The 72,089-nt window shown below is 38.9% G+C and overlaps 3 protein-coding genes and 1 long non-coding RNA gene across 4 annotated transcripts; 3 read left to right on the forward strand and 1 right to left on the reverse strand.

Annotated features, from left to right (window-relative positions):
• LOC109829012 (proline-rich receptor-like protein kinase PERK9) lies at positions 10,154-24,393 on the reverse strand. The gene is given in 10 exon segments (XM_020396052.1): positions 10,154-10,481; positions 10,558-10,719; positions 21,472-21,619; positions 21,754-21,830; positions 21,917-21,987; positions 22,087-22,173; positions 22,258-22,668; positions 22,742-23,405; positions 23,408-24,107; positions 24,213-24,393. Coding segments are annotated over 9 exon segments (2,271 nt in total). The 5' UTR covers positions 23,861-24,107; positions 24,213-24,393; the 3' UTR covers positions 10,154-10,283.
• Positions 26,963-30,818, forward strand: LOC109829013 (deSI-like protein At4g17486; the record flags this gene model as incomplete). Its single annotated transcript, XM_020396053.1, has 4 exons — positions 26,963-27,073; positions 27,174-27,216; positions 28,070-28,206; positions 29,984-30,818. Coding segments are annotated over 4 exons (516 nt in total), but the record flags the coding sequence as incomplete, so codon positions are not given.
• On the forward strand, positions 41,333-54,711 carry LOC109829014. The gene is made up of 2 exons (XR_002243922.1): positions 41,333-54,098; positions 54,248-54,711. It is a non-coding gene; the product is annotated as an uncharacterized LOC109829014 (long non-coding RNA).
• On the forward strand, positions 56,478-57,806 carry LOC109839485 (anthocyanidin 3-O-glucosyltransferase-like). The gene has a single exon (XM_020407929.1). The coding sequence runs from the start codon at positions 56,478-56,480 to the stop codon at positions 57,612-57,614; it is 1,137 nt and encodes a 378-aa protein (XP_020263518.1). The 3' UTR covers positions 57,615-57,806.

The raw sequence follows: 72,089 nt of genomic DNA on the forward strand, positions 1-72,089 counted from the left end.
AAGAATTGTAATTCTATGTGAGGATATTAGCTAGTTTTTCTTTTTCTCTCTAGTGCTAGAATATAGGCAAGTAGCTTAGATTTTATTTGAAGCTATTGGGATATCACACACACGCTTTCATACTTAGATTTTTAAACGTTTTGACAAAATATCATTTTTCACAAGTATGAGGACCTTTTCGTAAAATTCTTTTTCCAAACAATTTGTTTTTAATGTTAAAAACATTTTTACAAAGTTTCACAATTTTTGGAAGCCATTCAAATATTTTACAGATTTTTTATAGAGTCAAAAACAGGTTTCATAACTGGTGTCAGTTTGCGGTCGACCGCGCCTGTGTCTTTTCCTGAGTGGGCAGCAGAAACTTTCACAGTCGACCGCCACGATCGACCGCAGAAGTCTCTGGAAATTTTTCAAGTTTCAAAGCTAGCTCGCGGTCGACCGCGAGATTTGTACGGTCGATCGCCGCTTACTCAAACGGTCTTTTTTGGTACAGATTTTAGCGCCGATTTTTTCTAGGTTTTGAGGGATTTGGGTATGGTTTAAACTGATCTGTTTTCTCCTATTTAAACTCTCATACCCCTCTTCTCTCATGTGTTCTTGTCCATTTTGAAATATCCTGCAAACCTATTTATTGTTTTCAAAAGAGCCCCAAACTTTCAAACATGTTCTCTGTTTTTCAAGTTCACATCCCAGCTTTAGTGTAATCTTTCTCCTTGCTATAGGAACATTGTAAAGAGAGAGTTTTTACACCATTACTACTGTTGTGAGCTTGACCTTGTGGAGATCAACTGTGTGGGAGTTAGATCTTATGGTGATCAACTGTGTAGTTATGAGATCTTGTGGAGATCGTTGTGTAGAAGAAGTTCCGGCTTCCAAACCGGGTTGTGTAGTGGATTCTCCTCGAGATTGGAGAGCGGGGACGTAGGTCAGCGGACCGAACCTCGTTAACACATCGCGCGTCACTTGGATAACGATTTCTAACTCTATCTCATTTGCTATTAATTGTTTATTTTGTGGTTTGTTGCTTGTCTTATTTTTTTATTACACTATTATAGGCTTAAGACCCTAATCATCACCCCCTCTCTAGGGTCCAATAATTTGTATCAGAGCTTGGTATCTATATTAGTTTTTGGTCTAACCACCTTAGAGAAAAGAGCTTATGAAGGCTTCAATGAATGTGCATATGTTAGAGGGACAATCCACCACTAGACCACCCCTTTTCACCGGTAGTAATTTTGCTTATTGGAAGGCTAGGATGAGGATTTACCTTCGTTGTATTAATCTTGACATTCTAGAACTCATAGAGAAGAAATATGTAGAAAAGCCTAAAGTCGGGAATATGACCGATGGAGAAAGGCACCAAGCCAATCTCAATGCAAAGGCCATGAACGCCTTAATTTGCGGTCTTTCCCCCTAATGGATATAATAGGGTTTCTACGTGTGCAACCGCATACGAAATATGGGTGAAATTGTGTATTACACATGAAGGAACCCCCCAAGTTAAGGAATCCAAGATTAGTGGGCTTATGCATGAATATGAGTTATTTAAGATGCTTCCTAATGAATCCATTGATGCTATGTTTTCTCGCTTTACTAACATAATCAATGAATTGCATGGTCTTGACAAGAATTGACTCCGATATGGGAACCCAAAGCTACGGCCATAGAGGAAGCTCATGACCTTACCACTCTAGCTCTCAATGGCCTCATCGGCAAGCTTAAGGTTCATGAGAAGACGCTCAAGGGAAAGGATAAGGAGGAAGTGTCCCCACGGGAAGTTGATGAGCCATCACCAAAAATGAAGACCATAGCTCTCAAATGAGCTAGTGATAACTCCTCATCATCGTCGGAGAGTGAAGTTGGTTTTTCTAGAGAAGTGGCTCACCTCTCTAGAAGAATTTCTAGACTCATTAAAATGAACAAGAAATTTAATCCCCGGTCTAACAACAAATTTTCTTCACGTGTAGGGAAGTGCTTTGAATGCAGGAGAAATACTTGAAGTATAAGAAGAAGAACGCCATGTATGCCAGATGGGAGGAATCCGAACCAAGTGATTCGGATAGCAATGAAGAAGGAGCTAAACTTGCTCTTCATGATCCCAACATTTGCTTCATGGCCTATGAAAAGGAGGTAGTTTCCGACACCGAAAGTGAATCCTTTTATATGCAATGTGATCTAGCTACGGCATTAGAAGAATTAAACGTTGAGTTTAAAAAGATGTCAAAAGAATTTTCTTCCTTTAAAAAGTTGCATGCTTCTTGTGATGCCAAATTAGAACAACTACAAGCCTCTCTTGCTTTAAAAGATGAATTGCTAGGGGATCTTGATTTTGAAAACAAACAATTAAGATCCAAGATTGAAAGACTTGAAATCGATAGTGGTAGGATTAGACCCACTCATGCTTATGCTAATTATCATCACCATGGTAGAAATAGATTTCATAGATCTCATGCCTCTACAAACAAGAGAAATTTTGTGTGTACATATTGCATAAAACATGGTCATATTTCTACTCATTGTAGGATCAAATATAATCATGATTTTTATAACATGACATGGGTACCCAAAGGTACCAAGATTACTAACCACCAAGGACCCAAATAATCTTCTTAGTATTAGCCAATTGAGTGATAAAGGTTTTGATATTTCTTTTAAATCGGACAAATGCATTGTTAGCTCAAATGGAAAAACTATTTTTGTTGCAAATAGAAAATCTAATGTATACATTTTTGAGATGAATGAGCTATTAGATCAAGATGTCAAGTGTCTTGCGGCGGTTGATGAAAACCCTTGGATTTGGTATAAGAGGCTTGGACATGCAAACATAGAATTGATATCCAAATTGTCCAAGAGGAATCTTGTTAAAGGGTTACCAAACTTGCATTTCATCAAAGATACCATATGCAAAGATTATGCTAAAGGTAAACAAACTAAGTCTACCTTCAAATCCATCAATGAGGTGTCAACTTCTAAACCCTTGTAATTACTTCATCTTGATTTATTTTGTCCTATGCGTGTTACCTCTCTTGGAGGCAAACACTATGTTTTTGTTATCATTGATGATTTTTCTCGTTTTACATGGACAATCTTTCTTGCAAGTAAAAATGAATGTTTTGATGAATTTTTGAATCATGTTAAAAGAATTAAAAATGAAAAAAATTTGAAAGTTGTTAAAATAAGAAGTGATCATGGTGGTGAATTTTAAAATATCTCTTTCTATGATTTTTGTGTGCATCGTGGTATAACTCATGTGTTTTCCGCTCCAAGAACACCATAACAAAATGGTGTTGTTGAACGGAAAAATCGAACCATACAAGAAATGGCACGAATTATGTTAAACTCTTTTGATTTGCCTAAATATTTTTGGGCGGAAGCCGTCAATACGGCTTGCCATATTTTAAATCGTGTATTGATTAGACCAAATCTTAAGAAAACTCCTTATGAACTATTTTATGGCAAAACTCCTTTTATTGGATATTTTCGTATCTTTGGTTGTAAATGTTTTATTTTAAATACAAAATATCACCATGATAAATTTAATTCTAAAATTGATGTTGGCATTTTCCTAGGATATGCACCTCAAAGTAAGGCTTATAGAGTCTTCAACAAACGAATTCTTGTTGTTGAAGAATCTATAAACGTTACTTTTGATGAGACTAATATTGGTTTACAAGTTGGTTTGCCTAGGAAAGATAATGATGATGTTAAGGGAGGATTGGAATTTTTGCAAATAAATGAAACACCCTCAATAGATGTTCAAAAGGATGGGGAAAGCACAAACAACATTCAAGAGCAAGAACAAGAAGAACTCCCCATAGCATGGAAATTTGCACCAAATCATCCAAAGGAGCAAATCATTGAAAATCCATCATAAGGGGTTCTAACTCGCTCAAAGGCGTTGAGTGAGTGTGGTAATGTTGCCTTTCTATCTCAATTAGAACCTAAGAAGATTAATGATGCTTTAAATGATGAATTTTGGGTTTTAGCTATGCATGATGAACTAAACAATTTTTAAAGAAATAATGTTTGGAAACTAGTTCCTAGACCTAACAATGCTAGTGTAATTGGAACAAAATGGGTTTTTAGAAACAAACTTGATGAACATGGCATTGTTACTAGAAATAAAGCTCGTTTGGTTGTCCAAGGATATAATCAAGAGGTGGGCATAGACTATGATGAAACCTTTGCACCGGTTGCAAGGTTAGAATCAATTAGGATGTTTTTGGCATTTGCAAGCTTTAAAGATTTTAAATTATTTCAAATGGGTGTCAAAAGTGTATTTTTAAATGGTTTTATAGAAGAGGAAGTATATGTTGAGCAACCCCCCGGTTTTATGGATCATGTTTTTCCTAATCATGTTTACCGGGTTCAAAAAGCTTTATATGGGTTGAAACAAGCTCCAAGAGCTTGGTATGCTCACCTCTCTAGTTTTCTTCTTGAAAATGGTTTTTCTAAAGGAAAAATTGACAATACTCTTTTTGTGAGAAAAAAAAATAATTTCATTTTAGTTCAAATATATGTTGATGATATCATTTTCGGTGCTACTAATGAATCTCTATGCAAGGATTTTTCTAAAGTTATGCAAGATTATTTTGAGATGGGCATGATGGGAGAGCTCACATTCTTTCTCGGGCTCCAAGTCAAGCAAATTATATGGTTTTTGTGATGCACCTCCTTTGATTTATATGGTTTATTTTATCCAAAGAGCACCTCCTTTGATTTATATGGTTTTTGTGATGCCGACTTTACCGGATGTAAGGTAGACCGCAAGAGTACGAGTGGTACATGTCAATTCTTGTGTAACTCTCTTGTCTCTTGGGCTTCCAAGAAACAAAATTGTGTTGCCTTGTCCACTACGGAAGCGGAATACATTGCCGCCAGCTTATGTTGTGTCCAAGTTTTATGGATGAAACAAAGCTTAGTTGACTATGATTTGAATTTTCAAAATATAAAAATCTTTTGTGATAACACTAGTGCTATTAATATTTTAAAAAATTCGGTTTTGCATTCTAGAACCAAGCATATTGATGTGCGCCATCATTTCTTACGCGATCATGTAGAGAGGCAAGATGTATCCCTTGTGTTTGTTGACACAAAATCTCAAGATCATGTAGAGAGGCAAGATGTATCCCTTGTGTTTGTTGACACAAAATCTCAATTAGCGGATATCTTTATCAAGCCTCTTAGTGAAGATGATTTTTGTCGCATAAGAAATGGTTTGGGCTTATACACTATGTGAAAGTTCTACTTGCTTGCTTGATTAGTTGCATTTCACATGCATTATTTTGTTTATTTTTTTTACCCCATTTTGATGGTGACAAAGGGGAAGAGAAATCTCCTCATTTGTGCACATAGTAAGGAGAAGCTCATAGATAGGGAGAGCTACTATCTATAAGCTATATTTATTTTGCTCCTATATAATGGTTGGTTATCATCATCAAAAAGGGGGAGATTGTTAGCCCTTATGTTTTGATGATATTTTACAACCACCATTATCGGTACTAATTGCTTGTTGAGTGATATTGTAGTTAATATATATATCAAGCTTGTTAGTACCATGCATGGAGGATTGGATGGAATATGAGCTACAACGATGATATCCAAATGAGGAGGAGGCATGGTGATGAAGCAATGTTAATTCAAGAACAACAAATGCAATGAGAAGCTTCATCAACTCAAGCTATATCAAGACTCAATGAATTATAATTCTATGTGAGGATATTAGCTAGTTTTTTTTTTCTCTCTAGTGCTAGAATGTAGGCAAGTAGCTTAGATTTTATTTGAAGCTATTGGGATATCACACACACGCTTTCATACTTAGATTTTTGAACGTTTTGACAAAATATCATTTTTCATAAGTATGAGGCCCTTTTCGTAAAATTCCTTTTCCAAACAATTTGTTTTTAATGTTAAAAACAAATTTGTTTTTAATGTTAAAAACATTTTTACAAAGTTTCATAATTTTTGGAAGTCATTCAAATATTTTACAGATTTTTTATAGAGTCAAAAACAGAAGTTTCATAATTTTTGGAAGTCATTCAAATATTTTACAGATTTTTTATAGAGTCAAAAACAGGTTTCATAACTGGTGTCAGTTTGCGGTCGACCGTCACAGTCGACCGCGCCTGTGTCTTTTCCTAAGTGGACAGCAGAAACTTTCACGGTCGACCGCCACAGTCGACCGTCAGCTCGCCAGAGGCACAGTGAGGCCCCGTGCACGACTTCGGTCGACCGCCAAAGACGCGAGATTTGTATGGTCGACCGCCGCTTACTCAAACGGTCTTTTTGGTACAGATTTCAGCGCCGATTTTTTCTAGGTTTTAGGGGATTTGGGTATGGGTTTAAACTGATCTGTTTTCTCCTATTTAAACTCTCATACCCCTCCTCTTATGTGCTCTTGTCCATTTTGAAATATCCTGCAAACCTATTTACTGTTTTCAAAAGAGCCCCAAACTTTCAAAACTGTTCTCTGTTTTTCAAGTTCACATCCCAGCTTTAGTGTAATCTTTCTCCTTGTGATAGGAACATTATAAAGTGAGAGTTTTTACACCATTACTACTGTTGTGAGCTTGATTTTTTGGAGATCAACTGTGTGGGAGTTAAATCTTGTGGTGATCAACTGTGTAGTTGTGAGATCTTGTGGAGATCGTTGTGTAGAAGAAGTTCCGGCTTCCAAACCGGGTTTTGTAGTGGATTCTCCTCGAGAGTAGGGAGCGGGGACGTAGGTCAGCGGGCCGAACCTCGTTAACACATCGCGCGTCACTTGGATAACGATTTCTAACTCTATCTCATTTGCTATAATTGTTTATTTTATGGTTTGTTGCTTGTCTTATTTTTTATTGCACTATTATAGCATCCCCCCCCCCCCCCCTCTAGGGTCCAACAATGGGGTCGCCAGAGGATCTTTTTCCTAGATATGTTATTTCTTCTTCTTCTTTCTTCTTTTTTTTACTTATTCTTGTGTATTCCTTGGTATACATCCGAATAACCTAAATTACCAAATTGATATATTTTGTTGATATTTAGTACCAACTTGGTGTATTTTTTTTAGTCCGGTGATAATAAGATATATAAAGCGGGACACTGTGACGATAAGACCTATTTTCTAACCAAAGCAAAATTTTTGGTGAGATCACCTCACGTGACTCATCACATGCATTTTACGTGGCCTAATTGGGCTTATGTAGCAAAGTTTAAGTGGGATTTTTAACTAGCGCTATGAAAAAATTCCCCAAAATTTTCCACCTTCTCTCTTTTCTTTCTATTCTATGTTTATGTGAGGAAGAGAACGATTCTTCCCATAATTGCAGAGATTCCCTTACCCAATTCACTTGCCCTAGTCCAATTTTAACCTCAGGAGGAAGAACACCAAATTTGATCCCGCTCCTTTTGAGCCCTTATTTGAAAAGGAAAAAAAACTCCCCTTTTTAGCTCAAATAAATGAGACCATTCCCAACTACCTGACACATAAGAGGTCACATCAACATCATGTGACGAGCCACATGACGTTTAGTCGCAAAAAAAAATTACTCTGACTAGAAAATAACTCTTGTTGTCACAGTATCCTACTTTATATATCTTATCGTCACCAGAGTAAAAAAAATATACTGAATTGATACTTAAGGTCAACAAAATATATCAATTTAGTAATTTAACTCATGTGAATATTCTAAGAAATATGAGCTTTTATGACAACTTCAGGTGAAGTAAACAGTTAGCTTTTTCATCCTTCTCAAGGCAATGACTTAGGGTCAGTTTGGTATTGTTGGAGATTATAATAAATAAGCAGCTTATAGAAACAACTTATATAAGCTTCTATAAATAGGTGTTTGGTAATTAAATATCAAAAATTACTTAAAAAGCAGCTACAATGCTTTGTAGAACTGTGCTTAATGATTATTGATAAAAGATAAAAGATATGTATGTTATATAACTAAAAAAATCAGAAGCTACCTTTAAAAATATCCTCAATTTGCTTCTAAAATCATCCCTTAAAAGAAGGAGTTTCATAAGCATGCCAAAAAAGTTTTCACCAAATATCATTATTGGTTGCTTCTTGAAAAAATAAACAAAAACACCCTAAAAAAAGAAATACCAAACTGGCCCTTACACTGTCAAACGATGGATACGAAAAGATCAATTACATTTTCTGCAAATATATATATATATATATATATATATATATATATATAGTGCCTTTCTCCTACGGATCAGTTCGCACGGATTGAGGGGAAATGAGTGGTTTTTGGGTTTTTTCGCAAAATGCTTCCGCTACTCTCTCTCTCATAATAACTCCGCTACTTGATCTGTCAATTAAATGCTCTCTCTCTCTCTCAAAGGAAAGCTACATCCCCTAAAAGTCAAAATCCCCAATTCCACACCGTTGCTTCTCCCCCAAAATCACCCGACGACGAAGCCCTAATCTCCCTCCTAACGTCGAAGAAAGGCGTCGGACCCCCAAGTCGGACCCCCAAAATCCTTCTCGAGCTCGACGTCGGACCCCCAAATCGGACCAACACCGCCTCGCCTCCCTCCCAACGTCGGACCACCAACGTCGGACCCCCAAATCAGAGCTCGATCTCGACCTCCCCCAACTCAGGTAACCACGACGCCCCCAACTTATTAATTGTACTTCAGAAGTCATCTTTTTCTAGTTTTATCAATTAATATTATCTGTTCTGTTCGTGATTACTGAAACGTTTTGCAGTGTATATAACCACATATGCCTTTGGTTTTTTTATATGAACAGTTAGTTCTATAGCTGTTTAGTTAAAGACTTTGTTGCAGCTGAAACGTTACGATGGGACCTCAAAAGATGAACCTTTGATGGTGTTGATAGCGGGTGACTGTGCTCCTCATTAAAAACAGTAACAATGTATTAATTGATAATATTAAAAAAAACCAAAGGCATATGTGGTTATATACACTGCAAAACGTTTCAGTAATCACGAACAGAACAGATAATATTAATTGATAAAACTAGAAAAAGATGACTTCTGAAGTACAATTAATAAGTTGGGGGCGTCGTGGTTACCTGAGTTGGGGGAGGTCGAGATCGAGCTCTGATTTGGGGGTCCGACGTTGGTGGTCCGACGTTGGGAGGGAGGCGAGGCGGTGTTGGTCCGATTTGGGGGTCCGACGTCGAGCTCGAGAAGGATTTTGGGGGTCCGACTTGGGGGTCCGACGCCTTTCTCCGACGTTGGAAGGGAGATTAGGGCTTCGTCGTCGGGTGATTTTGGGGGAGAAGCAACGGTGTGGAATTGGGGATTTTGACTTTTAGGGGATGTAGCTTTCCTTTGAGAGAGAGAGAGAGCATTTAATTGACAGATCAAGTAGCGGAGTTATTATGAGAGAGAGAGTAGCGGAAGCATTTTGCGAAAAAACCCAAAAACACATGATATTGATAAAAACCAACGAAAGAAGTACTCATTCCTCTTACATATCTTGAATGTCAATTTTCTATGGCAAATCCAATAAAAAGAATCATACAGATTCGAACTGGTCATGTAAAAAAAGAGAGATAACTATCCATACCTCATTCCATCAAGAAATCCAAAGATCCCATCTTCCCCAGAATGAATGCTGCACATCATTTGGAAACTTGCTGTAAAAAAGTTGAGGCAAAATTCCGTGCGTTGGTGATCCGACGTTGGGAGGGAGACGAGGCGGTGTTGGTCCGATTTGGGGGTCCGACGTCGAGCTCGAGAAGGATTTTGGGGGTCCGACTTGGGGGTCCGACGCCTTTCTCCGACGTTGGAAGGGAGATTAGGGCTTCGTCGTCGGGTGATTTTGGGGGAGAAGCAACGGTGTGGAATTGGGGATTTTGACTTTTAGGGGATGTAGCTTTCCTTTGAGAGAGAGAGAGAGCATTTAATTGACAGATCAAGTAGCGGAGTGAACTGATCCGTAGGAGAAAGGCACTGTATATATATATATATATATATATATATATATATATATATTTGCAGAAAATGTAATTGATCTTTTCGTATCCATCGTTTGACAGTGTAAGGGCCAGTTTGGTATTTCTTTTTTTAGGGTGTTTTTGTTTATTTTTTCAAGAAGCAACCAATAATGATATTTGGTGAAAACTTTTTTGGCATGCTTATGAAACTCCTTCTTTTAAGGGATGATTTTAGAAGCAAATTGAGGATATTTTTAAAGGTAGCTTCTGATTTTTTTAGTTATATAACATACATATCTTTTATCTTTTATCAATAATCATTAAGCACAGTTCTACAAAGCATTGTCGTCGGGTGATTTTGGGGGAGAAGCAAAAGTGATCAGGAATCTCTCTGGGTCTGCCGACTTGTTCTGCTAAAGTTACTGAAATTGCTGAAATCACTACTATAATCTTGGCTTCCAAAAGCCATTCTCTGAAATAATCTAATTTCTGCAGATTGCGCAGAAAAAAGCTCACTTTGGCCAGGTCTCATGCCGTTGCTAAGGTCAATATCAGCTAAATCTAGAGCCCTCACCACCTAAATGAAAACAAAGAATGTAGATTAAAATCCCGTAAAAAAAAATGGAGGATTGAGGTGAAAAATGAAAAATTACCAGCCCCATTCGAGGCCTCATTGATGCTGAATGTCGAACACATGCAGCTGCTGTTTCAATCATTCGAAACATTTCTCTCTCATTGTAGTTATTTTCAAGCCTTGGATCGGGTAGCTCGTTGAAATCTCCAGTTTCAAGTGCATGACTCAGTAGTGGTCGAGCCTGAAGAATTAATTAGCAGTTAGCAAATTATTTTAAAAAAATGTAAGACTGTAAGTTATAGCAAGTAAATGAACACTGAAATTTTTTAGAACTTGAGGCACTTCTGCTTTGGGTCAGGAGAGACCCATCTCAAAACTCAGTTAGCAATAAACAAGGTATATACACATAAAATACACCCAAAAAAAGTTGGTTATTGATACTTCGTCTCTTTATACACACATCCTGATACATGAATATGTACAGAAACACACACATGAGCGTGCATGCATGGAAGCACACAAGTATGCACAGATATACTAAAATCAAAATTCTATCTTAACAGAAATTTCAGACTTCAATACCCTTGAAACCCTTTTTTCTTTGGGCTTAAACATTTCGCTCAAAGATATACACAATTAGCTGGTTTTTGGCCATCACTTCTATGCCTGCTTGATGCATGTGGGGAAAAAATTTAAGGTCATCTCATTTTTGGTTTTACGCACTAAACATAATTAAATGGAGTGGATTTTTAATTAAAATGACCTATAATTGTGTCTAGATGGAAGGAATTGCTTTCAAATCCTTCAAGAATAAGGCAAGCCTCCCTCTGAGCACGTGAGTGCTTGAATATTGATGTTTTATTCTGTGCTCTCTGAGATAATCCAAACAAAGAATACAAGTTTGTCTTTCTTTGATTCAAATCTTTTCTATGACTACCTACACTTGATGTGGACTGCTGGAAGTCGAACACCTTTATTGAAAAAGGATCCATTTTTATGGGGAAAAAACATAGCAGACTCCCGGACATATAAGGTCAAAAGTCAAATATGAAGTAATGATGAATATTATGGAATCATAGCATCTAGATTGGAGCAAGTTACATGACTCAATATCATCTTAGCTTTTATCCCCATTGCAGACCAACCAAACCTTGGTTAGATATCTCATCAGCCTTACCCAGTATAAAATGGTTTAATTTGGGTCTGGTCAGGCCAATTGAACTATAAATTCTAAAAAAAAGGTAAAAGATAAAAGCTAATAAAAGATAAAAGCTACACGTAACGTGTATCATACCAAGTCAATGTTATAGGCGTAAACCAGTTCAAAATTAAATGAAACCAAAAGAACCTGTGATATCATTAAGATGTGAGTGTAAACTAGAAAAGATTGAGTATATTGTGTGGAACCCTAAACGAAATCGGTCAAGGTTCAGTTGTGTTGGCTCATTTAGCTTCATGCAATTTACATATAAAATATTACATATTGACAGAAATAACTGTGATACATATACTTAAGTCGGCTTAGGTTCAGGGTGTGTGTTGGCTGGCTTTACTTTGATTGACAGCCTACTCTAACAAAACCCCTTCGACCGCATTGGATTTACCAAATCAAGATGAAAGCATGGAAGGTCAGAAGCCAACCAGGAAAGCTAGTGGAGTTCGTTTCATAGGATGGACTATCCTACTCATATCAATGTTATATTAATACTTCTAACTACGTGTAAGGTCTAACAAGTTTTTTACACTGATATAGGATTTTAAGAATACATCATTACAAACTATATATTGCTGTACAGGTCACCATGTTTGAACTTAGCGTGATTAAATCATAGAGCTTAAACATTAAGAGCGGAAGCTTATACCTGAATCCATGGATTGGACTTGAGTTGGGTTTTGGATCTTCTAATCTTAGGGTTTCTCTCCTTAAGATCTATTTAGATGGGGATAAAAGAATGAGTGGCTAACCCTAGAGTAGGGACCATAACCCCATATATATAGGTATTGTACATTTGTAATTTAGCCCCTCATCAAATTACAATTACAACCTGGTATCTGCACATATAACCGCATGATTTATTTAAATACCAATTAACCCAAATTAATTGATCACTTTAGTGGGTTATCCTGAAGAATAGCAATACACACAGATTAATCATAATTGATCACTTTAGTGGGTTATCCTGAAGAATAGCAATACACACAGATTAATCATATGTGCCCACAAATAGATTTAATTAGATTTAAATCCAACAATCTCCCACTTTGGCACCATATAATTCCTTAAATTGTGTATAACCTTATGAGCTCAAAATTGCTATCACTGAAAATGTATTTCTGAACAATCTCGTCCATTGACTATATCAATATAGGATTAAAGCGGTCTTCGTCACATTTATCGTGACTCAACCCATCAATGGTCACATATACCAATACAATCAAACGACATAGATCAATCATGGATGTGCAGCATGAAAATTACATGCAATGTGATCATTACATGTCTATTTTCAACTGGTCCTACTTTAGTGAGGTCAAAACCAAACATAATATAACAGAGTGTCTTAACTGAATACTTTATTCTGATCAGACAATACAACCAAACACAAAGCATCAAAAATTACAAACTCCAACTAAATCATGATATCCTCTAATATCACCACACCCATATGTGTGGTGTGTTCATGAAAGACCTTGGGTGGCAATCCCTTAGTAAGAGAATCTGCTATCATGGAGTTTGTCCCAATGTGCTCTATGGATATCTGTCCACTCTGTACCATTTCTTTCACAACCAGGAACTTAATGTCAATATGTTTTGACTTAGTTGAGCTCCTGTTATTGAAATACATTACTACAGATTTATTGTCATAATATAACCTTAGTGGCCTTTTCATATTTTCCAAAATACGCAGTCCAGTGATAAACTTTCGCAGCCATATTCCCTGATTTGATGCCTCATATCAAGCTACAAACTCTGCTGCCATCAATGTTGTAAAAAGCGGTGGATAGCGGCGCTACAGCGCCGCTAACATTGTTGTAAAAAGCGGTGGATAGCGGCGTTATAGCGCCGCCATTAGCGGTCGCGGGCCTTTGCCGCCCTGCTTAAGGGGTTTGCGGGTGGGTTAGGCGGAGAAAAACCGCTATTTGCTCGAATCGCGGCTAATTGCGCGCTGTAGCGCTGAAAAGCGGGGAAAAAGCGGTAAATTCCGCTACGGGTTTTAATAAACGTCTCCTCAAACCCGACCCGAACCCAACCCGCATCCATTACAATAAAACCCTCTCACCTTTGCCCTAGCCGCCTCTCTGGTCTCTCCCGACTCCCGACAGCTCTGCCTCTCTCGACGATTTCCAGCGCCGTCAACATCGCCGCCGGCGATGACTTCCAGCGCCGATTCCGCACCAACAACGACGACTCACTTTTCTCTCTCTCACTTCCTCCGGTCAAGTCATCTCTCGTTCACTGTCTCTCCAGTCTCCGGTCAAGCCAACAGCAGCATCGCCGCCGGATGACTTCCAGCGCCGATCCCGCACCAACAACGACGACTCACCTTTCTCTCTCTCACTTCCTCCGGTCAAGTCATCTCTCGTTCACTGTCTCTCCAGTCTCCGGTCAAGCCAACAGCAGCTTCGTCGGCATCGTCTCTGTTGGGAAGCGGAAAAAAATAAATGACTGAGTTTGGGTAGGACGAACATTTCTGAAAGGAGGAACCGGGGCTGAATTTTGGGAAAATGGCAGCGGTGAGGAAGCACTGAGATTATTGTTGAAATATTAACCGTCGGATATACCCATGGATAGAATGGACGATGATGATTGAGCCTGTGTGAAAAGTTTTATGGGGAGATGGGAATGGGGGACGTACATGGAGAGATTGTACTGGACTAGATAATATCTTGTGATGATTAAAATTTAGCAGGAGCAGGACGGGTCTTCTTTTCTGTTTAATTTTTTTCTTTTTAACTTTTTTATTTTCAAAATTTTTGCTGGAGTGAGATGTGCCTAGTTTAAAAAGGAAAATGTGTTTTACCCTTCTGTGAAATCTAAATTCTGTATAAGGTTATGATGAAGATAAACATTCACAATAACTTGAGTATTTTTAGTGGGATGAGCTGATTGTTGCGTTGAGCAATCACGCATAATAAAAACAAATTAGGTTGGGTTGAGTTATTTTCAAAATTCAAACATATAATTGAGTTATTATATATCATATGATATTATCTTGCTTTGCTCATTTAGTCATTTATTTATACTTGGATATTTTACTTTTTAGGTCAAATTTCTAGTAGTTAATAAAATGATGATGTTACTAATCAATGTTTTTTTATTGTTGAGCACTTTTATATTAGAGACTTGAAAGTTGAAAAAATGGAACAAAAAACGGTTTTTTTGATAAACAAGTACGTTTTTTCATTCTTTAATCTTTATAATTATAGTACTTTGTTAATGTTATGTAATTATTACACATCTATTTCATGTTTAGGCATCAAGTATGCATTTGTAGATTTTTTATATGATTTTTCTTATTATTTAGAATATTTAAATATATTTATATTTGACCGCTATTTGACTGTGCGCTATTTGCCGCTATTTCGCCGCAATAGCGCGCAATAGCCTTAGCGGTACCTCGCCGCGACGCGCCGCGATCCGGTACTCAGCAAGCCTTGGCTGCCGCCTGCCATAGTAGAGGAAACTAATGAGTGTCTGTTTAACACTTTTCCATGATATAGCTCCTCCTGCTAACATATAAATATAGCCTGATGTAGACTTCCTGTTATCTTGGCATCTAGCAAAATCAGAATCAGAGTACCCAATGACCTCCAGCTGTTCTGGTTTTCTGTATATGAGCATATAATCTTTTGTTTTCTGAAGATACTAACCCTTTTGACTGCTATCCAATGATCAATACCAGGGTTGCTTAAGTATCTGCCTAACATCCTAATAATGTACGTAATATCCGGACGAATACATACCTGAGCATACATTAGACTTCATACAGCCGAAGCATAAGAAATCTTCTGTATTTCCTGAATTTTAAGGTTGCCTTTAGGGCACTGATTGAGACTAAACTTGTCTCCTTTAGCCACATGAGTGTCTCCTGATCTGCAATCTTGCATGCCAAACCTTTTAACTACTTTATCGATATAGCTCTTTTGTGATAATCTAAGTATACCTCGAGAGCGATCTCGATGTATCTGGATTTCTAATATAAAAGAGGCGTCCCCAAGATCTTTCATCTTAAAATTCTTTGATAGAAATCTCTTGGTTTCGTGCAACATGCCTATATCATTAGTGGCAAGCAATATATCATTGACATACAGAATCAGAAAAATATACTTACTCCCACTGAACTTGTAATATATACACAGTCATCAACAATGTTCATCTCAAAACCGAACGAGATAATTATTTGATAAAACTTGTAATACCATTGACGAGGAGCTTGCTTGAGTCCATAGATGGATTTCATTAATTTGCAAACCATATTCTTTGGGTCTCCCGACACAAAGTTTTCTGATTGTACCATATAAATCATCTCATCAATATCGCCATTGAGAAATACGGTCTTAACATCCATCTGATGTAACTCAAGATCATAATGAGCAACAAGTGTCATGATTGTTCTGAAAGAGTTTTTCGATGAAACCGGAGAGAAAGTCTCTGTATAATCAATGTCTTCCTTTTGAGTAAATCCTTTAGCTACAAGACGTGCCTTATATCTCTTCACATTACCATTTGCATCCCGCTTGGTTTTAAAAATCCATTTACAACCAATTGGTTTTGCACCTTCTGGCAATGGGACAAGTTTTACAACCAATTGGTTTTGCACCTTCTGGCAATGGGACAAGTTCCCAAACCTTATTGTCTTGCATAGACTTGTACTCTTCATTCATGGCATCAATCCACTGTTGAGAGTTAGAACTTTTCATGGCCTGAGAGAAGTTGATTGGATCATCTTCCAACATTCCATTACTTTCCTCATGTTTTTGGAGAAATATAATATAATCATCCGAAATAGCATTTCTCCATTCTCTCGTGGATCTCCTCAATGGCACTGGTTCTTAAGGTTGTTGAGTTTGATCTTCTGAAACAAGAAGTTGTTCTACATTGTCATCTTGATGTTCCGGATTTACTTCTTGAGCAACAACAGCAGGTATATGAACCTGAATATTGTCAAGAGTAACTGTATGAATTGGATCTGAAGCCAATTCCTCCTCAAAAACAATGTCTCTAACCTTATTTCTCCCTCCAAACTCAACATCCTCAAAGAATATTACTGTTCTCGTCTCAAAAATATTCCTGAGTGTGAGATCATAAAACTTATAGCCCCTAGAGCGTTCAGAATACCCAATAAAGTAGCTGCTAACTGTTTTGGAGTCCAATTTATTTTCATTTGGCCTATAAGACCTTACCTCAGCTGGACATCCCCAAATATGTAAGTGCTTTAAACTGAGCTTTCGACCAGTCCAAAGCTCATAAGGTGTTTTAGCGACTACTTTACTTTGTACTCTATTCAGAATGTAAGCTGTTGTCTTTAGTGCTTCTCCTCAGAGTGACTCTGATAAAGAAGAATGAGCAATCATACTTCTTACCATATCATTAAGAGTCATGTTTCGTCTTTCAGCTACACCATTCATGCTAGGTGAACCCGACATGGTGTGCTGTGGGACGATACCGCATTCCTCTAGTTATCTAGGAAATGGTCCTAAACGTTGTTCACCTGAACCATCATATTTGCCGTAGTACTCACCACCACAATCAGATCTAACGGTTTTAATTATTCTTTTGAGTTGATTCTCAACTTCAGCTTTATAGGCTTTGAACATGTCTAGAGATTCAGATTTTTCATGAATAAGATATAGGTACCTATAACGTGAGTAATCCTCTATGAATGATATAAAATACTGTTGACCATTCCAGGATGTCGTAGGGAATGACCCATAAATATCCGTATGTATCAATTCTAAGACATCCGAAGATCTGTTGGCACCTAATCTCTTAACTTTGGTCAGTTTTCCCTTGATACGTTCAACACATACGTCGAAGTCCGAAAAATCAAGGGAATCAAAAATACCATCAGACACAAGACGCTCAACTCTACCTTTTAAGATATGACCCAAGCGCTTATGTCATAATGTTGCTGAATTTTCCTTATTTAATTTACGCTTAGTACCACGCGATTCCGCATGCAAAGTTTCATTATAAGAAGTAATTATATCAAATAAATATAGGTTGTCATAAGTACTCAAGTAATCAGTTCCCATAACATTTGAATTAGAAGATAAACTGAATTGATTGTTTTCAAATGAACAAGAATAACCTGATTTGTCCAATACAGAAACTGAAATCAAATTCCGTCCAAAAGACGGTACTATAAAAGTATCTTTCAAATCCAAATAAGAACCAGTTCCTAATAGCAACCTAAAGTGCCCAATTGCTTCCACATCTACCGATTGTTCGTCGCCCACAAAGATGTGTCTTTTAACATCACTTGGCTTTCGGTAGCTCAAGTAACCCTACATAGAAACACTTATGTGAGTAGTAGCACCAGAGTCTAAGCACCAAGTGTTTCTAGGTACTGAAGCTAAATTAACCTCAGAACATACCAAAGTAAGGAACGTACCCTTATTAGCAAGCCAGGCGTGATATTTGGTACAATCCTTCTTTACGTGTCCAGGCTTGTTACAGAAGAAACAACTCTGATTATCCTTATATTGTTTCTTCTGAACTGGACCCTTAGCAGCTTCATTATCATTCTTTTTTTTCTTGCTCTTATCCTTAGAGGCATAAGCCAAATGAATATTTTATGTCTTATCTTGCTTCAACCTGTCTTCTTCTTGCACACAGTATGAAATGAGCTCATTTAGAGTCCATTTCTCTTTTTGGTAATTATAACTGACCTTGAACTGACTGAACTGTACAGGAAGAGACAATAAAACCAGATGCACCAATAACTCATCACAAAGATCGAGTTTAAGTGCCTTAAGTTTTGAAGCAATATGAGACATTTTCATAATGTACTCCCTGATATTTCTTTTGCCCTTATACTTCATTGAAATCAAGCGAGCTAAAAGCATGCTTGTTTCTACCTTATCGTTTTTCGCAAAACGTTTCTCAATTTTGATAATGAAATCTTTAGCCTTAGCAATCCCTTCGGATTCTATGCCCCTGAAGGCTTTCGGAACGTCGCGCTTAATGATCATAAGACTCATGCGATTTGAACGCTCACACTTCTTATACTCCTTCTTTGCATCAGGAGTGCTATCCGCATTGAGAGGTTGAGGTTGTTCAGTTCTTAATGCAATGTCTAGATCCATGCAGCCAAGAACAATTAATATGTTCTCTTTTCAAACCTTGAAATTTGTCCCATTTAGCATAGAAATTGAGTTGATGTTAGCAAAAATTATTACAGCAGATGCATTAGCTGAAAAACAAAAAATACTCACATTAATAACCATAATTAGTAATCAATAAAATTTAAATAATGATAAATCTCATCCAAGATATCCGGTACAAAATTAATATCAAGTCTTTGGACAGTAATATTAATTACAAGTGATATCTTGTTGCAACAATCAAACACTAATAATAACACATGTCAAATAATAAAACTATCTTTGGATCGATTCACTATTCACATGTAAACCTTATAATTGTCACATGTTTATCATCACAGATGTGTATGTAGTCTAAATAAATATTAACATTCCTTTGGGGCGATTAAATATTTACACAAAAATATACAAACAAACATCTGGCATCCCTCATGAACAATCTACACAAGAGAGGTTACTTTGGCAACATCTTGTTTCAATTAGTCATTTGGAATGGAGACAACTTAATATCTTAGCGTCATATTATTTGAATAATTGATTAACTACTAAAATTAATTCAAATTAAACAACTTAATTTGAATTAGAAGAATTTTCCATAGCTTAATTAGGACCCATAAAAAATTAATTCAAATTAAACAACTTAATTTGAATTAGAAGAATTTTCCATAGCTTAATTAGGACCCATAACTTAATTGAATAAATTAAGTATAAATTTGAATTAGAAGAATTTTCCATAGCTTAATTAGGACCCATAACTTAATTGAATAAATTAAGTATACTAAAGTGGACTCATAATTTAATATGAAAAAGCCGAGGCTTAACCATAGTGAACACGAAGTTCTCTTGACTTCGAACGCGATGTTCGTTTGTATTGAGTACAAGACTCGCCTAAGAAAGAACGCGAGGTTCGTTTGAAAAAATGAACGTGATGTTCAACTTGAGAACGAATGCAAGATTCGTTTTGAAACTGAACGCGAAGTTCGACCTGAGAATGAACACGATGTTCAACTTGAGAACGAACGCGAGGTTCGACCTGAGAACGAACGCGAGGTTCGACCTGAGAATGAACGCGATGTTCAACTTGAGAACGAACGCGAGGTTCGTTTGGATTGAGCACAGGGCTCGCCTGATGATGAACGCGGAGTTCGACTTGAGGATGAACGTGAGGTTCGACTTGAATTGAGAGCGAGGCTCAACTGAGAACGTACGCGAGGTTCGTTTGAATTGAGCGCGAGGCTCACCTTAGAACGAATGTGAAGTTCGTTTGAATTGAGCGTGAGGCTCACCTTAGAACGAACGCGAAGTTCGTTTGAATTGAGCGCGAGGCCCACCTTAGAATGAACGCGAAGTTCGTTTGAAGCTTTCAAGCCTTGCCAAAAATTGAGGTAACCACCTCCTTAATTCCCGCACGTTTTCACGCACGAACCCTTAGGGTTTCATTCTGAAACCGCCGCCGTCATTGCTCCTGCACCCAAGATCGAACCCCTAGGGTTTCCTGACGTCGCCGTAGCCGTCGGAGTTGAAAGCGAGACCGCCAGCGATACTTCACCGGCGAGGAGCACGGGACCGACGACCAAACAAAATAGATCCAAAACTTTCTCGGTTTTATTTCAAAACCAGATTCAGAATCGAAAGATAACTTCTTGATCCAGATCCCAAAAAAAAATCGAAGGGAAAACCAACAAAAATTAAAAAACTTTACTGTTCACAGAAATTTACTGTTCACAGATGAACAGCTCTGAGACAATTCAGAGATTTTTTTAAGATAAAAAAACCCATTTTTAAGAACTTAAACCCCTAAGAATTAATCACGGGTGGCTCTGATACCACTTGTTTGAACTTAGCGTGATTAAATCATAGAGATTAAACATTAAGAACAGAAGCTTATACCTGAACCATGGACTGGACTTGAGTTGGATTTTGGATCTTCTAATCTTAGGGTTTCTCTCCTTAAGATCTCTTTAGATGGGGATAAGTGAATGAGAGTGGCTAACCTTAGATTCGGGACCATAACCCCATATATATAGGTGTTGTACATTTGTAATTTGGCCCCTCATCAAATTATAATTACAACCTGGTATATACACATATAACCCCATGATTTATTTAAATGCCCATTAACCCAAATTAATTGATCACTTTAGTGGGTTATCCTGAAGAATAGCAATACACACAGATTAATAATTGATCACTTTAGTGGGTTATCCTGAAGAATAGCAATACACACAGATTAATCATATGTGCCCACAAATAGATTTAATTAAAGAATAGCAATACACACAGATTAATCATATGTGCCCACAAATAGATTTAATTAGATTTAAATCCAACACACCACGCATTACCATTTGCAGATTCACATGAAGATCTCAAGTAATTGCACTGAGAGCACAGCATGACCCAATAATCTTCTATGCTACAAACTATAGCATGTTTGTTTAAACAATTCCCAGTATGCATGCCACCAACCAGTCATGATCCAGCAATGCTTTATTTATTTCAGTTAGTGTGTACAATAAGTAACAAGTTACTATTCAATCCGGTGATCTATATCATTTTCCTAATCCTAGAGTAGGTTTTTATGTTTATCTTTTTAAGAGCGGCCTACCCTGACAGGCAGTGAACTTTAGCTTGCATAGGTATGAACAGAAGAAAACCAGCTTACCCACTCAACAAGGCTCTCATCTCCCACAGGTTGAGTTGTATCAACAGGCTTTCTCCCAGTTATAAGCTCCAAAAGTACAACACCAAAAGAATAAACATCAGACCTCTCGGTCAACTTGCCACTTGATGCATACTCTGGAGCCAAATATCTGTGTATAACTATTGTCAGCTGTTCGAATTCAGAATTTAAAAAAAAACATGCAGATAAAACAAAACCACCCAGCATCTCAATGAAGTATCCATCAAATATTAGGAAATTTCTAATGTTCCCTTGTTCACATACCCAAAAGTCCCCATTACTCGTGTTGTGACATGTGTTGCAGCGTCCATAGCTAACCGTGCAAGCCCAAAATCAGCTACCTGGCCCATAGATATTAGTTTCAAGGTTACAAGGAAGACATAAGTAAAGAATCAACAACATTTTCAGTTAGTATATCATAAATAACCTGTGCTTCAAAGTTGCTATCCAGTAAGATGTTTGATGACTTTATATCTCTATGAATGATCCTTGGGTGACCTGATAACAAATAAAAAGAGAGACGCAAACTACAAACTTAATCACAATTTCATTAAGCAAAAAAGATGAGTAGTTGAAAGAAAGGTCATAAGTCATTACAATCCTCATGCAAGTAGGCAAGTCCTCGAGCTGCGCCTGCAGCAACCTTGACTCTGGTTGTCCAATCCAAAACTGGTATTCCTTTTGCTGAAAATGAAGTTGAAGCTTTATAGATTACCGATAGACATGTTAAAGATGAAAACTAGAACAAATTAAATGATCCCATCTTACCGTGGAGATGATAATCAACTGTATTATTAGGAACATAATCATAGACAAGCATCCTTTGGCTGTCTGCTATACAATAACCAACAAGGGAGACTAAATGACGATGGTGTACACGACCAATGATCTCAACTTCTGCTCTAAATTCCCTCTCCCCTTGCGAACCGCCAACTTTGAGTTGCTTGACAGCGACCTCCCTCCCATCCGAAAGGCATCCTTTATACACACAACCAAATCCACCCTCGCCTAAAAGATTCTCATCCGAGAACCCATTTGTGATCTTGTATAATTCCTTATAGCTAAACCATTGCTTTGAATTCCCCAGTGCAGGGTCAGGTGAGTTCAGAAATCCATGGTTCCCAGTCCCAGAGCTATTGTACACGAGAGGCGCTGTTGGAGTGTGTGTATAGGATGATTCTGATGAGTTAAACCAAATATAGTCAACTTAATGATTGACGAGAAATTTAAAAACCAATTCTAATGGCATTACCTGACATTTGCGAAGATGAAAATGGTGACGGCATGACAAAACCAGCTGCATATCCTCCTGATCTCCTTTTCTTCTTCCTGAAATACCACACAGCTAATCCTACTAAACCAAGCACCAAGAGACTAGTCACCACAACAACTGGCACTACAACACCAGTCTTTGCTCCACCACCACCACTATTACTCCCATCTCCTGATCTGGCAGTAACATTAGGACCGAAGGAAGATGATCCATCGCCACTCGGACTAATTGGAGGTGTGAGACCACCCGATGGAGTGTTGGGAGACGGTAAAGGAGGTGAAGGTAGAGATGGGTCAACAGGGGGTGCGTTACTAGAGGAATTATTGGGAGGGGAAGGGGGAGAGGGAATGGATGGTGGTTGTTCCTTTGGAGGAGGGGTTGAAGGATTCGAAGGTGGAGGTCGAGATTTTGAAGGAGGAGGGGACTCTGAAATTGGCGACGGAGGGGAAGGGACGGGAGGGTTAGCCGATGGAGGTGGTGGTGGTGGAGGGGTAATTATTATAGGAGGAGAGCTGGTGGGCGGTGGAGATGAAGTAGGAGGAGTTGGAGGAGGCAATGTAGGTGTTGAAGGGGGATCAGCTTGTGGTGGTGATGGTGGTGGTGGAGTTAATGTAGGAGTCGGGGGAGGGGCTGAAGAAGGTGGGATTTTGAAGGAGGAGGGGACTCTGAAATTGGCGACGGAGGGGAAGGGACGGGAGGGTTAGCCGATGGAGGTGGTGGTGGTGGAGGGGTAATTATTATAGGAGGAGAGCTGGTGGGCGGTGGAGATGAAGTAGGAGGAGTTGGAGGAGGCAATGTAGGTGTTGAAGGGGGATCAGCTTGTGGTGGTGATGGTGGTGGTGGAGTTAATGTAGGAGTCGGGGGAGGGGCTGAAGAAGGTGGTGTTGGAGTTAATGTAGGAGTCGGGGGAGGGGCTGAAGAAGGTGGAGGAGAGGTTGATGGAGGGGGTGAATTTGGAATTAAGGGCGGAGGAGGAACGGCCGAAGGGGGAGGGGAAGTGGAAGGCAAAGGAGGAGGAAGAGTGTTCGAAGAGGCCGGAGGATCAGATGTGGCATTGGGAGGTGGAGGAGACAATGAAGATGAAGGAGAAGAAGCCATGTTTTCTTCAATACTAATCCCAACTCAAATTAGTCCATGAAAACTTGTGAAATGCACCAACCAACATGACCCAGATCAAATTCTACCTCTTAGGATATCTTTATGAAACCCACTATCAAATTTTGCCCAAGATCATAGAGTCAAATCTACAAACATCTTATGAGCAAAACTCCATTTTTCTAAATTTTGTTGAACCAACTCCGTCAGTATCCAATCTTTTGCAAATATTCCTCACCAAAACATCAGACTAAACAAGAACGGCATAAAAATAAAAATAAAAGCTAATTTATCAAATTGAAAAATGCAGCGAAGTGTTGCAAGTATAAACTTCGAGAACAAAATAAAAGGTCACCTTTGGCTTGTTCTCGTCTTCAACTCTTTCGTGACGACGACTCAGAGATACCCTATTTTTTTACAGAGAGAAAGAGAGTGGGATTATAGTTTTTTTTTTTTATATAAGAAAGAAATTAGAATGCAAAGATCTGAGCATTTTCAATGGGAAAGCTTATCGATCTAGTCACCGTCCGCCGTTACTTTACCCCTTTTTAAAAGAGGCGGTAATATGTCTTGGGCTCGAAAAATTACGGCGGAAAATAACGACTGTAATAAAATAATGATCCCGAGTTATGCGGGTCGGATCCTGTGACTGGATCCGATAAGAGACTGTCACATTCCGACTTTCTCTTTCCTGTCAAAAAAGGGTCCCTAATTCTGATAAATTAGTTCGAATTTAGCCACTTGAGTCATTGAAATTTTTCATTAGGTTCCCCAGTTTTTAGAAATTGTTTCAATTAATCCTCAAATCAAGAGTAGCAATAGCAATGTACAAGAAGTGGGGGACCCAGTAGCAATTTAAATGATGCAATGGACTAATAACTAATTTCAAAACATTCTAAGATTTAAGGGACTGATATTGGGGGGAAAACCGGGATGAAAGAAAAACACCCAATTAATTCGGAATTATACATATGACGTAACCACAACTTATACGTTGCTTAACTCCACAGGCTGTCAAATATTTTAGGTGGCTAACATATATTTATTTGTTTGAAAAGTAAATATTATGCAAATTAGAATAAGAAATCCACCTTAAACCTTCCACTAGGTTAAGTTTTCCAGAAATACTACATCAAATATGAGCTGTACCTTATTAAATTTTATTGTTTTCTTGCGCAACTATAGTCTACTTTTAGTGGTCATCCTCCTTCATCAGCCTGCTCTTTCATTTAATCCCACCTTCAATATCAATTCGAAAATAGAAAATTCAGTTAGTCCAAAAGCTAGATATAAATTGGAATTGGAAATAACAATTAAGTTATTTTAAAAAATTAGATATAATCCCAAATAGTTTTTATGAATAGTATTTATATCTTAAAAGCTTGATTCTTTTCTAATCAAACGTCTCTTAAATGACCCAACTCTATGGGCGCAAAGCTAGACTCATGCAGCAATGTCAATTTCTTTTTAGAAAATCCGTTTTAATTCATGGTTTTGAGATTTGAACCTGGTTTACTTTGATATCTTCTTAAAGCCCTCAATCGTCACAACAAAATTTTAAACTTTTGATGAGAGTTGAGGTCCGGGTTATAATTTTATATTCTAACAATGTCGCATCCTAGAAGTTATAAAGGATATTATAAATTTGCAGATATATTATTGTGGAGAAATTATGTTGTATGGGTTATTTGCATGTGTGTGTGCACACACCCCTTAAATCATGTGTATTTGAAAAACTAGTCATTAAATCATCAATTTTGGAGGAAAATCAACCGATCATCATCTTTTATAGGCTAATTTGTAATTGCAATGTACAATACACAGACAAACTAGTAAATTTTTTACTCACCTAGTAATCGCAACAGCATGGGTTTTTTCCCAAACTTGATGAATTGGGGTGTAATTTTGTAAATAGTGAGATATGGAGGATAGGTTTGCAAGTACCCATGATTTAAGGGGTACATATGCAAATAACCCATCCTTTTGAGAAAGATGTGTGTTATTTTCATATAACAATCTTGGAATAGGACATTATTTCTGCTAATACTTCACTAATTATGGAAAATGTACTATTCTTCATCTACTAGAAATTGACAATTTATCAGAAATTCTCAAAAGTAAAAGTTAAGTCCAATCTTTATAGCTGAACTCGACATCTTTCCGAAATTGCATACAATACTAATAAAAGGCAATTCTAAATACATTCTACTAGTAAGGCAAGCCAACTATTAAAATGTCGATCAACATGTCTCTTCTTGCCGCAAAATAGCAAGGAACAACGTAAAAGTGAAGTTCCGACAGAACATGCAAACCTAGATCCAATCAGTTTACTGGGTTTGCGTCCAGATGTATCCTAACTATATCAAGCGCTATTCTTTTTATTTTCTTTTATTTTATTTTCCCAACCGTTGTGAAAGGAGAATATATTCTAATGTGATGAGTTCGTAAATTCTTACTAGTTATTTGAGTTTGCGGTGCGAAAATTTTAAACTTTGAGCAGTTTTGTGAGACATTCTAAAGTTCAGAAAATTGTGCGAGATAAACAAATGTCAATTAGATTATTTGAAAAACCCTCAAAATTCAAAAAAAAAAAAAATTTCTTTGATATCTACTTTCCTTTATAACTAAAGGAAAATCTTAAGATGAACAGTAAATTTTAACATTATCCACGTATTTCATCTTAATTCTTTCAAATTCACCACGTTACACTCAAATAGGCCACGTTTATCAGTTTCCCCTGCAGTTGCTCTGCTTCCACTCTTCTTTCCTCTTCCACAAACGTTTCTCAAATTGGCCACGTTGCTCTGCTTCCAGTGCTTCCCCACAAGCGTTTGCAGTTTCTCAAGTTCCCCACAAGAGAAATCACAGAGATCAGTAATGGCGGCTTCAATGGAAAGATCAGGCCTCCGATTCCTTCGTCAGGGATCAAACACCGGCTCAAACTCCGTCCTTTCCAACAAAAAGAAGAGGAACTGCTTCTTCTCCACTCAATTTTCTTCCCCCTTTCGTTTGTATCTTCCAATTTTAGAAATGAGGGCTAGGATTAGGGTTTCTTTTTCTCTGATTCAGATCTTCTATTGACTATTTTTGTTTTGCGTCATTTGATTAGATGAGATTGCGAAATGGGAGAAGATAACGTATGCTGGAATCGTGACTTGCACGATCCTTTCGATCTATAATCTTTCCAAGGGTCACCCTCCCCATGAAGATCCTCCGGTAATTTTTTCTCTGCAAGTGCAATTTTAAAAACAAAATTTTTTGTTTGTGATGCTGATTTTGATAAAAAAAAAACTAATCTTTCCTCACCTTTTGGCAGGCTTACCCGTATTTGCACATTCGTAACAAGGAATTCTCATGGGGTAAGTGTTCTTATTATCCTTTCCCTTCTCTACTTAGGTTTTTCGTGTTGTCTTGAAGAATTATTATTTTTCTGATAATAGCTAGGGAATAGAAGGGATAAAAAATGATCTCTGATGACTAGAATCCATCTTGATTATTATGGTTAACATGTTGTATTGTTGTTTCACTTGAGGTTGTCTAAATTTGGTATTTGTTTTATTTATCGAAGGTAAAATGGAACATGTCTGGTTGAATGGAACATAAGGTTCCCTTGATCTTGAAAGAAAGGACTTTTATGTCTACCATCAAAGTATTTGAGAGTCAAGACCAAAAGCTAATTGTCAGATGATTCAAATTTCAAACGAAAGAAAAGATAACAAGCTGAGTTAAATTCTGTACACTATAAACGAAAACAAATATTTTATTTTCATAGTAGGTTAGGTTCCTTAATTTGCTGACAGTTACATTTTAGATATGCTTTATTTTGTATAAGATTGATTGATTCGCTAAGAGAGATTGGTCAGTCCCATTGCAACAAAAGCATTGATAAGGACATGTAGAAGACAAAGACAATATAAGGTTTACTTATGGTGAAAAATAATAACTTCATTCTTTCTCCCACCAAACAATTAGATGGTTTATACATAATTGTCAACATGACTAAGCATCTATCAAAGAATAATTCTCTACATGATGTAGAATCCCACATAAAGTAAAATTCAAGACTAATCTAAATATTGATCCTTGCTTAGTCTAGAAAAATAAGACTTAGTAATAGTATGATATAGGATAATTAACACACTGGTAATTGTGTTGTAGAACTCTTTGTTTACTTTTTTGCAGCATTTTAATGTTTGATGTATGTGCTCACAGTTCATGGTGTGGAGCATGCATTTGGGGCACATGAGTCACATGACTATCCGACAAGTGGGGTGTTTGAGGTGGAGCCTCGACAATGTCCAGGTTTCAGGTTTAGGAAATCAATATACATGGGCACAACATGCTTAGATCCTATTGTTCGCTGGAAAATTCGTTGCTTTCTTTGTTATTGATTCCATTGTCATCTTGAGTTACAACTTTTTGAGTTACAAAAGATCCGGTCTTTTTATAAGATCCGGTTACAACGAAAATCAAATAAAAATAAACAAAGATTACAACTTTTTCCTTTTGTGTCGAACGAATCGCGAGCTCCTGTTTTGCGGTCGCTCGCTTGGTGGGTTCTTTGCCTGCGCCGGGGTTATTTGCCGTGGACCACCGCGAGATCTAGATCCGGTCGGATCTACGCAGTACGACGGGTATTATTTCACCAGGAAATAATAGCCGGGAGGCATTGCTTCACCAAGGAAACAATCGTCCAAAGTCCTCGGGATCTAAGACCAGCTTAGATCGCGGAGTATACTGCGTAGATCTGAGGATCTGATCTCTCGAAACACAACTGCCTATTTGACGTTGATGATGCCGGAGCACTCAGATCTGAAGCGAGTAGTCCCCCGAAGTCCCAAAGTTTCAAATCTTTTTTAAAGTCCGAGTCTGCCAATCTCCGCAGGCTTCGCTCCTCTATCAAAATTTCCAACCACTAAAAAATGAGGCCAATGCGCCCCTCTATTTATATGGCATTAAAAGGGCGGATCTGGGAGCCCAGATCTGGGCCCTAGATCCGAGCTTGGCTCGCCAGGTGGCTCGGCCAGGCCGAGACACTTGTGAGTGTCTCGGGTATTTTGATCATAACTTTCTCATATGATCTCCAAATGACCAGATCCAAGATGCATTGGAAAGCTGACAAAGAGATCTACAACTTTCATGTTTTGAGTTTCTTCAGATTCAAATTGCATCATAACTGAAATATCAGTTCTTTGTGCGAGCCACCAAATGGTGGCTCGGCACTGTGCGAGCCAGTTCGTACGTCCTCGGGTATTTTGGCTCTAACTCTCTCGTCCGATCTCGGAATGAGATGATTAAAGATGCGTTAGAAAGCTGACCACTCATGGTGTGAGCTTACAATGGCTGAACCACTCATTGTGTGGGCGAGACACAAGTCCTGGCTGAGTTGTTTTTCCTTCGTACGTCCTCGGGTATTTTGGCTCTAACTCTCTCGTCCGATCTCGGAATGAGATGATTCAAGATGCGTTAGAAAGCTGACGAAGATACCTACAACTTCCAATGGCCGAGCCACTCATGGTGTGGGCTTACAATGGCCGAGCCACTCATTGTATGGGCGAGACACAACTCCTGGCTGAGTCGTTTTGCCGTCGTACGTCCTCGGGTATTTTGGCTCTAACTCTCTCGTCCGATCTCGGAATGAGATGATTCAAGATGCGTTAGAAAGCTGACGAAGAAACCTACAACTTCCAATAGCCGAGCCACTAATGGTGTGGGCTTACAATGGCCGAGCCACTCATTGTATGGGCGAGACACAACTCCTGGCTGAGTCGTTTTGCCGTCGTACGTCCTCGGGTATTTTGGCTCTAACTCTCTCGTCCGATCTCGGAATGAGATGATTCAAGATGCGTTAGAAAGCTGACGAAGAGACCTACAACTTCCAATGACCGAGCCACTCATGGTGTGGGCTTACAATGGCCGAGCCACTCATTGTATGGGCGAGACACAACTCCTGGCTGAGTCGTTTTGCCGTCGTACGTCCTCGTTAACCCACTTCGTCGCGTATCATCTGGCTTCGGTGTTGTGGACTGACGGTCGTGCTTGGATACGTAGCCCGATGGTTGATTTTGTCGAATTGGCGTCGTCGAGTTGTGTTAAGGGACCTATAGGCAGTTTTATACGCCTACACCTATGCAGGTTAGAGACTTTATGGAGCTTAACTCTGTCAACTACAATGGTGATACCTACCATTTGATTGGAAAGAACTGCAATCACTCCTGCAAGGATATACGTTTTAAATTGACTGGCAACTTAATTCCAAAATGGGTGAATCGACTTGCAATAATAGGTGCATTTGTTTTCATTTGCATCATATGTTGCTTCTTCGTATTGATAATCGTAGATCTTTTCTGATAGATAGCATATACTTCTATTATTTTCCATTCCTGATTCACTAGATTTGACACATGCTCCTGCTAGCATGTCAGATATCACCCAAAGACCAACCAATCTCACATTTAAAAGAATTTACTATTTGACATCAGTCTACAGAAAAACTAAGTCAGAGATTAATGTTTTCTGACCATTTTGTAGAAACTGCTCGGAAATACTTTTGCTGGGCAATTTTATTTCATCCTCAGCATGCCAATCTTCTTATGCCATCTCTACCAAGGATGCTTTGTGTTATAGCCTCAAACAGGAAAAATATGCATTTCATTTTCATAACATGCTCTTTTCCAGCTTCAAACAGTTCTCTGTTTTTGACATTCATAAGTCACTCAACATTTTGAAGCTCAATCAAAATTAAATTTGTTTTAAAACAAACCTCTGGAAGAAAGTAAGGAGTTGTACTTAAGAATATAATTTTCACTTTGATATACTTACTCTTCATGCAATTTGAAAGGTTGGTATCTTTATGTATTGATCTAAGAAGTTGTGATGCAGGGTGAAGGTTTTAGTTTCCATTCTGAGACATTTCAGCAAGCATGTTTCTGGCATTTTTCCCCATGTAAATCTAACAGGTTTGACATTATTTATGTGAAATCAGAGAGTTTTAAGGATGTGTGGAGAAAACAGCAACCCAACAGCAAATTAAGAAGGCATATTACAAGTTGGCCTTGCTGCTTCATCCAGATAAGAATCCTGGTGATATTGTGCTTACTGATTTATTTTGTATTAGTCATTTCTTATGCTATAAGCGACCTAGCCATATGGACTGTTCTTTTAACTTCATTTGTTTCTTTATATGCCAAGAAGCTAAGTAGAAATTTCAGCTGCTACAGAAGGTGATTTAAATTCTTGGAGATGAGGAGAAAATGGCAATTTATGATCAGACTGGTCGTGTTGATGATGAGGTGGATTTAAATTCTTGGAGATGAGGAGAAAATGGCAATTTATGATCAGACTGGTCGTGTTGATGATGAGGTGAATATGAGAAAGATTCGGTACCAACCAGTGTACTTTTTATATTCTAGGAAAATTTTAACAAATCTATCCAACACATCAAACTTGATCATAGAAATTATCTATTAAAATAGTTTAATAGTATGTTCAATTACAGCTGAAACAACATGAAACAAATGAAATTTGTCCATAAATTTTGATTTGGAATCTTTGTGGTTGTTATTTGTTTAATTCAAATATATTTGTTTAATTCATAAATTTTGATTATGACTCTTAGTTGTCAATAGATGGGAATAAGAATTTACCAACAATATCATGTAATTGATTAAATCGTTTGGGCAGAGTTTAGTCCAAACGTTTATAACCGTTTGGACAAACTTTGTCCAAACGGTTATTTAGTCATCATTCCATGCCACCCGATCATAGTTTATTCGAACTTGACATAGCATATGGATGTATTCTGTCTTCATTTCATTCTTAACATAATGTAATATTTGAATGTTCAAAACTTTAACAACAAAGGACTGACTATATTTGCATCAAATATGTAATTATATCAAAACAAATATCTTAGCAATGCACAATTTATCTCTTAAGACATACATTTACTTCAATTCTTATATACAATACAATTGTCTCTTATTTTGCAATTGGACAGACGGATGAGGTTAGGTGTAAAAACCTTCTTCTGTCCCACATCTCATGGCCCTTAGCTTGAGATCACTGCTAATGTATCCTTCTCTCATGGTAGCCAGTTCCTTATAGTCAAGCCCTTCGTCTACCTTTTCTTTTGACAGCAATGTCTTCAAAATCAGTTCTCTGTTCTCTGTCGACGGCAGACCAACTATTATTCTGCTCAAATAAAGACATGTTTGAGATATAAAAAGAATATATATAAACTTTTATCCTAAAATGACCAAAAAAAAATTCAGACTGATGAAAATACCAGCAATCAAATTATTGTTTCATACAGCAATCTCTCATTCATCCAGTCCTTAGAATCTGACAATTTTGTAAGTCAATAATTGATAAAAAATTAAATATACCAATCTATTTAATCTAAGAATCAAATATATCTTTATATTATAAATGGTTTAAACTTATATTGGAAATAAGAGTTACAATACAAAAATACAACTGACAAATTTCAATCAATCAAACAATCAATATTTCTGCAATTTTCAAATGTACTTTAAAGGAAATGGAATAATCTCAGTATCTATAAACTAATTGACTTACTATGTATCTATTCGGCAGTGCAACATCGTGTTTTCAAAGTACTTTTCAAAGTACTGATCAAGATCTCAGAGTCCGAGAGGATGTCATCAATGTAAGTCTATTAGCAAATTAATATTCTCTAAAACCTATCATGTTAAATTAATCCAGTATTTTTGTGAGTCAATATGATATCTCTTTATCAGAGCCCAATTATTTATCACTCTTTTTCATTTGTCCATCTGAGTTAAGCTGAAGTAGGTTGTTATAATGTTCACAAATACCTATCTATGTTAAGTAAGTTGTTATAATATTCATAAGTATGTTTAAGATAAATTTATTTCATAAGTATGTTTAAGATAAATTTATCGTGCAAAAATAAATAAAATGAGATGAGAAAAAGTTGCACACAAAAATAAGGTTCAAAGATGCCGTGCTTAGCACGGGTTGAATACTAGTTAACCATAAAGCCGACATCCATTTCCGCTCGTTGACCATTTGCACGTCAACTATCTTCTTTGTGGGTATATCCGTATATGGGTGATTTTGAACTTGCATAGAGAAAACCATTTGTTCGGATGCCAAAAATGAACCAATTATTCTCCTTGAGACCTAAGCATACTGATTTTTAATATTGAAAGGTAATGCTAACTGCTAAGGTAGTCTCTTCGAGCCAAAGCTACCAATCCATTTATTAGCATACCAAAAATGAACCAATTATTCTCCTTGAGACCTACGCAACCATAGTAGATAACGTGTAACACGTGCCTCTCTTTCTTTTTTGGTAAAGAAAATTAGTTGCTAACACTTTTTTTTTAATAAATATTAATTGTTTGGTACATTGATATGTTATTCATATTTGATATTCAGAAGATCAAAAAATTTATTTGATTCGTTGTAACTGTAAGTTCATACACTTAGGGTTTGTTTGGACTTTGGATTGGAGCCTAGTAAAGGGGATTTAAGGGAACATAGAGTAAGTTAAAGTAATGTACGGGAATACGTAAAACTTGTTTGGCAAATTAGTAAGGGGAACTTAGTTCACCCTGTTTGGGAAGTTAAATAAAGTGAAGGAAAGAGAAGAGAATATATGTGAAATTACATAAATAACTGTTTGCTATAGGGTTTTAAGAGGAAATCTCAACCATTGGATTAGATCTTGATAAAGGGTAAAAAAGTCTTTCTATAATTATTGTTTCCCTTCATTTACTTTCACGGTTTCACCCCATTACCCCCACGATTTTGGGGGAAAGAATAACTTCATCCCCACCCCCGCACCCCAGCCCACACACACACATCCACGTCCACCACACACCCACCCACCTTATCTTCCTCCCCATTATGTAGCATAATTTTGTTCCCAAACAAGGATAAAGGTTACCATTACTTCTTATACCCCTCATTACCCTCAGTTCAAACAAGGTCGAGCATCTCCAACAGCTTCCCCATTTCACACTTTTGAAGAATATAGTTAGGTTTTTGGTCCAACAGATTCTCTATCTCATTCCCCAAAATAGGGATGGAGGAGAAAAAATAGGGAAGCTTCCCCAAATCTGCAGCATTCTCCAGATGGAGGAGAAAAAATAGGGAAGCTTCCCCAAATCTGCAGCATTCTCCAAATTTTTGGAGGAAAAAAGGGATTCTTCAAAATGGGGAAGCTGTTGGAGTTGGTGTAAAAATAATTTGGAGAATATGACTTTTGCTTCTCTATTTTGGAGAAAATTTTAGAGAAGCTGTTGGAGATGACCTAATATAGTTGCATGACATGTTCAGCTTTATGTTTTTTTCCCGTTTGTTTAGGGTTTTATTTCGGTTAAAGTTTCGATATAAAATCTTCTTTGTAGCTTAAATAATTGTGGATTATTTTGGGATATGACTTATGAGTACGTTGTCCGTTGTAATTGAAATAATATTGCAGTTGCAAGTATATTTTCTTAGTTGCGAGGAAACAAATAAGTATTATTTTTTCTTTCAGAACATATATTGCTAGAAAGTAATTCCTATTATTATAGACAAGAGGCACATGTTTTCAAATAAGAAAAAAGAAAAACACATATTAATGTGTTCGACCTTGATCGTGCAACTAAGAATAAAGATGCTGCATTTGTCAAAATTAATACACGCTAATCAACGTCGTGCTTCTCATAAACTAATGACCTGCTACCTAATCATTGTAGACTTATTGGTTAACTATTACCATGTAAAAATAATGATCGATAATATTTTTTTTAGTTGTCAACTTCACTTGTGATTTTATAGACAAGTAGTTAATTTTCCTCTTTTCTTTGGTAGGATTATCATTTATCAGTAAACAGTTTTGTTTGCTAACATACGACGTTGCCTTAAAAAAAACGAGTTTCTAATCGAACTTATTGGTAAATTTTTTTTCCCCATTCAATGAGCTATTCAGTAGACGTGCGATAAATAAAGGGGATTTTCAATACTGTTCAAATTTTATTGAACCCACATTTTAAAGAAGGATTTCCAAAATACACCATTATGTAACATTGTTGAACGGCTTAATATCAGAACAAGTGAAGAACAAAAAAAAAAAAAACCACCACAAAACAAAACCTCACCCTAAAAAAAACCCACAAACTTTCAAAATATCAAAAACCCTATGAAAAAACCCCTTTTAACTTTAAGGTTTTATTACAAACCCCTTTAACGGCGTTATCCCTTATCTCCCCAAATTTCATTGGACAAATATACCCCCTAGTTTGGATTTTCGGTGGGAGGGTTTTTAGTGAGAAATCAAATTAATATGTTAAACCATTTTTTTATTTTTATTTTTTACAACATAGGTGAATTTCCTACTTAGGGGTATTTTCCTCTGCTGGAAATTTGACATAATGAGGAATAACACCATCAAGGAAGTTTTATGATAAAACCTTAAAGTTGAATGTAGTTTTCTAATAACCTTAATATTAAGAGGGTTTTTTGATATTTGGGGCATTTTTTTCATATTAAATCTTGCACAAATATTGACTCATGAAAAGTTAACCTATAGGAACTCATCTTAGGATGTAGAATTATAATTAAACAGCAAGTATCATCATGACTTCAAATAATTAATTGAAGCAGAAATAATAATATACAGATAAACATTAAAAGAGAGAGAAAAAATAAGAAAGGAAAACGTAAGCTGAGATCTCATGGCCATGTGTATCCATTACCACCTATAGTCTATGATTTCAAGCACATGAAGAATAAACGACATTAGTTCAAGTTATTGGATTAGTATTCATGGACACAATAATTTAGTTTATTTAGCTGGCTCCATGGCACATTTTTATTATTACTACTACTATTACTATTATTACTATTTTGATAAATCTCCACGGTAAATATATGAGTAACTATTATTGTTTAACGAAATATGTACAGTACATTGAATACAGTAATATTATGATATACATTAAATGAATACCGTGAGTTTTTTCCTCTTTCTTTCTTGATTGATCGATTTATTTATTTATTTACTTTTTATGTTAGTAGTTGAGATGCACGTGCAATGCACGTGGTTGAATACCATAATTATGTAAATTGATAAAAATAGAATAAAAATAAAAATAAAATAAAGTTTTTTTGCGGGATTGATCAACTCAATAATCACTCTTTTAAATAAAATATTGTCATTGTTTCCTTCAACCCATATTGTCACCATGTGATCTACTATTTGTGAGTTATAAACACATTGATCTAGTACAACATCTCTGTTTATTAGTATGTTGAAGTCTTTAAAAGATGGATGATCATTTAATTTATAAAGAAATTTTGCATATGAATTTACTTACAATATGTCCATTAAACTTTTAGTTGTGGTTTGACTCATATTCACATTAACTTTTAGTTATGATTTCACTCATATTTATATTATCTAATATTCTTATTCAATTTTATAGATCATTTTCTGTACCATAGAAGTAAAACCGAAAGTATGAAGAATTATTTTCTTATAAAATTAGAGCGGGGAGATTATGATATGTTTCGCTATGTGCTCTAAATATAAAAAAAATTCCCTTGATGCAAGGTCTCTATCAAATATTGCCTCAAACGGTGTGAATAAAAAATACTATTATAACTCACTTGCCCGAGGTAATTGTATTGTATATAGGACATATACAATAGTCCCCTGTATTTTTTTGGTTCTGACTGCAAAATATGCAAGAGTGGTAGTCCCGTGTATTTTCTGACTTTAATTACTTTTGTTGTTGGCCTTCTTGTTTTGATGATGTTTAACAAACAATTTACCACTAATATTGTTTGTCTAGTATTTGTGTTTTCTTATTTATTATAGACAAACAACGTAGTTGGAGGATGGATGGAATAGAGCTTCAATGATAATATCCAATGGAGGTTGGCGGAATAGTGGTTGAAGCCTTGCAATTCAAAGTTAAAGATCAAGTTCAAGCTTCATCCGCTAGATTACCAAGTAGAGCTTATTGAAGACCAATCAAGCTTGGGTAATTTAGTTTAGGATTTATATTATGTGTGTTAGATACTCTAAGCTCAATATCGTATACACACACACTTATTGGTTTCTTCGTATATATATATAGTTATATATATATACATAAGTTTTGTTTTCTATGTATATACATATCTAGTTATATATATATACATGCATGGTTTTGGGTTTTCATGTTTATAATATGAAATCACATATTTCATATTTACCATTGTGTTTTTGATAACATTGCATAGAATATGCAATTTTGTGAAAATATTGTATCATTAGTTTATAGACTTCAATATCAGTTCATACATGTTTTACTAAGTCTATAAAATCATTTTGTAAAGTTTCAAATGTTGGTTTAGCCAAAATATCAAAATTCACATGTTTATATTTTTGTGTTTTGGACTGTTTTTGTAAAATGATGATTTTTCACAAATGGGAAATGCAATTTGGAAAATTCCTTTTGTAACATGTTCATTTACATGTGTATATACATTTCCCAAAGTTTCATAATTTTTGGACTTCATTTGTTATTTTTAACATGTTACACACACACCCACATTGAGCTTATTGTATCTTTCATTGCATAGTATAGTTGGGTGGTGAGAGATTGTAACTTTGAGTTGTGCTAAATTGAGTTCTCACCTTGTTAGAGAGAACAATCATTTACTGTATTTGTGCTTAATTGTGAGATCACTTTGTAATACACTTGTACACCGAGTGAGAAGTGTGTGGTGAGAGTCGGGGATCGTCCCAAGAGGAGTGGCGTCGGTTGACGTGCCTAGGGAGAGGTTGTAACCGAGCACTTGAGGGAGACACGGCTAGGTCCAACACTTAGTGGGTGTAGAGTGTGATTGCAAGAGTGTGAGTTGTAGAGTTTTCGGTTAGCTAGAAAACCGAGTGTGTAGAAGAAGTTCCGGCTTCCAAACCGGATTGTGTTAGTGGATTTCTCCCCGGGAGTGGGGAGCGGAGACATAGGACGGAAGGTCCGAACTCCGTGATCATATTGGTTGTTTGAGTGTGCTTTGGCGTTCATTCATATTTATGTTCATATCTTATATCGTCATTGTCATTAGCTCATTATCTATATCATCCACTATCTTGTTTACATTGTTTACCCTTGTGTTTATATATCCTTGCGTATAACTCATAGTATATCTCATTGCTAGGATATATCCCTTGTTCATATTATTTATCCTAGCTCACATATCTTGTTGTATTTTATACTTGCTAGGATAACGTATTAATTAGTTTTTAATTGGCATTTAATCGGATTAGATTAGCATAAGACCCTAATCACCCCCCCTCTAGGGTCTAACATTTGTAATTAATGTTCGCTAATTACACGTGACTATTAGTTATATGTATTTAAAAGATGATTTTTTGCAAAGTCGACCTCTTTTTTGCTAGTCCTCTTTTTTGCCAGTCTTTTTTACAACGATATTATTATTCGGTATTAAATCAATTTTATTATATAAGATTATATGACCCTTTTTTAATAAATTATAAAAAAATATATGTGAAAACCTCGATGCTTATAGCCAGTAATTGGGCTCCACAAAATATGTTAACTTTATATTGTAGCTTGCTATTGGTAATACTGTTGGCAATGTTATTACCTTTCCATTTTATTTTATTATTCACGTCTTTCTGATATAAGTCCTATTTTGCTAATTCACTCAATTGGCTATATTGAGTTTTTATAATATCAGAGATTAGAATATTCTCTCCTGTTTAAAAAGTGTTGACGTGATTTTCTTAAAAAAAATATACACATAGTAGCAATAGCATATACTATAGTTCAACTCAAACATTAGTTTGAAGCTATTTAGAGTAAGATCCTTTCTACTCTAGAATGGTGATATAGTGATTACACAATCTAAAAGTCAAAGAAAAAATTTCTACAAAGAAAAAGTAATTTAATATGTCAAATTAAGAACTAATTTATAAAATATACATAGACAGTGCAGATAGCTATAGAAAGTAAGATATATATCTTCATAAAAATTTCATAGTGAATGACCAACTAATCATCCTAATTTAAGTATAAATAATTATTACTTTAGTTACTAATTTGATACACGTAACTATAAAATATATCTCAAGCAAAAAATAAGAGTTGAGATTGTATTATCTAGTAGGTAAATAAATAAATATTATTAGAGCTCCTCTTTATATTAATTTAAAAGTAATAATTTAAATTGTTAAGCACTAAATATTAGTTCATGCGAGAAAGTAAAATAATTTATGGCCTATATACTTATATAGTCAATCAATCAAACGTATTAAAATTATGATGATCACAATCAAAATTATATGGTAGGTTCATATTAACTATAGTTTATAAAAAATAATACATTAAAATCAGAATCTTTTTAATCACTATATAGATTATTTGAAAATTTTTGCATATATAAACTATACTTCCTAGAAATAGTAGTATGCACACTTAACTATGGCCTAATACATCTTACTCTTTAATATCATCATTAATTGTGTATATATGCATTACACTAAAAATACAATAAAAATTTAGAAAACTACAAAAGAAACACCCTTAAAAGTTTTAAAAATTATAAAAAAACACCCTAAATTTTTTAAATTTACAAATATACAAAACTATTAAAAATTACATTAAAATCAAGGAACTACAAAAAATCATTAAAAATTTTCAAACTTTGGAAGGGTAATTTGCAATATACTAACCTTTAAGGATGTTCTTTATAAATTTTAAATTTAATAGGTTTTCAATTAGTTATGTTTTTTCAAAAACGTTATGGGTAATATTAATCATGAAAAGTTTTTCCTAAACCTATACTTTTCAAGGGAGTGTGATATTTTTTATAAATTTGTAAATTTTTAGGGGTTGTTAGTAATTTTGTTTATTCATTTTAGTGTATATAGGTTAGAAATTCTCATGGTGTTTTTTTGTAATTTATGAATAATAGGGGTTTTTCTATATTTAAACTTATAGGCATTTTCTACATATTATAAATTATTTGTAGACTATTTATAATTCCTATATTTTTAATTAACTAATGGGTTTGAAATTCTCAGGATGTTATTTGTAAAATTTGAATTTTGAGTGTTTGTTTGTAATTTTTAAAACTTTAAGGGTGTTCTCTATAAATTATAAATTATGTAGGGATATTTGTAACTCCTATATTTTCAATGCATTGTTAGGTTGGATATTATCAGGGTTTTTATAAATTTTACAAATTTGAGGGTTTTATTTTGTAATTTGCAAAAAGTCTAGAGTGTTTATTACAAATTTTATAAATTTTCGAGGGTTGTTTGTATTATTTATAGGTTTTTAGTGTATTTATAGGTTTAAAATTTTCAAGGTATTTTTTATAAATTCTAAAATTTTAGGGTATTTTCTTATTTTTTAAAACTTACAATATACTTTCTCCAAAATCAAAAACTTTTAGTTTTTAGTGAGCATATGTTTTTCAGATTTCTCATTGAATTGAAATAAGTAAAATTTGTAATTTTCAAGATGTTTTAATAAAATTTTAAATTTGTAGGGGTGCTTTTATAATTTAAAAAGCTTGGAGGATATTTTTTATAAAGTTAAAAAACTTTAAGTTGCTGGTTAGCATATATTTTTTAGATTTCTCTACAAGCTGAAACAAATAAATGATTTGAATTATATCAAACACATTTCCTTTATCCAATAATATGTTGAGTCTCATTACCAATTTAAAAAAGAATAATTAGAATAGATTAGGATAACAATATAATATTCAAAAAAATAAAGGATAATATTGACTATGGAAAGATTTTCTCGAACTCGTACTTTTAAAGAGAGAATGATGTCTTAAAGGACCCGACGAAAGATTTATAATAGACCAGGGGCTACATGACTGCTTAGTATTCAATCTGGGTGTCAAGATTTGAATTCAAGGGGCCTTAGATTACTTTTTGCAAAACGAAAATCCCCAAAATGTCGGCCTAAAGAAAGTTATGAATTAAGAGTAAATAATATTCACCCCCGTGGATAATATATTATCTCTAACAAAAACCATATACATGATAGTTTAAAACAAACTAGTATTATGGCCCGTGCCAAGCACGGGCTAGCCGAAAATCAATATTTATCAACGGTAATATTATGTCTAGCGATATAGAATTTAGCGTACAGAATAATCTCGTTAACCGTGAATCTTGAAGTACATAATGTGCATAAATTAAATTAACTATTATTTAATAATATAATTAATCCCTTAATTATTAAATATTATAATATGACATATTGTAAATAACAATTTGTATATTACTGATAAATAATGCAGAGGTTGATTCAATTCTTAATTATGTTATAGATCCATGACTTAATTGTCAATAACCTAGGGAATTAGATGTCATTTATTCAAACATCAATGGCTTATTTATAAAAGCCTCTAAAGTTGTCGTTATCTTTTCCATTCCCATCGATTCCTTGCCTTGGAAGAATCGCGCATTAAGTCCATACATACTTTCTTCGCTCTTCTCCTCTCTAGACCCATCGATTCCTTGCCTCGGAGAAAATGCTCATTAAGTCCATCCATTTCCTCTTTTCTGTTCTACTTTCTAGATCGGTTGAATCCTTGCCTATGAGAAAACCAAAAGTAGTTCATCCCTTCCTCCAGAAGAAACCCTCATTAAGTTCATCTCTTTTTTCTTTGTCGTTCTCTTTTCTAGACCTGTCAATTTTTTGGTCGGAGAAAATCCTAGTTTAGGCCATCTCTTCCTCTGAGGAAAAAAACCTCAGTTTAGTTCTTTCCTTCTTATTATGCAATTGAAAGATCATTGCTTTAGGGAATCTTTTTAGATTATGGTGTATTGTGGTAGTACTTGTTTGATTCATAAAATTTTATGCTTTTTTATGAAGATCTCTGCCGTTTTTAAGCTGCATGTAAATTTTTTTCTAAGCAACCGAATCCGTCATTCATGGTAAAATATTAATTTACTTGAGCCCTCTTATTTCCATAAGTGTTTGAAATTTCCTAATAATTTGCATGTAAATCTCTTTGTAAGTAGATGATTTATTTTCAATTTTATTCGCATCTTATTATGTCATGTTATTATTCATTTTAGGTTTGTCTTTAATGTACTTGCCATTTGTTATGCATGTTAATCTATTTGTAAGTAGTTGATTTATTATGCATGTCAATGAGTATTTGAGAATATATATTTATATGTTGTGTAATTTTAATGCAAAGGAGAAGGAAAATTAATAGGTTAATCATAAAAGTTTATGATTACAGAAGAAAACATGGAAAAAGTACTTGACATTTCCTTATAGTTGTTAAAATTACAGAAAGATAATATAGTACTTAGACATGCATAACAAAGTTATTTGATTGTTTCTTGAACATTGTCGTTTGTCATGTCATTGATGTGCTTAAAGTTCAAAAGGCTAATATTAATATCATTTCCTTAACTTCTAGATTAAGGCATGGTTTTAACATGGAACGAAATCTAGCAGTTTTGTTTGATTGTGGAATGTTGTTGTTGGGGTTTATTATTTATTAATTGTTATTAATTCTTGTAAATTGCTCAATTCACGTGATTTGCATATCTCTTTGATGGATTAATGCAGCGGTCGAAGAATGAGATGCATCCAACCTTTGAAGGTTTAATTAACGTAATTTTTGTTTTGCTTATGTTATGCCCACAACACTCTATTTTGTTCCTTCACGTGACTTGCATATACTTTTGCGTTAAATAATAAATCCCCACACAAAGTTATATGTTTTGATAATAGGAAAATTTAGATGTTGCAATTTATAATGCTAATTCGTAAATGTGTACATGTAGTTATATTTTTTTTGATTGCTAAATTCACATGTTGCAATTCATATAGCTAATCATTGTGCTTGGTTATCTCCTTGTTGTTAAATGTTATAGTTGGTTATTTGTATTTACATTGAGCTCGTGTTTGTTGGCCTCTTGTTGTATGTACTGCTCGGTTTTATCTTAATGACGGATGACTTTCTTTGGTATTCGATAGTGGTTTAAGTTCTTTCTATTTAAGTTTTTTTATATGAGCAATGATGTCGATAACAAACTAAGAATACATTCTATATTAATTATGTAATGTTTAGGCGATGCTATTTTGTGTGGAATGCAACCTACATTGATATTACAATGTTTAGGTGAGGTAAACACTCATAATAGCAGCCTACATCGTATCATCATACTTTTATAGGAGAGGCAATCTATTATGACTCATCTATTTATATTCTGAGCTGCAGTAATTAATCATGTATTTTGTAGCTGATCTTGATCTTGTTTAGTTGTATGTTGTGTGGGAATAGTTTCTGTTTTCATGCTTTTATGCTGATTTCAAGTATGTTTATTTTAGTTTTGTGACACATTTGTTTTAGTTTGATTGCTTGTTTGGGTTGTTATTGTTGTTTTTGTAATTCATATTTTGTAGTTTTCGAGGTTGTTTGAACTAAATTTGAGTTTTTTTTATAAATTTTAAGGTCAATAAAACGATATTGCAAGTAATTTACAATGTTCATAGCAAGGTGTGGTGTGGTTTACTACGTTATTAGAATACAATATATGTGACTTTTTAAGTTTCATCTGAGGCAATAAATATTAATAAAAGACCAAAAGTTGAGCTAAATTACTTCATGAAAATATGAAATCATGACATGAAACTGGCAAAGTGATACATGATTTGTTAAGATCATTGATTTTGATTTAACTAAAGTAAATAAACTTGTACTTCACAGTGCTTAACAACCCCATCTTTACCAATGTTGTGCACTGACACACTGTTATGAACGCTGTGCCCATGAATTAAGAGAGCATTCATTTTACAATTTGTGTAGCAGATAACGTTGCAATAATGACACTTTCACCAACTTTTTTGATGTCTAACTTTCATTGCCTTGGCTCTTCCTTTATTTTAAAATTATACTCACCTCCACTTTAATGATTGCATCATTGTCTGTCACTTTTTTAACTGGTGGCCGTCTATGTAGCAAAAAACTTTTATGTGTCTTTTAATCTGCATTGTAAATATAATTTCATCAGTTAGGCAACATCATTATATCATTGTAAATATGAGAGATAATGTAGTGATATAACAAATAAATTTCTTGATCTCTTTATTAATGTCATGAACATTTATAGCATTTAATGTTATACTGAAGAAATGAAGAGTTGCATATAATGTTTCAAAATCTATTATTCAGTATTATAAAATGAAATTTATCCAATGTTTAAAAGTTATACCTGTTTATAAGTTGTTAAAAAATTTTTGTAAACAATATTGTTTGTAAAGTTTTTGCTTTGTTCTTGCTCATTCTCTATCAAAGTCTTAAGCCCTTTCGGTGAAGTAACTCTGGAGACAGCAACATACAACTGGCCATGCGTAAAACATGGCTTTGGAATGTATAATCCCACAAAATTTAATGTCTGTCATTGGCTTTTATTTATTGTCATTACAAATGATGGTCTATTTGGAAATTGCCTTCTCTTCATGTGTAATGGCCATTTTGAATCTGTGTTTGTCAAGACACATCTTGGAATGAAGTGCTTTGTTCTGATATTAGACCCACTGATTATTATTGCTTCTATAATTTATTTCAGCAATTGTGTTACTATCATCCTCGTGCCATTGCAAAGACCTTCTGTTGGACATAGGTTACACAACAACATGATTGGAGTCCCAAATTTTAGTTTTATTTCATGATTTGGCATTCCAGAAAATGTTAATAAATTGAGGAATTCTATAGGGTAGCTTGCTTCATTTTCCTACAGATTTGGAGAAGTCGCGCAAATGAAATTTGAGCTTAAATAAGTTACTTCTACACCTTGTATTTTTTCTTGAATGATGTCATTTATAATATCTACATTTTTATTCCGTGGAGTCAAGATTGCTCTCTCTCTTGTAAATAGTCTGCATTAGAAAAGTTTTTTAGGAGATTTGGATAAGTCTGGGATGTAATATCATCCATTGGCTTTCCAGTTGAATGAATAATGAATTCTTTTGTTATCTCAATTAATGGCTCATCAGTAGTAGATGCATCTTCTATTGATTGCAAGTCACCATTCCCAAGATTAATCACTCATCTGCCGAAATCATCTATTGTCATGTTGTTATCTTCAGATTGTATTTGTTGTAGCCTCATGTTTTGTGTCAAAGCAAATAATTTGCATTCATTCCATAATTTAGAACTACTAATTGATGCATTCAATATGTCATGCTTGTTACCTCTTGGCAATGCTGGTAATATTTGCCTAAAATCTCCACCTAGAACCATGGTTAGCCCTCTAAATGGTTTGCTTTGAGCCAACTCATCTTGGCTTCCCAAATGTCTCGTAATGTATGATCTACCGCTTCAAAAGCATGCATGTGAACAATTAGAGCCTCATCCCATATAATTAAACTTCAATTAGCTTCAGGAGTTCCTGGTTTGATTCTGTATGTTGATATTCTTTCAATAAAATTGGAATTTGAAACTTAAATGGGTCATTCTTCCTTTAGGTAATAACACAGATGCTATGTCAGATGATGCAACAGCCAAAATAATTTTGCCTTCAGATCTTAGTCTTGTTATTATGGATTTCCAAACATAAGTTTCCCAGTTCCTCCATGTCCATACAAAAAATATAGTCCATCTACTTTGTTATTTACAGATTCAATTACCTTATCATAGACTCTCATCTGTTGGATATTCATACCTTTAAAGAGCTTGTCATGTTCTTCTCTTAGTTGATCTCTGTCAAAGTTTAATTCTTCACCAATTACTTTGTCTATACAATGTTTCATTAAATTATTGTCTGACTATGGCATTCCATTAAATTTACTAAGGCTTTTACCATTTTGTCGCAGTAAGTACTCAATTTCTACTAGAGTTTGATTTTGCAATTGTTGGCCTTACATTATCAAATTTGACATATGTAACAATCTCCTTTGCATTTCTAAAATCCCCTCTGTAAGATACCTCCAGTTATCTTCCCATAATTTTTGAGGGTTAACAACTTGACAATATAGCAGAAGGTTTGCAAATATTTGTCTCATCTACCGGCCTGATGCGGTATATGATGCTTCAGTCAACATATATTGTCATTCCATGTCATCTTCTAGCAATCGCAGAGCGGTACATGTTTCTCTAAATGTATCATAAATAATGCCATCATGCCTAAAGATATCTTCAAAACATGTAGGGCCTCGAACAATGTTTAAAAGTAAGCGTAGATAAAACATCTCACCTGTTGTAGGCTGTGCATAAACTACTATGCCTATACTTTGTACCTTTTCTCTAATCTTCCATTTTCTTTCATGTTTTCCATACAAATTTTGATGGTTATTCAGCATATGTTAGTTTCCTTGCTTCTGTGTATAATTTACTTGCTTCCATCCATCCCATGAACTTTGTTTGATTATCTTCAATACGATTTATAATTTGTCTCAAGTCATCAGTGTCTTTGTAAATGATGGGTTGTTGTTCAGGCAGATGAAATGGAAGTCTTTTCACTGTAGGAAATCTATGGAGAATGTCAAATCCATAAATTCTCCATATGGTTTTTGGTGCAGATAAATATCTACAATACAAATAGTATTGTATCTCATCTATAGGCAGATAAATTTTTGATGTATTTGCATCTCTCTTTGATGATTGGAGTGATATGGAAGCATGATTTGGTCCTTTAGTTATATATTTAAACAAATATTTGATTGATCGGCCTTGGTTACACCATTCAACATTAATGTGTGCTTGCTACTTCACTAACAACTTGCGATTATAAGGCACAAAATAACCATTGTCTAATTTTTTTTCCCTTTCTTCAGCACCCATATATCATCATTTGCTCTTCTCTGATATATTGCAAAACCATTTTCTTCTATAATTGTTTCACTGATGTACCTTTTTGGAAAATGCTTGGTACAATTTTTATCTTGCATGCATGGAGCCGATGTCGCTGCTTTACCACAAGGACCATGTATCATAAACCAACTTACTGCTTCATATCCCAATGGATCAATTTATTTATCAGGTATTTCTGCACTGATAATCTTATCAATCGAAGAAGGTGTTGGATACTTATTTTTGACATCTAGCCATAGTAATATGTGAGCATGTGGAAGTCCTCTTTTTTGGAATTCTATTGTATACACCACTACATGAAATATGTTGAAGAAAAGATTTGTTATTAGACTGCATAAATGTTATAAATTCATATCATTCATTTCATCATAATTATAAATAAATTAGCTTGTTTTGACTATAGTCTTAGAAATAGTGTGCAAGTGGCCATAAATTTATTAGTTAACTGGTTTGAATAGCTAAACATTTGTAAATGTATTGATGTCATTTGTAGAATACATCACTACACAAAAGATAACAATATTATAATAATATTAAATACTACTATTTAAAAAAAAATTCTCTATAAATATTCTCAAATATCTAGGAACTGTAAATATTTTAGGGCTTTACAAATTAAAATGAGATATGAGCACATAATAAAGCTTGTATTAATAATAGAATAAACAATAGGTTTACTTACATTATGTATAATCATAAAAGAGTTTATTTAATAGTCCTTTACTTGAATACTAACCTGCTTAACTTTTACCGAAATGCTCCTTTTTTGCAAATCCTCCATGAGATGGTCCAACTTCATCTTGAATACTCTCGCCACAATATCAGGTCTTTCTTCTACTCTCTGACCACCAATTTCATCTAAGCATGCTTTTATCTCCTTCCACTTTGGATTTGATGTAAAAGTGATAAACAAATCAGGATTCCCCAAAATACGACAATGAACAATGACATCTTGATAGTTTTGGGTCATGTATCATGGACCTCTAGTGAAAGATGAAGATAAAATAATTCTCTGCCCAACTTGTGGACCTTCTATATCTGCTCTGAACATTGCATCCTTCAATCCACAATATAGCTCTGCTCTTATCTTGCTCTGATTCCTTTTTATCCAGTGAAGTCTATCCTCTTCTATGCATGTTGCAATGTCTACAATGTAAGTTTGAAATAATTTTCCAGATCTTATCAACGTATGTCCTTCATGCAAGCATTGTTGAATTTTAAAAGCTCCATATTCCATCATTGTGACGCCTTTTCTCTTTTTATAATCAGTCTCTCCTATTTGTATGAAATTTTCACTCAATCTATAACCATCTTCTCCATATGGAAATAATAAAGGGTATTGTAATGCCATAAAATTTGGATGTAAATCACTAATTCTTATCAATCACAGACTTCTGTTATCAATGATAATATATCGATGGCCAATCGTTTCATCAATGTCACTAACTATAAACCAGCTATTTCTGAAGACTTTGGCATATTTTGCACCCGACCATCTCCACTCCTTGAAGCTTTCATTACCATTTTCACTGGTACTAAATCAGCTTCATCAATTCGGTCATGTACCATTCGTGTACTTTTAACTAATTCATTATAAGTATCTAACATTGCTAGAAGTCCATGCACAATTTGAGTTTTCAATTGTTTTGAGCCGTTAATAGCTTCCATTCGATTTGCAATCTTATTGTCTGTATCATAAATGTACAACTGTAGGAATTTTGGACTATTTCCAGGAATGGATTTGAGTGATCCGATCATGTGATGATTCTATCCATTCAAACGAAAACAGTATGGGCCTCGGCCATTGTTGACTGTATTATCAATTTTTCCTCCACTCGAGGTAAAAGCAGACATAGCATTATATGATCTGATATATTCTTTATAATGTGCACTCGTGCGACCCGCTGATGGCGATAATAGCTCTTTAAGTAAATGTGGTGGTTGTTCAAGCAAAGGAAACTTCACTATTCCTTTCCGACAACATAAAGAAAAAGTTGGATTTTTAGAGCATTTGGATTTTTCAACTCTCTCTTCATACCATAGCGTTGCATGACAATGCTCCCAAGTCCAAGTGGGAGGACCAAAGTCAAGAATATCTTCATCATCCCCTGCTGTAAAATTATGTTTAAGTGCATTGTATGTTAACAACAATGCATTAATTTTAGTTATATGAGTTTATAAACCATACCCTTGGACTTCTTCGTGATCCTTGTCTGAACAGTACAATTATTTCCATTGTTGAGATCATTAGTTCTTCTCTTATTTCTAAATGTAGATGTAGACTGGAACTATAGAATGTAGTTGGTCCACATGACCAACTACAGTGATTAATTTATGATTTTCCTACCTTCTTCTTTGTCTTGATGTCAACTTTTTGGTAACCATATTTGTTACTATAAAAATTAATTGTTTAGTATAGTGATATTTGAATTTACTAAATCTTTCATTAAATGGTTGTTTACCTGTAGTTTGTCGAGTGTTGTTGGAGAAGGTATGAGTCTCAATTACACCATCTTGGAAGTTGTACGATGAAAATGTTTTATTTTGATGAATCATCTTCATACGTGATTGTACCTAAAAGTAATGATCAATATTTGTAATATTATAAAGTTTCGTCAGTAGTAGTTTCACACAATTGACTAAACAAACTGAAATTAATTAAAGTGAAGTGAAGATAATATTAAAGGCTATAATTAAGGACACAATCTGGAATTACCTGGTGTGCTAAGAAAATTTCTTGTTGTGTTTTGAGTGATGCTTTTTGAATTTCAAATTGATTGTCAAAGATAATTGATGTGATTAGTATTATAACTATGAAGGTATGATAGTTGATTAAGACAGATAGAGAGATTTCCCGAAATACTAAGACTGGTAATAATTGTTTACCAAATTTATTTTGTATGTTATTCTGCTTGTTAATTTATTTTTAAGTAGGTGATTTGTTTGCCTTTACTTATGCCTGTAATAATTGCATGTACAATTTCATTTTTTTCTTTGTCGATCATCTATTTACCATTCTTGTTGCATGTTAATATCTTCATAAGTTGTTCATTTCTCTATTATTGAATTTATTCATGAGCATCACTTCTCATACGTATATGAGATTGTATTGTTATATGCTGATGAATTTGAAGGCAAAGTAAACTAGAAATCATTAGTGTATTATTTTTATTGGATTGAGTATTCCATTATTAATAACTTGATCCATCAAAAATCAGCTCCTTCCTAATAGATATTTGTCGTTTTTTTGACCGCGCGTTCCTCTCTTTGTAAGTAATTGATTCTCTAACATTTGTCCTAAATTGTTGCGGTACTTTAGAGTTCTGATTTCCATAATTGACTTAATTGGCAAGACTAAATGCATATATTCTTCATTTCTCATAAAGAACCTGTTTTGTATGTTTGAGACTTACTTATTTAATTAATTTCTCAGTTGATTTATCTATTATTGTATTCATTCATTAGGAACATGAGCACATGAGAGTATATAGTTTTACGTTATTGGGGAAAAATATAACTACCACCATAATCAGAACATAACATTATATGTCTAATAAGAATTAAACATGACATACTTGCTTAACATTGGTTCATAGCTATTCAAATTACAAAGACTTAATATATTCAGACATGCATAACGAAGTTACTGATGTCTGTGGATATTAAAATCTAAGTTGAAGTCGCCATATTAGTTTCCAAACGTCTTTCTCTTGTCATTTGCCTTTGTTGGACAATCCTGATTTAGTGCTTAAGCTCTCAAAAAAGTGTCTTCATGTACACGCTGCAAAATACTATCTAACAAACTAATTATTCTTCAGCTTCAGCAATTTTTTGCTTTGAACTCTGCCTTCCAATCTTCATCTTTTTACATTCTGCAGTAAACATTTATTGTACATAGCTAATTATGAGTTTTAACTACTTTTATTTACAAAAATATAAAATAAATTTAGAATTTACCTTCTTCTTTTGGTGCTTTGATTGTTTCCTGAACATTGTCAGTTAGCATGTCATTAAAGTTGCTAAATTTTAACAGTCTACTTTTAAATTTTTTTTCTCAACCTTTGGAGTAAGTAGTGATTTTGATATTGGAGTGAAATCTGGGTGTTGTGTTTGACTCTGGAATGGTGTTGCTAGAAGAATCTCATCAGTAAGATTTATAATTGTTGACTCTTGCGAAGTCTATAACCATACAATGAAATAATTAATAAAATATGTTATTAATGTCTATTAATATTAAAAAAAATAGATTATAAATCTTACAATATCCTGGCTTGTGTTGTTGTCTTCATGTTGCTTGTTTTCATGAAGTCCATCAATAATTTTTGAAATTGTAAATACCTCGTTACCTTCTGCATAATTATATCTTGTTGACCTCACCTGAACCTTTGCTGTCTTTCCAATTATACTTAGGATAATATCAGGAATAACTCTTTCCTATTTACCTAAAGCATGTAAAGAATCCTATTACATACGTTCGCTGATACTTAGAATATCAATGTTAACTTATATGCATAAATTAAGTACCTTTTTTTACTGTTTTTTTCGAGATCATAAGCAGCAATTTTGATCAATTTTTCAGCTTCTTTGTTGAAGAGTACAAATATCGTAATTGCGGAATAATCTTTCAATTCTATTGTAACTTTGTACCTGATTTAAATTTACATAGTTATTACCATGGAAAAAATTAAATAAATTATCCTGTGCTTTTTAATTATGAATATGAAATGTAGCACTGAATGTGTACTTTATTTGTACCATTACTTCCTTATTACATGACCTACACGAAACTTTCCTCAAAGTTGATGGTGTTTTTTTACACAATCTAGACATCCAACATAACGCCAATCTAACTCCTTCACAACTCTAATGATTTGCACATCGCATATGAAAAAGTATTACTATAATTGAAAGAGCTGGTGTTAGCATGCAGTTAGCAATTATGAAGTTATAATTTGAATAAATCAATACATTTGTATTACCTTTTTGAATTTCCTGCAGCATCAAAATATATAACTTCATATAGTCATTGGTTGAGAACCCTTTATTGATTCTTGTTGCTAATTGTTATTGTTGCTAATTTGTGCTTACATTGAGGTATTGGTTGTTTGTTTTCAGTGGTATATAATATAATGCTCGGTTTGAGCTTAATGACAGAAGGCTTTTTTTGCTAATCAAATTTGGTATAAGTTCTTTTGCTTTATATTTTTTTAGGTGGGCAATGATGATGATAAGAATCCGAGAATGCATCCTATATTAATTGTGTGTTATTAATTATGTAATACTTAGGCGAGGTAATTTTGTGTGGAATGCAACCTACATTAAGATTACAATATTTAGGTGAGGTAATCCCTAATAATAGCATCCTACATTGCTATTACAATGTAATATCAATACTTAGACAAGTTAATTTTTTTGTGGAATGCAAGCTACATTGATAATACAATGTTTAGATGAGGTAATCCCTCATAATAGCAGCTTACATTGCATCATCATCATACTTTTATAGGAGAGACAATCTTTGTGAACAATTTATTTATATCCTGAGCCCTAGTAAGTATTCATAGATTTTTGTGATGATTTTGAGCTTGTTTAGATCTAATTGTTAAGAGTTGGATTCAGCATGTAGCTTTTATGACCAATCTATTTTTATGTACTCAACAATGATATATTTATAATTTGAATAAATTCATAGATTTATATTACTTGTGAAGTTCCTGGAGTATCGAAATATACAACTTCATAAAGTGTTGCTTCTATAGCCTTTATTGATTCTGGTCGAGTATCGGATAAATTCATAGACGAAGTCACTAACTGTAAGTTGTTCTCATTGTTAGTATTCCTACATGTATAATGAAAAAGTTATTATCAGTAGTATAGATAGTTCCAGATTCATTAATTTGAAGTTATGTTTCACAAAGCTTTAATAATGTATTGTGTAACCTTCTTACCCTTGTAGTAATTTTTGAACTCTGGCTTCATCAATATTGAAGTACATTTTTGTTGTTGTCGTTGATAAAACCATATTGTTACCTATGTATCAATACATGTATATAAAGGTTAATGAATATTTATATTTCTAAATATTAAAAATGTAATGCACGTCGATTTAAATTATACCTCTGAAGTTTTTTTTTACTAAAACTCCAATCACCACGATAACAACATTGTTTGTATCATAATCTTTAAAGTTGGAGTCAAAGTCAATAGCTAGTTTATTCTATAATGTGACCATACACTCATCATGCCTATAAAAAAATGATTCATAATAATCTATTAAAATGTCTTTGAACTTGTCATTAAGTTATAGCAATACAATCTTACTCTTCATCTATTAGTTTAATAGATCTACGTGTGGACATTTTCCTAGAATTTGTTGACTCTCCTGTCGGATAGACTTCCTTCACAATGCCTGCAATGTCTGTTATAGTATATTCATAATAACTTAGTATTCATGTTCATGTTCATGTATTAGCAATTGTAAAACAAATAAGGCCACTAATTACCACCTCTTAGATAAATATTCTTATTTTTATGTAAGTATAGTTCATTGAAAGGAACAAAGTCAAATTTATATTTTGCAACACTGTCATCGTCTACTTGGAGAACTCTAACCACTGTTTGCCTGCAGAAACAGATGAGTATTTTGCTCTCCGTTATTTAGTAATTGCCAAATGTGATAAGTACTCTGAACTTTGATATCACATGTATTTTTCCCTCCTCAAGCAATGAACTGAACCTTGATATCTCAGTATGTTTGATTGTCCGTTGACTGTGATTGTCCTATGCAATTGAAATATGTATTATTGTTCGATCAAAATGACGTACAAATAGTAATCAACATGTTAAATTAAATATATCGTTGCTTACATTTTCATCTAATAGTGTTAGATGCAAGCCGAATATATCCCCATTCTTGATATTGACATTGTCCCAAATTCTAGTCACCCTTGCCTTAATAATTGCATCGTTGTCTTTGGTAGTTAAATTACCGAAGCTTGTGTAGTTAGCAAGCGTCATCTGTGCGTCCTATAATCTGCAGTTAAACATTTATTTCATCAGTTATCCAACATATATTCTATTTTTAAGATATGAGATAGTGCAGGAATATCAAATACTTTTGGTTTGCAGGACAGTGACATGATTAACTTTGTTGGCTATGTAATTATCTATTACTTATGATTTACATGATAGTGACATGATTAACTTGGTTGGCTATGCAAATGGCAATATGACAAACTACTTGGATATGTAATTTCTTAACAGCGTCATATCCTACATGATAAACTACTTGGATATGTAATTTGTTAATCGCGTCGTCTCCTATATGGCAAACTACTTGCCACTGACAAGTATTGGCTGCGGAGAAGGAAGCGGTAGGTGTCGTCAATTGCAGGTAAGTATTCGTGATTTTCCTAAAGCTTATTGATGATTTCTTCTGCGAAAACTCTTGCCTGATTTGGTTTTTTTCATTTCTTTTTTGGTTGTGTCGGTTGGCACGCTGAACATGTTTGAGAGGTTGCTACAGTGATTTCTTGTGTGCAGGTTGGTGAAATGATCATGTTTCAGAATTTCAGTTGAGAACATTGATATTGATAAATATATAGCCTTTGAAAGCATGTAACATGCAACATGCAACATTGAAAGGAGCAAAGATCAACATGCCAAATTACTGGGATTACTGGGATTATTTAAAGGAAATAAACATGAATGTAATAAGTTGTGGAATTACCTGAGCTAGGGAGAACAATTTTTTGTTTGAGTTAATTATGAATGTTAAATATAGATGTTTCTCCATCTGAGGGGGAAAATCAGTTTGGAGGGAAGTTCAAATAGATGAGAGAAGATAGCTGGGGGAGGTTATTTTACTATTTTATGTTTGAATTTAACCGCTTAAACGGGGCACTGTAGCGGTTTGAACAGCTAAGGAACTTTGATTTTGTAATTTCCAGATTTATTAGAATTATTAGAAAAAAAAGTCAATACAAGGCAATATAATATTCGGTTTACTGTTTGTTTTGGGTTCTGCCTTTTATAAAAAATAATTGATGTATAATAAGATTATGTCAAAATGATAAAGTTCATTTGGTAAGTGCGTGTGTATATGTACATATAAAGAACAGTAAAAAAATCCAACTAGATGATAAAGCTCAGGAAGTGCTATTATGCTGATAGCGTCTCGTGAAATACTTCTCTACTAGCTAATTAATATTTAAAATAAGAGAAATTAGAGAGTTAATATAGATAGAAATTTTAGAACTCTATATATGTAGTCTTAGGCACTTATAAGCTACAAGAGTTTAGAACTAGCTCTAAAAGTCAAATGAAGAGAACTAAATATATAAAGTTTTACGAACACCCATAAATGAGTTCATAACATATCCTTCTCCAGGTTCCTTTTTCTTTCCTAGAAACCGACCAAACAGGCCTTTAAAGCCTAGTCTACAAAAGATAAACCAAATACGTATTAAAATTTAAAAATTAAATAAACGAAATAAAGCCCATTAAAAGAGTCTAGCCCAAGAAAACAAAGAACAAGTGGCCGACCCATAGGAATACGCACAGCAACGCATTGACATTCCTCCTCCAGTAGCTTCCCGATTCCAATTCACCCGCAAAATTTCGCCTCACAATTCGCGCTGTTAAAGTGAGGATAAATCCTTAATTAAACTACAGCACTTCACTCCCAAATTACACAGACAATTAGGGGCTGTTTGGATTGGTTTTTTGGATGGGTAAAAGGGGGGGGGGGAAGCTGCCAAAAAGCTGACATTTTTGACAGCTTTCCCCCCTTTTACCCATCCAAAAACCGGAACCAAACAGGGCCTTAATATTCCAACCAAAGAAATCCGACACATACACCCCGGCGGGCCCCATCCGCAAAGCGAAATCCCGCCCCATTGCGATCTTTGCCGTTCGCACGTTTACCCCTGTCAAACGGCGCAGTTGTGTTCCGGGAGCTAAGCCCCCATTTGGGATAGAATTTGGATCCACTCCACTACAAAAAAGTAGTGGAGAGACCACTACTTTTAATCTCAGACGTTGATTACTTAATAGACGGTTATGATGCAATCTAAATCTAACACTTATCATACCCTATGTATTGCACTCGTTCCTAATTTGTACTAAAAGAAAAAATCACAACCACGATAATCAATGACTGTGATTATGTAGTGGTCCCTCCACTACATTTTAGATGGTAGAAGGATTTGATTCCTTTCGGATATATACTTGTGGCCGCAAAAGAGTCCACCTTGGTCCCTATCGTCCGTGAGTCCCAGCTACCATCTTTCGATCACCCACCAGCTCTCTTTAACGCATCATCATCTGCCCCCTCCAGTCTCCCCTCTATTTATTTATTGCTCCAGCATCAAACATTCAAACTCCACAGCCAGCTACCAACCTCGGCCTCACTCACAATTGAGCAAAAAGATCGATGCAGCAGGAGGAGGGTGCCCGTGGCAATGGCCTCCACATCCTGATGTTCCCTTTCTTGGCCTAACGGCCACATATAGCCCTTCATCCAGCTCCCCGCAAGCTCGCCGCCGCCGACCCCCCGACCTCTCGCATCACCTTCCTCACCACCCCGCCCAACGTCCCCGCGTCTCCTCCCTCTTCTCCTCCTCCTCCTCCCCTCTCCCCCCCTCGCCCCCCCCTCCTCCATCATCCATCACCTCCCTTCCCTCCCTCCGTCCCGCGGCCTCCGGCCGGCGGGTCGAGAGCACCGCCGACCTCACGTGGCCCAATCGAGCTCCTCAAGGCCGCCGTTGACAGCATGAAGCCCGACGTGGCTTCCCTCCTCTCCCGCCTCGCCCCAAACTTCATCGTCTTCGACTTCGCCATGCCGTGGATCCCCACGGTCGCCCACCCACTCGGCGTCCGCTCCCTGCTCTCTCCGTCTTCTTCTGCCGTCTTCCACCGCCTACCTCACGGTCCCATCCGCGCCATTGCCGCCGGCGATGACCGCCCGTCGTTGACTCACCAGGAGCCTCATGAAACCCCCTCAAGGATTCCCGCCGCGTCCTCCATCGCGGCCGCTGGCGGCGTCTCCCAGCCCTACCAGGCTCAAGATTCTCGTACATCTTCCAGTCCTTTGGCCGGCCAGCCCTGTGTCTTCGACCGCGTTATGTCCTGCGTGGCCGAATGCAGCGCAATCATAGCCAAAACCTGCGAGGAGATCGAGAGGCCGTACATCGACTACGTCGAGGCCGAGCACAACAAACCTATGCTGCTCGCCGGCCCGGTAGTCCCCGAACCACCCTCGGGCCAGCTCGAGAAGAGGTGGGCTCAGTGGCTGGCGAAGTTCGAAGAGGGGTCGGTGGTGTACTGTTCCTTCGGCAGCGAGACGTTCTTGACGGAGGAAGCAATAAGAGAGCTGCTGCTGGGGCTGGAAATGGCTAAGCTTCCCTTCTTTGTGGTGCTGAATGACCCTGAGGGCGAGGAGGCGATGAGGAAGAAGCTCCCCGAAGGACTCGAAGACAGAGTGAGGGATAGGGGAGTGATACATCAGGGATGGGTACAGCAGCAGCTCATACTGGGTCACAGCAACGTAGGATGCTACGTCAACCACGGCGGGTTCAGTTCAGTAGTGGAGGGGCTGGTGGCTGGATGCCAGCTTGTGATGGTGCCTCAGAGAGGGGATCAGTACCTGAACTCTGCTCTGTTCGCAGGGGATTTGGGAATTGGGCTGGAGGTCGAGAGGCAGGAGACGACCGGCGATCTCACGAGGGACGCAGTCTGCGAGGCGGTGACGAAGGTGATGAAGAAAGGGGAGAAGAAAGATGAGGGAGAGGAGAAGATGTCCATGGAGGAGAATCACAGGAAATGGAGGGAGTTCTTCGTGGATAAGGGGGTGGAGGAGAGGTTCACTGGCCAGTTTATCCAAAAGCTCAAGTCTTTAGCATTTACTTAAAACCAACTGAATGCAAGATTTTTGTGAAGGAATGATTGCTGGTTCGTTTGGTTCGCTTTGCTTGGAATAAAAAGGGTCGAAGGATGCTGTCACTGAAAGAAGATGTTCTATTCACTGGTCCCTTATTTTATGCATGCTCATCTATGCGTTCGTATCCTTTGAATTTCATATTCATCAGAATAGTCAGAGTCAGTCAACATCATCCTGCACACCAAAAGACATAAAAATTCGGAACTTCAAAGTTGTGCAACCAACACAAACTTTTGAGGAAAAAAACTGAAGCCAATACTAATTAAAGTTGTAATTTCAAAATAAAAATGCCTTAAGGACCCAAAATATGAGACCAAGAGAGAGGAGATGTGAGGTGTCCCCCTCCCTATTGCCGTGTCCCCTCCAATGATCTTATATTTTGGGTCCATGTAGCAGTGCTCATTTTCAAAAAGAACCCTAACCTACTGGGATTGGCTCAATCAACAAGAATGCCAAACAAGCGGAGGCATGTTATCAAAGACACGATATGCCCTGTATGCACGTGCAAACATGCTAATAATCTAAATTCTCTCCACTAAAAATAGTAGTGGGACACTACTATATTACATATATCCGATGATTTGATTAATGGATGATTCTGAATTGTATTTGAATATATATCAGGAAAGGTGCAATTTATGTCGCGGTATGGTAAGTGTTATATTTAAAATGATTCATCACCATTGACAAATGAATCAATAATTATTATTAAAGTAGTGGTCTCTCCACTACTTTTGTTTGTAACGGAGAGGATCCAAATTTCACGGATAATATGGATATCATCATGTAATCTGCATTGACCATACTCCTACTATATGAGGTTTTAATAATACATGAATATCCCTATGGACATCATAGAATAAAAAAGATGACTACTATACTATTCTACACTACTTCTATACTATGGGAGAGAAGATATGGGCTCTCTTGATGAGTCATCAATATAGAATTTTTTTTTAAAGCATTAGACCCCACAATTTGTCTCTTATAGTGTAAAAGTAGTGTAAGGCTTGTTTGTTTTGCTAAAAGATGGTGAGAAATGGGCTCATGTGGAAAATTGGACATTTGCCATATTAGTTTTGGAGTTGGGCCATTTCAATTTAGGTGGGTTGGTTGGGATAGGTGTTTGGAGAAATCTGGGGCTGAGAGAAATGGTAGCCACCTAGAGTCTGGTTGATATCATGATGGAGGAAGAAATGTAAACGACCTAGATCTTTCATCTCAAACTCTTGTTGGAGTTGAGATTTGATTTGGGTGATGATTGATGGATTGTCGCCAGCGATGGTCATATTGTTGACATATAGGAGTAAGATTGTGCGATGTCCATCAGAGGAAGAGATGAACATGACCGGATCATTCGCACTGGAAAGGAAGCCCGCAGGTTGCATGACCTTGTAGACGGTAAAAAAATACCTCTGATGAGCCTACAGGAAATTCGCCCACAAGAAGTCGCCTGCCTAAACCGCATGGCCGTCAAATGTACTCGATGCTAGGTTCGCCTAAATGATCGACTCGCCTGCACGAGTTAAGATCAGTTAGGATAGCGGAAGTTCGCCTCTTACTCGACTCGTCCGCCCGAGTCCAAAGACGAATCCGCCTGCAAACCTCAAAGCCACTAGTACAGCTGGGTATCCGCTACCCCACGTGCTGGGATGGGCCATCCCATCTCTCTCGACCCAAAGGGAGAGGACACGGTACCCCTAGACCGTCAAGCGGCCACTCACAGTACGAAGGCCTAGACAGGTGTCGAGTCAACCTGAGCATTCATAAATGCGACTCACCTCGGCTGTCTGAGTCAAGAGCTGGATCCGCCGGCACTCGGCAAGTTGGCTAGACCCACTCGAGTACTGTGCACCTACTTCGCCGCCTCTCCTGACCGGAAAGGAGAAAGCACCGTGCTCAAAGCACGCCGGGCGGTCACGCACAGTACGAGTGATCGGACAGACACCTCATCAATCTGCGAACTCATAAATGCGGTTCATTAATGCTGGTCAAGTCCACTCGGATAGCAGACGGCCGTTGTCTCATATACAAGGATGTGCCTTCCCATTTTAGGTGACAGGACATAAAGCACAATCCCTCGAATGACCATTCATGGTATCGAGGAGCAGCTAGACGTCTCTGAAGAAGATATGGTCATATCCCATAATTCAAGGATGAGTCAAGCTGTCCCTCTTCCATTTAAAAGCCCCTTCCAGCGCACTGGAAGAGAGGTCGCAAAACTTGGAGAAAAAGAGTTGAGACCAAGCTGTTAGCAGATCCTTGCATTACAGCACCACTGCCTAGTTCCGAGCTCCGATCGCCGGCGAACTAAGCAAAACCGAACTCTATTGCCCCGAGCTTCTACTGCGTACTGAAGCTCTCCAGCAACCTCGATCGAACGGTCCAAGGGAAGCAGACTCGACACGAGCATCGAGCGAAGCGTCCTATAGCCACCTAAAGTCCCCACACAAAACAAAGAGGGCATTCCCTCTGCTTCTGTTGTAACCATTTGATTATTAGTTTGTAATAAGCTTTCTTATCAATACAAACAGAACTCCCTGTTTTCGGGAAATCAAATTTACACCATACAGAAGATGGCGACCACAGTGGGAGAAGCTGTTTCATCGAACGAAATGGTGGTGGCTCAATTTGATGAGGTTGCTGTCGGGACGACCGTGGAGTCCCTAGAAATTGAGTTCGACCAGGCCAAGTACGAAGAATACTTGTCCTCCTCCTCCTCTGGCGGCGATGCGTCCCGCAGACGCCACAGAGTCGTGCGCCGAGGCCGACCTCAGACGGTCAAAGCCTCCTGCTACCTACGGGTCCCCGAGCCTTTCATCGGAGAGAGCCCACTCCCTCCCGCTACTCGATCCAAGGCTAAAGCCCAGAAGACTCTGAGCCCGAGCAAGAGCGTAAGGGTATCTGGCCAAACTGGATCGCCAAGCGGTCCACGCGCCAGACACCTGCCTCGGACGGAAATTGCGTTCTACTCCAAGCCACAAACTCTACTCGCCCACAAGCCCGCAGGTTGGACGCTCTCCTCGCCGGGAGAGGCCGCACGCCCANGAGGACGACAGAGCCATCCGCTCAGGAGGACTTCGCTTCTCAGGTCATATCCCTGATGCGAATAAACCACACCGAGCGAACGAGCCTACCCGAGTAGGCGAATCCTCGAAGGCTGGCGAGCCTCGCCATAATCACTTGGCGGATAAACGTAAAAGTAGAGGGGTAGGCGATTCCTCGCGAACCCACTCTTCCAAACGAAGGGTTGAAACCCGCCAACGTACTGGAGTTTGCTCAAACGCGAAGACTCGCCAGTCAAGGCGAGATCGCCCAACTCCAGCACCAAAGCATTCCGCCCAACGCGCACCAGAAAGCGCGTCAAAAAATCCCTCATGCGCTCACACGAGCGACTCTTCTGAAGCTGGGGGTTGTCACCAACCGCCCACAGAAGACCTTAGGGAATACTTAACTCAGCTGGGGGTTGTCACCAACCGCCCACAGAAGACCTTAGGGAATACTTAACTCGCAAACGCACTATATAGGAGGCGAATCCTCAGTGCCACTGCGAGAGACTCATCCACACGGTCCTCGCCGACTGCCAATGTATCGGAACGGTGAGACCTTCGGTGTTCGAGAGACTGTCGCAACAGTCTTCTCGGCCAAAGCCCTCCCGTCAAAGGCGTCGTCACCAAAAAGGACGCGCTGCTGACGACCTAGAGCTCTCATCCGCCACGGTTAACATGACGGATAAGGGGAAGGCGGTACTCTCCGACTCGCCAGACTCGGACTCCGTCCTAAGACCTAACACTCGGTTCGCTCGATGCCGGCAGGACGACATATTCCAGCGAACGCGTAGTCGCAGGGGGGCAAGCATCGGGTTTGATTACTCTACCCTGGTACCCCCCTCCTGCGGTGAAGACGAGGTTCATTCGGCGGCGGCCACATCCCAGACCTCGCGCTCAAGTCAAGACGCGCAGGCGAGAGTGCACATGACCGGACTCGATACCGAGCAGACAATGGCCCAAAAGCTGGAGGAACAGCAGGCGACCATCGACTCTCTAAGAGAAATGATGGAGCAACTGCTGAACAAGAAGAAGAAGAAGAGGACCCAGCGTCCCTTACCCCGGCAAACTAGGGACAAGGAGTGGATACCTCCTCACCGTCCAGCGGCTGAGACGGAGGATGACCGGCATTCCGATTACTCCTCCAAAACGTCGATAGGAACGTCGCACACAGGGGATAGCACCCGTGACAAAAGATTCGACGAGTTCCAGGACCAGCTCAACGCGCTGAAGCTCCAGCAAAACATAAACAAGCTGGGGGTGGTACGTCCCTATCCCGTCGAATGGGACACGGTCCCATACCCAGCAAAGTTCAAGCCAATCAGCTTGGTACAGTTTGATGGCAAGGGATCACCCTCGCAGTACATCTACTACTTCATGGCGCAGACCTGATTTCTTACGAGAAATGACGCCATTCTTACTCGACTGTTCATAGGTACCCTCAAGGGGGTGGCCTTCGAATGGTTCCGTAAACTAGAGCCGGGCTCTATCAAGGCATGGGCCGACGTCGAGAAGCTCTTCCTCGCCCGCTTCTTCGACGACGACACGGAAGTGTCAATGGCCACTCTACTCGCTGAGAAGCAGTGGAAATCGGAGTCGGTCAACGACTTCGTGAAGAGATTTCGGAATCGATCAGTCCACTATCGGGACCAAGTTTCCGAGGCGACGCTGATTGAGATGTGCCGCAACAATCTGTCGATCCATATCCTGTCCAAAATAGGGGCAGTAGAGACCCGGACTTGGAAGGAGCTTGTTCGCCAAGATCTATCGATCCATATCCTGTCCAAAATAGGGGCAGTAGAGACCCGGACTTGGAAGGAGCTTGTTCGCCAAGGCGAGCAAGTTGAAAATATGATCAAGAGGCTGGAGGCCGAAGAGCCGCAGTCCAAAAAGGGAGCAGCGGAGCCCGCTGCACCAAAGAATCCTCCTCGGTCGAGGGGAAAAGAAATCATGACAGTCGACACCGCCCCGGCACCGAAAGCTGCTCAAAAGCCGAAACCCAGGTAATTTGAACCACGCCCCCAGCGGCAATATGATTTCAAAGAAGACCAGGTGGTGGTGACTTTCGACACTCTACTCAAGAGTGGGCGAATTAAGTTGCCAGAAGCCGCCAAGCCTGAGGAGGCGGACAAAACCGGTGACCCAAGTTACTGTGCATATCACAAGTTCCTTGGCCATCACACAACCAAATGCTACGTCCTCAAGGACAAGCTCCAGGCCCTCTACGACGCGGGGGTTTTGAAGAAAGAGAAAGTCCAGAAGCAAGTGACTACGAACATGATCACTTTAAGCTTCGGGACAAATCTCCCAGAGGTTCAGGCCCCAGCTGGGGTAATCCCTATCCCCAAGGCGGTCTTGAAGATCACTAACGATGATCCTCACAACCAGCGGGAAAAGGGTTTGGTCCCACAAACTCTGCCAGATGGGCAGGTGATGTGGGTTCACCCAGACCTCCTCCATGACGAGCAGTGGACTGCACAGCCTTCCAAGGAGGCTAAGAGGAAGCACTGCAACATTGTCTCCGCCATCCTAGGTAGAGATGACACGGCGATGACTGCCCTGACCGATTCTGAAGAAGACACCAACGTCTTCGCCACGAGAGCCGGAAAGGAGTTTGCAAAACAATATCCCGCGAGGACGGAAAACCCAGCAGGACCTCCCGCGAGGCCGGCCGCAGCAGTCCCTCCCAATCCGGACGGACCAAGCACAAGTCGCCAGCCTTTCCGCTTCAACGTGCTCGCGCAACTGAAAAGCATTCCCGCGCGAATTACCATGTATGACCTCCTCCGGTTGTCCAGGTCCACCCGAGAGGCCCTCCAAGAGGCGCTGGCCGACTCAGAGGCGTTCTATACCCATTTCTCAAAGGAAACGGAGGTAGAACAAGGATGTGCAACTTGCTGCCAAGTCTCTGAGAGACGAAAAGACGCGCTGCCGATGACTTGGAACTCTCATCCGCCACGGTTAACATGACGGATAAAGGGAAGGCAGTACTCTCCGACTCGCCAGACTCGGATTCCGCCCTAAGACCTAACACTCGGTCCGCTCGACGCCGGCAGGAAGGCATATTCCAGCGAACCCGTAGTCGCCGGGGGGTAAGTATTGGGTTTGACTATTCCAACCTAATACCTCCCTCCTGCGGCGAAGATGAGGACCATTCGGCCGCTGCCACATCTCAGACCTCGCGCTCAAGCCAAGACGCGCAGGCGAGGGCACACATGACCGATACCAACCACGAGCAGACAATGGCTCAAAAGTTGGAGGAACAGCAGGCGACCATCGACTCTCTAAGAGAGATGATGGAACAACTGCTGAACAAGAAGAAAAAGAAGAAAAGGGCCCAACGCCCCTTACCCCGGCAAACTAGAGACAGGGAGTGGGTACCTCCCCTCCGTCCCGTGTCTGAGGCGGAGGATAATCAACATTCCGATTATTCCTCCAAGACATCAATAGGAACGTCGCACACTGCGGATAGCACCCGTGACAAGAGGTTCGATGAATTCCAAGACCAGCTGAACGCGCTGAAGCTTCAGCAAAATATGAACAAGCTGGGGGTGGTACGTCCCTACCCCACGGAATGGGACACGGTCCCATACCCAGCGAAGTTCAAGCCGATCAGTTTGGTGCAGTTTGATGGCAAGGGGTCACCCTCGCAGCACATCTATTATTTTATGGCGCAAACCGGATTCCTTACCGGGAATGACGCCATTCTTACTCGACTGTTCATAGGTACCCTCAAGGGGGTGGCCTTCGAATGGTTCCGTAAACTAGAGCCGGGCTCTATCAAGGCATGGGCCGACGTCGAGAAGCTCTTCCTCGCCCGCTTCTTCGACGACGACACGGAAGTGTCAATGGCCACTCTACTCGCTGAGAAGCAGTGGAAATCGGAGTCGGTCAACGACTTCGTGAAGAGATTTCGGAATCGGTCAGTCCACTGTCGGGACCAAGTTTCCGAGGCGACGCTGATTGAGATGTGCCGCAACAATCTGTCGATCCATATCCTGTCCAAAATAGGGGCAGTAGAGACCCGGACTTGGAAGGAACTTGTTCGCCAAGGCGAGCAAGTTGAAAATATGATCAAGAGGCTGGAGGCAGAGGAGCCGCAGTCCAAAAAGGGAACTACGGAACCAGCTGCACCAAAGAATCCTCCTCGGTCGAAAGGAAAAGAGGCTATGGCCGTGGACTCTACCCCGGCGCCAAAGTTCGTTCAAAAGCCGAAACCCAGGCAATTTGAACCACGCCCCCAGCGGCAATATGATTTCAAAGAAGACCAGGTAGTGGCGACTCTCGACACTCTACTCAAGAGTGGGCGAATTAAGTTGCCAGAAGCCACCAAACCGGAGGAGGCGGACAAAACCGGTGACCCAAGTTACTGTGCATATCACAGATTCCTTGGGCATCACACAACCAAGTGCTACGTCCTCAAGGACAAACTCCAGGCCCTCTACGACGCGGGGGTCTTGAAGAAAGAGAAGGTCCAAAAGCAGGTGACGGCGAACATGGTCACTTTGAGCTTTGGGACGGGTCTCCCGGAGGTTCAAGCTCCGGCGGGGATAATTCCTATCCCCAAGGCGGTTTTGAAGATCACTAACGACGATCCTCACAACCAGCGGGAGAAGGGTTTGGTTCCACAAACTCTGCCATCAGGGCAAGTGAGGACGGACCAAGCACAAGCCGCCAGCCTTTCCGGTTCAACGTGCTCGCGCAACTGAAAAGCATTCCCGCGCGAATTACCATGTATGACCTCCTCCGGTTGTCCAGGTCCACCCGAGAGGCCCTCCAAGAGGCGCTGGCCGACTCAGAGGCGTTCTATACCCATTTCTCGAAGGAAGCGGACGCAGAACAGGGATGTGTAACTTGCTGCCAAGTCTCTGAAAGACGAGTCCCGTGCATTACTTTCACCCCTGAAGATATGCTCATCAAGAGCACATCTCATGACCGGCCGCTGTACTTCACAGGGTACGTCGGCCCGTCGAAAGTAGATCGGATTCAGGTCGATCCAGGGTCAGCGCTGAGCATCGTGCCTCTGAAGTTGATCAAGCACTTGGGGATACCGCCAAAGAGCCTCGCCTCAACTGCGACTACCATCTTCGGCTTTAACGCCACGGGGACTCGGCCGCTCGGCAAAATCCGCCTGAAATGTCGGATAGGCGACATGAAGACGGAGGTGACGTGCTACGTCATCGACGCTGAACCCTCGTACAACATACTTCTGGGGCGCCCATGGATCCATGGCAACAGAATAGTCCCGTCCACATTACACCAGTGCTTGAAGTATGTGGACAACTATGAACGAGTCAGGACAGTAGTGGCCGACAAGTAGCCCTTCAAAGGCGTCGAAAACTACTTCACGGACTCCCTGTTGTACCAGGACCTCGACGCGCCGCCAGCGGAGGAGCCAGAGAGCGGCAACGAGGCGGATAGTGAGCCTGAATACGGTGACAGCTTGATTCTGAATGACGTTGAGTCAATTGTAATTGGTTACGAGAGTCACCATGTAACCAACGCTGTTCAGGCGGAAAAATTTATCGTGAATGAGAAATCCGACTTTGCTTACTTGTCGTCTTGTTCCACGTCCGAAGACGATGCGCCAAATGAACTATGGTCGAAACTCTACAGTGAGCCTTCCATACAATTACCGGTATGCTCGTCATACGCCGCCAAGACGCAGCCGGTCAGGTCATCGCAAGCTGTGTTCGTCGTACCGGCCCAAAATAATTATCGAAAAGGTATTATTTTCGGTCGGATCGATCATCCCCTGCGCACGCTATGGGACGAATCCGAGGACGAGGACCCAGCGCCCCAGTTTTCGCAGTACAGTCGAGTTGCAAAACGCATGATGAGCGACATGGGGTACGACCTCACCAGCTTGGAGGGCCTAAATTACGGCCGAGGACGTAAGACGATCATCAAGCCCGCCTACGTCCCCAAAGGAAAGCCATCAAATTACTTCAACAGGACAAGAAGAGGCTTAGGCTACTCCTCCTCCTCATCGGATCTGTGCTTTTACGTCGACGAGGACTCTGACTATGCACGCTCGGGGGACCAATCGTCGACGACCTCGGCTTGGGACTCAAACGTCAGCGTAAGGGGTCTGTTCGATAGCCTTACAGTCAACATGACCACAGTAGACCCCGCCGAAATGGCAGAGGACGAACAACTTCCACTCTATGACGAGACATGGGATCGCCATGTTAACGCCCAGTGGAACAGTCGCTTCGAACAGCACGAACCGACAACCGAAGACGAAGTCCTCCAGGTGAACATGGGTACTGAGGCGAATCCCAAACCCATATTCATCAGCGGCAGTCTGCCTCCTCAAGAAAAAGAGGATCTCATCGCCCTTGTACGGGAATACATTGACGTCTTCGCCTGGAATTACGAGGATATGCCTGGCCTGGATCCGCGGGTCGCCACGCATCGCCTCAACATCAGCCCTGACGCCAAGCCAGTCAAACAACAGCAGAGGCGGTTCCGCCCCCAAATCATGGAGGCGATCGAATCTGAAGTAAAGAAGCTGATCGAATCCGGCTTCATCAGAGAGGAGCAACACCCCGACTGGGTGGCGAATATTGTTCCAGTCTTGAAGAAGAACGGCAAGATCCGCATCTGCATCGACTTTAGGAACCTCAACGCCGCGTGCCCTAAAGACGAATTCCCTCTGCCCATCACGGATGTCATCATTGACAATACGTGCGGATTCGAGAGGATGTCCTTCATGGACGGCTTCTCGGGGTACAACCAAATCAAAATGCACCCCGAAGACGAGAAGCACACTGCATTCAGGACCCCCATGGGGGTGTACTGCTATACCGTCATGCCGTTCGGACTCAAGAACGCTGGCGCAACCTACCAACGAGCCATGAGCATGATCTTTCGAGATCATTTGCGAAAGACGGTCGAATGCTATGTGGGCGACTTGGTCGTGAAGAGTCGCCATAAGGAGGATCACCTCCAAGACTTGAAGGCTATGTTCGAACTCATGAGGACTCATCAGCTCAAGATGAATCCTACCAAGTCATTCTTGGGGATGTCTAGCGGTAAATTCCTCGGTTTCGTCGTCACGACAAAAGGGATCCGGATTGATCCAGACAAGGTGCGAGCCATTCCAGAGCTCCAGCCACCCCGAAATCTTAAAGAGCTAAGAGGCCTTCAGGGACGACTGGCTTATATCTGAAGATTCATCTCGAATCTCTCGGGCAAGTGCCAACCCTTCTCTAAGCTGATGAAGAAAGGTACCTCCTTCGTCTGGGATGAGCCATGCCAAAAGGCCTTTGAAGAGATCAAAGCCTATCTCTCAAATCCGCCTGTCCTTGCGGCGCCAATCTCAGGGATGCCATTCCTCATATATATACGGGCCATGGAACACTCTCTAGGTGCCCTCTTGGCTCAAAACGACGATGCAGGCCATGAGCAAGGCATCTACTACCTGAGCAGAACCTTGCAGGGCGCCGAGCAACGGTACCCAATGGTCGAGAAGGAATGCCTAGCCTTGGTGTTCGCTATCCAAAAGATGCGGCACTACTTGGTTGGCCAAACCATCCATGTCATCTCCCGGATGAATCCCATTCGGGTCTTCATGACACAACCTGCAGCGTTAAACTGGCGCCTGGCCAGATGGGCGCTTCTGCTCTCTCAATACGACATCCACTTCATGCCCCAGAAATCGGTCAAGGGCCAAGCCATCTGCGATCTCATGGCTAGTCACCCGCTGGGGGTGAAGACCGATCTATTTGAAGATCTGCCAGATGAACCTCCCGAAGCCAATGTGACTTCCTCACCAGAGGTGTGGCAGATGTTCTTCGACGGTGCGTCTCGCGCAGGTGCGAGCGGTTCTATCTTTGCAGGAGTGGGGGTGGTCCTCACCTCTCCGCACGGTCACGTGTTATCCCGGGCCTTTTCCTTGATGGAACCATGCACCAATAACGTAGCTGAGTATAACGCGTTGCTCATAGGGCTCGAGTTGGCCAAAGAGCTCGGGATCGAGCACCTGGAGGCTTACGGCGACTCCCAACTCATCATTAAACAAATGACTGGCGAATATGAAGTCAGGAATGAAGATCTCATCCCACTCCACAAAGCGGCTGCCAGACTGGTGGAGTTATTCGAGAGTTTCCGCATTGAGTACGTGCTCTGCTCCAGGAACACTCATGCAGATGCCCTCGCATCCTTGGCGGCTAACTTAGCCCAGCCTTTGGGAACGGCCCAAAGGGTCACAGTCGCCAGCCGAAAACTTTTCCGACCCAGAGACGTCCCAGAGGCGAACGCCACTCATCAAGCCTCGGATCAACCAGATCAGGAAGACTGGCGTCTCTCGATCATCGATTATGTCCTATACGGCATATTGCCCGAGGACTCGAAGGAACGAGAGTCCATCCGACGACGTGCCTCGAGGTTCTACTACGATTCAACCACTAAAACGTTGTATCGGAGGTCATATGACGGCTTGTTGCTTCGCTGTCTTTCAAAGGCAGAGGCGCAAGAAGCCATACGCGAAGCACATGACGGCGTGTGCGGAGCTCATCAGTCTGGACCCAAACTTTGGGATCGCCTGCGGAGAATAGGCTACTTTTGGCCTGGGATGGTTAACGACGCAGTCGCTTATGCAAAGCGATGTTACGAATGCCAAATCCACGCCAACTATATGCACCAGCCTCCGGAGGACCTGCATCCGACGAGGGCGTCTTGGCCCTTCGAGGCATGGGGGATGGACATAGTTGGGCCAATTTCTCCACCATCGGCGAAAGACCATCGCTTTATCCTAGCGATCACCGACTACTTCTCTAAATGGGCCGAAGTCATCCCCTTAAGAGAAGTCAAGACCAGCGACATGATCAAATTCATCAAGCACCATGTCATATACCGATACGGCGTACCCCGGCGTATCATTCATGACAATGGCATGCAATTCGTTAGCCATGCCTTCACCAGGTTCTGTGACAAATTCAGAATACAGAACCTCTCTTCCACGACCTACAACCCTTCGGCGAATGGCTTGGCCGAGGCCTTCAACAAAACGATCATCAAGATCTTGACCAAGCTGACTTCCACTAGCAAACGCGATTGGAATGAAAATCTAGGCGAGAGCCTGTGGGCATATCGCACGACGGTCCGCACACCGACCGGCACCACGCCCTACTCATTGGTATACGGCTGTGAAGCCGTATTGCCATTAGAGATTCAAATTCCTTCCCTCCGCGTCGCCTTAGCAACAGAAATGACGACCGAGGAAAATCACCAGCTACGACTCGCAGAGCTCGAAGCCTTGGACGACAAACGACTGGACGAGGAAAATCACCAGCTACGACTCGCAGAGCTCGAAGCCTTGGACGACAAACGACTGGAAGCTCAACAACACATTGAGTTTTATCAAGCTCGGATGGCCAAGAACTTCGACAAGAAAGTCAGGCGCCGAGCCTTCAAAGAGGGAGAGCTCGTGCTCTCCGTTCGTCGACCAATGATCCTCACTTCCAAGAAGAATGGGAAATTCCAGTCCAAATGGGAAGGACCATTCGTGGTAGAGACAGTCTACTCGAACGGCGCCTATCGCCTCGTCAAACCGAACGGCGATAAGATCATGATGCCCATCAACGGCAAGTATCTGAAGAAGTACTACCCCTAGTTCTCCTTCGCAAACTCCCACGAGTGCACGAGTCTAAACTGGCCCTCACAACCTCCAACTGGTACACGAGGCTAAACTGTTCCTACTTTACCCGCTCTGGCGAAAGCCTCTGGGGAACTCAATTCGACTATCTTCTCCAATGAGATGGCGGATCCACTAAAGTCGTTCATATCACGACAAACACACTCAATTCGCCTATCTTCTCCAATGAGATGGCGGATCCACTAAAGTCGTTCATATCACGACAAACACATTCAATCCGCCAATCTTCTCCAATAAGATGGCGAATCCACCAAAGTCGTTCTAATCACGACGTTCCCTGTCACGTTAACCTTAAACCTCTGACAAAATCCACTCGCCAATCCTCTTCTAAAGGATGGTGGGTCCTCAAAGTCGTTCCAATCACGACATTCCCTGTCACGTTAACATTAAACCTCTGACACCATCTACTTACCAATCCTCTTCCGAAGAATGGTAGGTCCCCACAGTTGCTCCAATCGCGACGAGACCCCATCAAGTTAATGATCACCTCTGATGATTGGCGCCGTTATTCCCACGAATAGCACAGCCAAAGTAATAGCCTACCACGCGACGTGCTATTACTTCCATCAATAGTCATACTCCTACGTCCCTGAACTATTTGACCTCTCCCAGATATTCTAACATTCCTTTAGAATAACTGATGCGTAGTAGTCTACCATGCGATGGCCCCTACCACAATCAATTGTCACATTCCCAAATGACAACAATTGTCGAAGGCGGTTCGACAGACGACCTTTCTGCCAGTTCCCCAAGCAACAACTCGCCGAGAGGCAAGTTGAAGTTGAGTTCTTCAATTGGCCGCAGAAGTGGACGATTGTTCTTTACTGCAAGCCAAGTGCTGCTCTCTCAATTCCATTGAAGCTACAACGCGAAGATCGGAGTTAACCCGATCCCATGCTGTGAGCAACAGAAGGCAGAACAAGAGCCTAAAACGACTAAATCCAAAACAGAATAGTCAAAGGCTCGCCAAGTTCAACTCGGAGGCCAAACAGCGCAGATAAAGAAAGAGAAAACTGTGCAAGCAAAGTAAGGAAAGGCATAACAAGCAAAAGAAGGCCATAACGGGCCAAAGTTTACACAAGTTTGCAGTTTAGTTGTGGTGCCTGAGGCACCGACTAAATTAACAAAAAAAAGAGAGGGGGGCCGAGGGGACTTAAGCAGCAGCATTACAAGAATTTTAGCAGGCTAAAAGAGCCAATTTTGGCTTTGAGCGCAGCACGCTCCGCCGCACGCCGGCTCCTCGCCTTCTCCTTTTGCTCCTGCTGCCGCTTGGCTAAGTCCACCTCGCTGGCTTCTTCCTCTTGGCGAAGGAGTTGGAGCTCCTGGTCCACCGTCGCAGCAGCCTCGTTGAGCCTCCTCGCCTCAAGCTCACGCTCCCGCAGCTTCGCCTCGCCGCGAAGAGAGCCAGCGTCCTCAAAGAAGGCCCTGTCCAGGTAGGCGTCCATCCAGTCCAGTACCGTTTGATGCCGCTTCCGCAGACGTTTGAGCTCGACCTCCTTTGCCCGAATCCTCTTCGCCCGCTCCTGGCGCTCGAGCACTTGGTACAGCGAGAGGGGCGGTGGCACGTCGGAGGGATCGTCATGGGCCAGTTCCTCGAGGCGGTACATCCATCGCTTCATGTGCTCAAGCTCCCGCTCACATCACCGTGTGAGCGAGGCGTCACCCGCGCGGCGGACCGCCTCTAAACCCGCTTCCATGAGAGGAAGCGCCTCGAAACATCGCCCGTCGCCCACGCTG

Source organism: Asparagus officinalis, chromosome 1 (assembly GCF_001876935.1).
Source record: "Asparagus officinalis chromosome 1, Aspof.V1, whole genome shotgun sequence".
Lineage (NCBI taxonomy): Eukaryota > Viridiplantae > Streptophyta > Magnoliopsida > Asparagales > Asparagaceae > Asparagus > Asparagus officinalis.

Excerpts from the sequence above, each read along its gene's own strand:
- LOC109839485 (XM_020407929.1), top strand. The coding sequence starts at position 56,478 with ATGAAGCCCGACGTGGCTTCCCTCCTCTCCCGCCTCGCCCCAAACTTC.